At 40.3% G+C, this 68,066-nt stretch overlaps 2 pseudogenes; both read left to right on the forward strand.

Moving 5' to 3' along the window:
- Positions 1-38,170: 38,170 nt before the first annotated feature.
- LOC120586405 (uncharacterized) lies at positions 38,171-38,293 on the forward strand (annotated as a pseudogene).
- Positions 38,294-55,621: 17,328 nt separating this feature from the next.
- LOC120586465 (uncharacterized) lies at positions 55,622-55,740 on the forward strand (annotated as a pseudogene).
- Positions 55,741-68,066: the final 12,326 nt, after the last annotated feature.

Consider the following 68,066-nt stretch of genomic DNA (forward strand, 5'->3'; position numbering starts at 1 on the left):
TTTATCTGTAAACTCCCAAATCAACAAAACTTCCATCAGTTTCATGAGTATTCACGGATATGTGTAGAGCAGCAAAAAATTTGAGTCACCCGGTAAGTTCCCAGCTGAGGCAGAACCAGGTGACACTCTGCCTTATAGTTTCAGCTCTCATACTGCAAACAAGTGTCATTTTCAAAGTCTATTTAGTGCCACAATTTTTGTGCTTTTTGTTGTGATTTTGTTCCTTAAACATGGCCCCTAAGCATAGTGCTGAATTACTTTCTAGTGTCCCTACGGGCAAGAAGGCTGCGAGGTGCCTTACAGGGAAAATGAGAGCATTAGACAAGCTTCATTCATGCATGAATTAAAAGTGCTGTCAAGACACATCGTATGTTAAATAAGCTCTCTTTCAGCAGAAACACACACAACAAGGGTCTATATTGATCTGTTGGCGAATTAATGGCTCACAGGTACGGAGCCCTGTATTTCTCCCGGGAGCGAGGGTTCAATATTCGCTAATTTGGTGTTCACAGTGACGTTATAGGACATAACCACCACAAATAACAAGAATCAACTGTACAAGGTGCTCTCTGGGTACAACACAGATCTCTCCTGTCATAGAGATTCTGTCAATCCTCTGTCACATGCCCACAGCCCTCATCACTACGTGGCAGTGCCGGCCACCCTGAGCTCTGCTGTCTGACTTCGAGACAGGCAGGAAAACAGGTCCAAGTAAGTTCAGGCCCCCTCAGCCAATAACTTCAGAGGACACATGGCAGTCAACACCCAGCTTCCTGGAGCCGTAAGTGAGATAACTCTGAAGCATGCTCTAGTCCACACTGCTGCCCAAGGTCCCCAGAGGAATCGGGCTCCAGAGCCTTCAGGTGACTGATTTGATAACACAATCTTTATTGGCTATAACACCTTCCTGTCTCACGCATCCGGGACCATCTCTCAGAAAAACTACTGCGCTCGAATCCTCAACTCAAGGTCTGCCGGGAACTCAAAGACACATGCTGATCCCAAGCATCTCAACTGAGGTGATGCGACAGTGAAGTCAGCACCAATTCAATGGTACCCCCTACGGAGAAAGGTATTGTATGACTTAGGGACACACACACTCAGCACAGGGCTCCAGCCAAGGCTAGGGATCATTCTGCAGGCTAATCCCTCATGACCCCCTGGAGTTCCTGGAGAGTCCAACGCAAGCGAGCTCCTGACATTGCCTGGCACGTGACATGTGCTCGAAACTAGTCGTTCGGTATAGTAGACTCTCAACATCATTTTGTGAGTAATGCAAAAACCACTGTGGGGTTTTGAACAATGAAATAGCAGCACAAGTTGTGTTTCAGAGACATTAATCTGACTTTGGCATAGAGGGTGGGTAGGAAGGGAGATTAAACTCTTCTGGCTAAATGAGAGACTAGAGCGTTTATTTAGACTTTTTTTTTCATGTAAATAAATTCAAAAGCAAGAGATCAAATTTTACGTGGAGAAAGAAGAAAGAGAGAGAAGAGAGGGAAAGAGGGGAGAGAAAGACAGGAAGAAAAGAGAGGATAGGGAGAGAAAAGGAGAGACAAGAGCGGAGGGAGGAGGAGGAGGGATGGGAGGGGGCCAGAGAGAGAGGCAAAGCCCTAGAATGAGCCTAGCAAAGACATCCGCCCCACCACCAGCGTGTCACCCACAGACCCCGGCCATGAAAATAAACCTACAGAACAAAGGTCCAGGCAGAGCAGGGCTCCAGGGGCTGGGAGGTCAGGCTTCGCAGGACTACCGATAGCACACACGGCAGCAGCCAGCTTCCTGTGCAAGGGGAGGAACCGCAGGCAGGAAGCAGCCTGGGTCTTAATTCCCTTCTAAGATATTTATACACTCCACTGTGGCCAGCAGACATGACTGGTGTAACTTGGATGAAATTTTAATTATACAGGATTTTAATGATTTAAGTTGCTGTGGGTGGAGAGGGGAAGCCAATAAGGAGGCAGCAAAGGTTCACCCAAGTACAGCTGCCCGTTTCCCCTCAGCCCTGTTGGAAAACCAGCATTCCGGAGGAAGGTCTTAAGGTTCATACGAAAGGTAGGAGCGAGCCACATAATTCTAGCTACTGGCTATGGGCACTGGCTCTGTCAATACTCAGCTCACCACATCACGTCAACAAGTTTACAGATCTGGACTTGATAATCTTGCTATAAAAAGAATTATGGGGATAATTGTCATCTCCATATTCCCCATTCTTTACCCACAATTTTCTTCTGGACTTCTTTATTCTTCTGGACTAGCCCAACCCCACTCCTCGCCATTGTCCAGAGCTGTACCGGAAGGGGACCACTCCATTCTGCGCAGAATAGTCTCATCTGTGCAGACGGGGAGGACGAGGTTGGCTAGACTGGCCTCATCGTGGAGCTAGAGATGGGGCCTCGATGAGACTTTCTCCCAACACTCACACTGCGGACACATGCCTGGCCTGGCTTGGAATGAAGTCAGTGCTCGCTCAGTGATACTCATCAAAAAATCTTTTTATTATTCCATAGCCCTATTCAGCAGACCTACAACTGATTAGATGTTCTGAGGGGCTTTGCAGGATGGCTGAGTTAGCCACACAGTCATAAAGTATGTGTTTTTATTCATTCAACCATTTACTGAGAATCGATGGCTATTCTAGATGCCTTGGTGGCTACAACAATGAATATGACTGAGATTAGGCCCTTGAGCTATTGATAATTTGGCAGGAAGCAAGACATATGCTCAAACAATAGGACGTAGAAAGCACCCTGACAGAGAAATGGGGTGACAGCTCTCAGCTGGGAGTTCAGAGAGCATCACAGACAGCATTCGAACTTAACTTTGGAGGACAGATAGTATTTCCATATGGAAAGACAAAGGATTTCAGGTGAAATGAACATAGGTAGGAATGGACAAGGTCGGAGATGGAGGCATTCAGGGACAAGCAGTATCTCACTTTGGCTAAGGTACACATCTGTTCGTGGAGAGAAGGCCGAAAGAGCTAGTTTAGGGCTAGAAGTTGTTGTGGGGTTTTTGTTTTGTTTTGTTCTGTTCTGTTCTGTTTTCTTTTCAGGCGGTGGGGAGGCGATGAATGTCAGAGCGCTTGGTTCAGCTCCTCACTTCAAGGATTAGAGCCCCACACCTAGAGACTTACGAGTATTTCCATGATCCCATTGCAAGTCAGAACTGGCTCTGGGTCCCCAGTCCAAGGCCCCCTGACTGTGTGTGGCTATTTCACAAGCAGAACTGAGCCTTAGGACAGATAATCTGGCAGCAGAATGAAAAGTAGATGACAAAGGTAAAACACTGAAGGCACAAGGAGGCCTTTACAGGTTTCAGGAAAAGACGACCGGGCACCTGGGCCAAGTCGCTGGCAGTGGGAATGCGCAGGAAGGCACGAGTCCAGGAGCGATTATGGAGGGAGGATTTACAGGACAAGATGACTGTTTAGATGTGTGGGCTGTGGCAGTGGGAGGCAGGAGAGTTGATTCCAAGGTTTCAAGCCAAAGTGACTAGGAGTCCCTTTTATGGGAAGAAGAAATCGCCCACTCTTTCCTTAGCTCCTGGCAGTGCACCTTTTTCTACGCCCCTCCACTGCCAAGAGCGCTCCCTGTGCACAGAGCCCTGGCCTCCCAGCACGTGACATTGACACTGGTGTCCCCCCTCCTTCCTGGCAGTCTCCCCCTTCGTGGACTACTTGTCTCCAGAGGCTTTTAGAACATACTCTCTATTTTCCTTCAGCCCTGTAAATATAACTGTTTTCTAAATTTGTATTATTTTCTCTTTTTGTAGTAGCAACATATGACAGAACCCAATTAAACTAGTTCAAGTAAAAAAGAGAATTTATTGGTTTCTAAAATTGAAAAGCCTAGGGGTACGTATGATGTCGGTGCATCGGGATCCAAAGGAAGAACCTGCATTGCTTCCCCTTTCTTTCTACTTCTTTCTATCTTTCTATCTTTCTTCCTTTCTTCCTTTCTCTCTCTCTCTCTCTTCCCCTGCCCTTCTCTCCTTCCTTCCTTCCTGCCTTCTTTCCTTTCCTTTCTTCCTTCTTTTTTTCTTCTCTGTCCGTCCATCTGTCTGTCTGTCTGTCTCTGTCTCTCTCTCTCTCTCACACACACACACACACACACACACACACACACACACATACACATATGAGTTCTGCTTTTGTTTCTGTTGGCTCTGCTCCCATAGTGACTCCACTGGTAATATGGCCTCCAGCAGCTCGACGGCCTCCCAGCTCAGCTGCTCCAGTGGAAGGCAAAGCTCCAATGGTTCCAACAAAAGTTCTGGAATTCAGTTTTATTACACCCAGTTTGGTCAGGGGCCATTCCTCACACAATCACTGTGACCGGAGGGGTGGGATCTGCCAATTGGCCAGGCCTGGGGCAAGCGGCCGGGGGTAGCCTCACCCAAATCGCATGAACTAAGAGGGGGGTCCCCAAAAGGAGACTCAAAAGGAATTCCCAGCGTTGTGGTCACCAGAGAGAGAAGAGGAGTGGATGCTGGCTGAAGAGAAACAACACATTTTTGTTGTTGTTTGTATCTATTCAACCCTTGGTCTGATTTTTCTTTGGGTTTCTGAACTCGTTACTCTCTCCTAAACATCTCACTTTTACTTTAAACTCTATACATTCTCCTACTGTATTTCTTATTTCTCTACACAGTGCCACCATATTCTAAGTCATCTGCAATCATGACTTTGGAGTTATTTTTTTATTCTTCTCTCTTTGATACCAGACACAAGCTCTGCTCCTCAAAATGCAAGCACTTGCCTACACACACACACGCACATGCACACGCACACGCACACACACGCAGAAGCACACACATATGCAGATGCAAGTCTTTTCATTCCTTCTCTGCTTCATCTCTCACACCAGCCATCTCACCCTATGGGGTAGATTATTATAAAAATGTCCAAATCTTTCCCTCTTCTCTATCTACTCCGTCTCCAATGTGGTTTTCCACCTTCTCCCATCAATAGGTAGTTTATTTCCCACTCAGTGAATCTGAGTGGACTTGTCACTTTCTTTGGCCAATCTGACGGGTCTTCATGACTTTGCCTGTGACTTGCTCCTCTGTCTCCACCATGAGACCACACTCAAGCTAGCCCGTAGAGCAAAGATAAACCGTCCTAGCTGAGCCCATTCTAGACTAGCCAGGCACTAGATAACCTAGCTGCTGACCACAGATGCTTGAGAATACAGAGCCCAAAACAAAAGACTGCCAGGCTGAGCATAAGTCAACTCGATGACTCATAGAACCATGAGCTAAATAAACAGTCATTATTTTTAAAGCACTAAATTTTACACAGCAAATGCTAACTGATACACCTTCCCTCCTTCTGACACTGACTTACTTCATACTTTCCATTTCCATCTTACCTGGCTGGTGAGTTGTTTAAGATGGTCTTACAATGGTTAGTAATAATTATTTAAACACTTATGCAGTGTTTATTCTATGCCTGACAGAATTCTAGGCATCTACATATAACTCACTAAGTTTCACGGCAGCAGACTATATCACTGTCCAAGATACAGAGAAACCAGAGTGCATGTGACAGAGAATCACTGGAAAATATTATTTACACTGGAAACAGATGCAAACATTCAAGAATATTTGGTCACAAGGAGGCATATAAACTTCCATGACCGATTTCATCTGTTAGATACCATATGAAATCTCTCCGATATGAAATCTACAATCCGAGATTGCATTTTTCTTTTTAAACAACCACACTAAACCATCCATCACTTTTAAAAAAATACACAAGAATTTGATACTAATCAATGGGAATTGCCTATGCATCTCTGAGAACTGAATCGATCTTTATTGATGAAAAAAAATGCTTATCAAAGCAATTTTGTTAAACAGACAAATTTAATCAAGAAAGTTATCTATTAAGTATTTAATGATAGCAATAATAAGAATTCTATTCAAATGGTTCTAACTAATAAAGATTGCCTGAGCCTCGTGCCCACCCCCATCAATTAATCTGCCATTGTTCCCAAAATAACCCATATCTAAAACGAATTCAATGACAATTCTACTACAGAAAGTTCTCCATTGTAAAGGAATTCCCAGAGTAGTGGTGAAGGGGGGGAAGGTGGAGGAAGAGTTTTAGAAAAACTCAGCATTTTTTAAAAATTAAATTAAGGATTATAGTTGAGGACTATCTGAGAATCTTACAGAATTTAAGACTAGCCTCAGTACCTTTTTTTTTTTTTTTTTTTTTTTTTTTTAGTTAGTCCAGTATTTCTAATAACTGTATTACTTGTTTTTATTCCATGTCTTTCAAGTACAGAGAGAAGGGCCATTTTCCCCTGCTAACAGGTGGGGTTGAAAATAAACATTTTATTGTCGGTCATGAAAATGAGCCCAGTTAAGAATTTTATTTTTGTTGGAAAAAAAAAAATGCCACAAGATAGATAGAAGTCGAGCTCAACAAGATCATAAAATAGGAAAAAAATTTGCAGAATAAGTCTGGCTCTGATTCCTTGCCCCCAAAAAAAAAAAAGTTCATTGTGTTTGCAGCGCTATCGAAACCCTAGGTAGGCATTCTGTGCCCTGGAAAACATCATTTCGATGTTGTTCTTGGAGCCTGAACTATTTTCACTTTTGTCACTGCTGAAACACACACAAATGGTTCATCAACATATATGAGCACAGGAGCAACGTGGCAATAGGAACGGGGCACCAAGGACCTGATTTTTGATGGTATAAGATGAAACGGTCTAATGTCACCAAACAATCAAATATATGCCACGTAACCTACCATGTATCTAATTATTTTGTATCCTATTAAGATGCTCTTGTTATATGGCTGTGAAACAAATTGTTACTTCATTTTCTAGTGCTGGTAATTGCAGAATGCAAGAGGTGAAAAAACTCATTATGGGAAAAGCATTAAAAACGACAAAAAGAAAAATCTCCTAGATCAGGTGAGAAAAAAAAATGATGGTGGCAATGTTATGTTTTATTGACTGCCCAGGAAAAACAATGAAAAATGTTGTAATAGACAAGTTCTATTTTGTTTTACTCCAGAATAACTTCAAAGAACATACGAGGGAGAAAAATGCAATCCTGCTTGCCAATTGTTATCTCTCTTATATTGCTGAGTGTTCTTTTTGTCTTGAAATGCAACCTTACAGTGATTTTTTTAACCTTCTCTCAGTCTCTCGTAAAGACAAACTTAAGACATATTCAGCTGTGAAGAGGTCATAGACATTTCTTTAATCTTACAGCACAGTAAACATACACAGTTAGACGAGTCTGATGTGGCAGATCCAAGACTTGCCCCCAGTAGCATTGCTGTGTCTGCCTCTTCAGGACAGCGTCACTCTATAACCATATCTTAGTTGTTATGTACTATTACAACCCACGAAACTAATAGCTGATAAACAGGCTAATCTTGGGCAGCCATTGCAAAGGTGGTCATAATTTCAAAATCTTAGTGTTCCTTACACTCTCAATTTTGAGTATGGGTCAGAAGTTTTAAGCATGTTGAGTTTCCTTCTGCGTATCTGTAAAAATGCTGTGCTGTCATGTTGCTTGGTGTCATGGTGGTTCTAGACACAGACATGGACCCAGATACCACCAAGCCTCATTTCATAAATGAGGAAATGAAAACTTGAAGGGAAAAAAAAAAAACAAGAATTTTCCCCAGGATCATGCACACAGTCAATTACAGAGCAAGGATGAAAAATCAGGTCTCTAGTCTTTCAGCTGAGAACTCTCTCCATTTATGAGAAATAAGTGACCTTGAAGCTTTTGAAATACACGTGTTTCCTTGTAGCAGAGCTCCTAATTATAGAGTGTGGAAAACAGATATGTAATATGAGTGTTATGCTTTCTAAACATATCAGAATATTTTATGGAACGGTTCTATGATCTAGTTAAAGAGAGCATCATTGAAAGTCATCATGGGCTTCTAAAAATGCTAAGCCCTCTTTCTACAAAGGATAATCTGATAGGGATAATCAAAGCTCCGTGATGTCACACCCCCTGACAGCAATGATCACATGTGAAACTGCTTTAAGAGTACCAGAAAAGACTGGTGAATGCTGCATAATGATTGCTAGATGTTCTCTCTTATCATTCTGTTGGTTTTTCTCATCTACTCTTGTTACAAATTCTGAGATGGCCCCACCATCCTTGAGTTTCATGTGACGCGCTTGTCCTTCAGATACTGTTAATACAGAGTGGAAATTTCTATATGTGGCGTAATAGCTCTGACACAGAAAAGTAGCATAAATGTGGCCATCATTTAATAAACATTTGCTCAGTATCTACCCTATATCAGGTACTGAATTAGATGATACAATAATTCAAAAAAAGAATAAGCTTTGATCGCTGCCCTCAAAAATTTTACAAACTTTAACTGTTACGTTTTAGTACAATAAATGAAATGCTAAGGGAGCAGAGGGGAAGAAAAGCTATTAATTCTTGGCAAGGGAGCAAACAAAGAGGTTAAAAGAGTAGCTTCAGAGAGGAAATGTTTGCATTATTTACTGTTGTTTAACAAACTACAAACTACCTTAAACTTAGTAGCTTAAGATAAAGATGATATTTATTTTGCTCCTGAATCTGCAGTTTGGTGCAGGACTCAGTGAGGACAGCTCATCTCTGCTCCCTAGGGCATCAGCTGGGGCTGCTCAAATGCTCAGAACCAGAATCATCCAAAGGCTCATTTATTTACTTTTCCTGGAGATTGATGCTGATTCCTGCCTGGAACCTTACCTGGGACTTTTAACTAGAACACCTACATGTAGCGACTCCCTGTCACAACATGGTGGCTGGATTTTCAGGGTGGGGTGGGGTGGGGACGAGAGAGCACCATATGACCTTTGACCCAGACTCGGAAGACATGCAGCATCAATTTTGCCACACTCTATTCACTGACATGATCAACAAAATCCTGTCCACCACCTGATGGAGAAACAGTGAGGTTCTGAAAGAGCTTGTGAGATCAGAAATATTGCTCTGGCCATTTTGGAATGCAAAATCTACTATAGCAGATCATTTTTGAGCTAGATCTTGAAAGATGAGAATTTTTTTCCAGGTAAAGAAAGGAATGTTTAGATAGAGAGAATATATGAAGAAAGAATCATGTAGATGGAAATGCATAGCATGTTATCTGACCATAAACAACACAGAAATCATAGAGCAAATAGCTAAAACTCACTAAATCAAAACCATTTTCCAATAACGTGGAAAAGATCAAAGTAAAATATAATTTCCATTCCATCATTGACTATCATATGCCAGACATTGTGAAAAGTACTTTCTACATAATCCTCACAATAATCCTAAATAGTATTATGTCCTCAGTTTATAAAGGAAAAACTGAGGTTCTGAAAAGTTAAAAGCTATTAAGCTATTAAGAGAATCCTGTCCTAGGTCTGTGTGATTCCAAAACTCATGGACTTAACAACAGTGTTATTCTAGGAACGGAAAAATGAGAACTAAATTGGAGCCAAAAACATAGGGCTATCATCTTGGTTAAGGAATTGCCAGCTGATAAGCAGATATTCTCTCAAATCTCAGCAGATTAATATAGCTGAGCTTTATTTTTGCTTATGAAAATTCTGAAATGGATGTTTCTGATCAAGAGTCTCCTTCAAGCAGTAATTCAGGGACTAATGTCTCTTTTCTTCTGTGGTTCCACTGTCATCCACATTCTCCCTCCAAGTTTGCCCTTGAAAGGCAAAGAGCTTAAAGACTTAATGGCTCACGCTGGAGATTTAATGGCTCACCACCACTCACATTCAAGTGCCCAGAACTAAGTCATGTGATCATACTTAACTGCAAAGGAGGCTGGGAAATGTGACTCAGCCATAGGAGCTTAGCAAGCAAAGTCACCCTCTCATAGAGCTATGAAATCTGCTCAAAGTGTTGAGAGGTTTTAATAAATATTTCACTCATGTTGTTTAAATGAATAGATTCTTATTTATTTCTCCTCATACCAATGTATGAATTTCTGAAAAGCATTAGCATATAATTTAAATATAAACCATCATAAATCATTTCCCATGCTTGTTTTTATGCGAGGCAATAAATATTCTAAAACGAATACCATAGTCAAGGGGGAGAGTTATAGGCTGAGTTAGACACTGTAAAACAAAAGTGTATAAAGATTTTGGATTTTTCGATAAATGGGCTAATCTATAATTAAAAATTAGTAAGGAATAAAAACACGGTCCACAGTAATAATGTTAAATATACTTTGTGTTGTGGATTTGGAGAACTTAAACTTTTATACTAACTACTTTGACTGCTTCTATCGAGGCCTACTCCCAGGCACATTACTTCCCTCCACAAGTCACTCCCAGTAGTAAATGCCCCCCTGGCCATTCCTTGAACACTGAACATGCTCTCAGCTCAGGGACTTTGCTCTGGGAAAACAGAAAGGACTTTTCCCAATATAATTAATGAACAAAGGAAGATAATCTGGCCATGATGGTGCATACGGTTGAAAAGTGGCTATTCATGCTGTAGAGCTTATTTGCAAATCTGATATGTAAAAGGAGAGATCCAAAATATTGCCCAAAACCAAACAACAGACTTCATAGGAGAGTCACAGACCATTACATGACTCTAAAACAAACTTTGTGGGTGGATAAATTGAGTTTGAGCTGAGTTGCATTGGAGAAAACAGAACCACTCTCTAATAATTCTCTTCCTATAGAGAAAGAGTATATTAAAGAAACTACCAAGGCTGAGAATTATTTCTTTATCCTCATCCCATTCTACCCTAACAAGGACATAAAACAAAACCACTAAATTACAATAAGATAGAGTTCAGTTAAGCATAAAAACTTCAGAGGATTGTTCATGAATAAGAACAGGAAACCATGAGAAAGCCTCAGCTCTGCTCGTAAGTTCCTTCAGGGTAGAGATATAACATGATTCTCATTAAGTCATTTTAAACTCCAGTTGTAAATATACCACGCTTAGTGACGTGAGCAGAGATCAGATGGTGTCATCCTAAAAATTCAATTGTCTCTGGAGCTCACATTTCCACTTCAGATGATCCCGTCTTAGAAAGCCCTCTACCCCTAACCTCCTGAAGGAAGTTGCTGCAGACTGAATGCTTATGCTCCTCCCAAATTCATATGTTGAAACTTAATCCCCAAAGTGAAGATATGTAGAGGTAGGTCCTTTGGGAGGTAATTAGGTCATGAGGATGGAGTTGTCACAAATAGGATCTGTGCCCTTTTAAGAAGAGACATGAGAGAGATGATCTGTCTCCACCATGTGAGGACACAGCAAGAAGACGATCATTTGCAAACCAGCACACAGGTTATCACCAGGCACTGAACTGGCTGCCACATTGATCTTGGACTTTTCAACTTCCAGAACTGTGAGAAATAAATGTTGTTTAATCCATCTAGTCTACAGTATTCTGCTATAGCAGCAACCTGAATGGACTAAGACAGAGGCTAAAACCAGTATTACTTTAATGCTAAAAGTATCAACTCTTCAAATGGGCTTTCCCTTAGCACAGAAGATATTGTGCCTCTCACTGTGTCTGTGTTTACAAACAAGGCTATCTGGGGTAGAGACCAAGATACAGGAAAAACAAGGTCAAGGTGCTCTTCAAAACCCAAACATACCTATCCAAGAACAGAACAATCTAAATGGAGAAACAAAAGCATAATGCTTTTGCCCTACCCATTACTCAAAAATAAATTCATTTATTAAGTGCTTCCTTTGATGATTTTCTCTTTCAAAAGTTTGGCAAAATAGAAACATTTAATTAATTTTGAAAGACCCAATGAACTGTGCAGTATGGAAAAGATTACAAGTAATACCAGGATTTTTTTTCAACAACTATTTCAAACATAGATAGAAAATTAGGTCAATTTTGTCAACTTCAGATACAAGAACATAGAAGTAATCCTGATTCTAGTCATCTCTGTTACTAATTTACATTTTCCACAAAGGTTAGCTACAGTAGTAAGAAGGGAAACCAAATGAAAGGACTTGAAAGCTAATATTTGTGCCTTTGCTTCTTTAATTCCATAATCTACCCTATACTCTCCTACGCTGGAAACAGAGTCAACACGTAAGAGGCCAGTTCAGTAACATCAGCAAACGGTAGTGAACTAAATCATTAGCAATGGAAGATGAAAGAAGGAGGTGGATATAAGTGAGATCTTGATGGTGAATTGGACATCAAGGTTAGGGATGAGAGAGAAAAAATAAGAGCAGCCCACAGATTTCTGGCTCGAGAAAAGTGGGTATCATTGAAATCGATCAAAATAAATAAGAGGGGCGATCTGGGAGTAAACATAATAAATCCAATTGGGGGCGGGCTTACCTTCAAGAGTCTGTGGATATAGAGATGGAGAGCTAGAAGCAAGGCCTGTGACGGCGGAGTTCATTGGGATTATTGACATGCCAGTCAGAGTGGTAAGCACAGGTGACGTATCCCAGCAAGAGTGCAGAGAGAGGAGAGCAGCGGACAGGGACGGCACTCTAAGGAAGACTGGACACATCATGAGGAGTAGAGGTTCCTGAAAAGGCAACTCAGATGGAGCGAGCAGAAAGGAAAGTGATGACTGGGGAGAGAATAATGTCCTGGGAGCCAAATGAGGAAAGAGGGATGTGGTTGGATGACCAAGGTCACTGAGGGCTCGAGTAAGAAAGGACACAAAGTGTCCACTGGATGTGACATACGATGTCAGTGGCAGTGGGGCAGAGGCCAGGTCGCAGCAGGCTGGGCAGCGAATTAAAAAACAGTGTCTAATAAGTGTAGAGTGGGCTCTAGAGTGGCAGGTCTCAAACTGGGTCCCCAACCATCGGGACAACTGCACACTTGTTAGAAATGCACATTCCTGGACTGTACCCCAAAGCTACGGAATCAGAAACTCAGGGGATTGAGCCCAGAAATCTGTGCTTTAACTAGTTCTCTAGGTGATGCTGGTGCATGCCAAAGCTTGACATGCCCAGACCTAGAGAAAGTTACACCTGGAGAGGAGGAGAAAGAACTGTTGGTGGAAGGAAGAAGGCACACAAGGGAGGGTTTTGTTTTCCAAAATGGGAGAGATTTTTAACATATCTGCACACAACGAGAAAAAGAATCAGTGTTGAAGAAGAAGAGACCAAATATACAGGAAAGGAAAAGTAAATGATGGAGCCAGCTCAGGAGAACCAGAGAGAAGGTGGCGACTATTCTGAGACAGAAAGACAGACAAGCAGCCTGAGAATTATATCTCAGTGCTGGTACCCACCTATCCATCAGGTAAAGCAACGATGACAATTCTGTTAATACTTCAACCACTGCCTCCTCCGAGAATCTCCGTATTTTCATTTACTAAGCGACTAACATCTTCGGGATTTAGAGCATTTCATTTCATCTGAGTTTTGAAGTCCAGGCAGGCCCATTGCAGATTAAGGGTCCACCTCAACCAGGTCCCAGGGCTCTTGTAACGTGTGAGCTCAACCCCACCACACTCCAGTACCCCGGCTAAGGCATTTGCCTCCACATTGGATGGTCACGTGACCCACAGTTCTCAGAGTCATGACCCAGAGAAGCCGGGAAGAGCAGTATTTTCCTAGCACATGTCTGGGAATTTCTCCAGACAAAGTAGGTAGGAGATGCTCTCCCAGTGGCTTCATCAACAACCATATTCCATCCTCTGGGGTGATTCAAAATGTCAAACACAGACAAAATTTTAAAGGGAAAAAAAAGGGGTTTGTCTGGTGGGAAAAAAAAAAAGAGGGAGAAGGCTGCCGTTACGACAGCCACCACTGGTGATGTTTACTTTGCTTTTCCTCTGGTCGAGCTGGTCTGCAAAGACCTGGCAAACCCGGGCAAGAGACAGTAGCAAAACAAGTGTCTGTACAGGAGACCTACGGGGAGATTCAAAGATTTTTCACTTTCATTAACCCCAATCTTGACATCCTTTTTCTTAAAAACATGGTGCTAAATCGTTGTGGTTAAAACCCTAGGTTGACAGCCTTTCATAAAGAAGTCCAGACACTGGAAACCCCAAAATAAACAGAACTACAGATCAAATGACATACTCCTTTGAAATCTGCTTTTGAAAAGCCAATGGAGCACCATTAACAACATAGGAAAAGCAGGCAATTAGTTTCTCTTCTAGGGGCTTTTAGAATGTGTACCAGAATTGACCGTGGAGAGCAAATTAATGTCGCATCAAGGCATTAATTCAGATCACCAATTAGTTAGTCTACTCAAAGTCCTGTCTGGTACTAACTTCTGTTTACAACCAGCTTGAAGAAGGTGTGAGAGTTGAAAAAAAGGTCCCTATTCCCAGCATCGATCCATGCACTGTCCAGTTCCAGCTAATTAATTTTCTTCTTTCCCTTTCCCATTCCACTTGAAGAAGAAGAAAAAAAGTCGAGTTTGGGGACTATGTATGGTGAGAGAGAGAGAGAGAGAGAGAGAAAGGAGGGAGGGGATAGAGAGGGAGGGAGGGAGGGAGGGAGGAATAAATACAGCATCCTTGTGTGCATCCGTATGGTACTTCAAGAGCACAGCTTTCCTTCTTCTCCTCTTTATCCTTCTGACCTTGGGAGGAGCATGTTGTCCAAAACCAGAGTATCTGTGGGCCCCACACTGTTCAGTACAGAAGAGCTTCTTTCATTGCCAGTGCTCATGAAAATGCACCACCACCAATGATATTTTCTAGGAGTAGATCCAGTGTTTTCTACCAAACATTAAAGTGTTATAAAATTAATTTAATGAGTCGTGGCGAGTAGTATTTTGGCTACAGATAGGGTAGGATAGGTAGTATAGGATACAGTGGATAATCTAGGGTAGGATACAAAAATCAGAACAGATCACAGGTACCAAGGAGCAGAACTGGTCTGTGAAACTTTTATTTAAGTTTTGTGTGCAAGTGTCTGTGCACATATACAAGTGTAGCTGTGTTCTAAGCCACAATGTGAAATGGATCTTTTATCAGAAGTTGAACACTGTTGTAATAGAAATGCGACTCTCCGCCTAAACCCCAGGGATTGCCAGTTTGCACCTATAAAGAACTGCTCGCAGTGCCTGAGCTTGTCAGCAACATGTTCAGAGGCAAAAATGACCTCGCCCTTCCTCACTGAGCGAGGTCTCCCTAGTACTGTGACGCTCTGAAGCGTGACCTCTCTGGGATACTGCGGGACCAAGTGTCATGGCACTAAAAGGAGATGAAAGTGGAAAAATTGTGAGGTTTATTTCCAAGGTTTCTCAGAAATAATGTGTCCAGGACTACCCACACCTCACTCACCCCAAAACACTCATCCAAACACCCAATCTCAGTTCAGCCTCTAAAGACCACCCATCAACAAACTAAGGAGCCCCACGGTTTGCATTTTCAATCACAAATGATGTTTTAAGAAAACGCTTAAGTATGACTTTCCAAGAAAATGGTTACAAGAGGCTCAAACACAAACACTCCCGTTTGTATTTCATCCTCAATCAAGACGAAAAGGGCTAGGATAAAACTTTTCCTTTGCATGCAGCAGGTTCGTCCCCTGAGTTTTACCTCCACAAGTTGAAAGCATCCCCTGGTTTAGCAGCATGACTGCCCTCACTGTCCCCACCCTTTGATGACTTTCCTTGTCGGTCCTGCTCTTGTTAGCTCACTGGACATGCACTGGGGACACTCCCATTTGCACAAAATGTGGACAACATTGCTTTTTACTCAGGTAATAAATGAAGTTGCAAAGTTGCTTAGTTTTTTTTTCCCTTAGAATTCTCTCAAGATAATTTTTATAAAAGTCAAAATCATTTTAAAATTAAAACCTTCCTTTTCTCTTCACACACAGGAATAGAATTTGGAGGCCTTAAAAAAATATAAAGCTGAGGGTTTGACAAGGAATATCTGTCATGCTCAGAGAACATCAAAGCATCTCGGTGTGTGTTTAATATGTTCGTATCAACAAAACTTGTATTTTAAAGTTATATTAGATGAAAGGCAAGCTACTACCCAAGAGATAAAAGGATCAAAAGAGATTTTGGTGGAAGAAAAAGAATTCGTACAATTTTATTCGACAAACTACACTTGAGAAATAATTGGGTAATTATTCCCCTCTGTAGTTCACCTTGATGGGTCAATGCTTGGTGACCATGGACTCTAGACCTATTTCTTTGAACTTAGACCTAGGTTTCTTTCTTACTGGATGCACATTACATTCACTCTCATCGCATTCATTTTGTATGTTCCAGTATAACATATACTTAAAAGTACAAAATTACTAAACACGCTAAAGAAGCTGTATGAGTCAAATTTAACATTACTCCACATGCAAAAAATATAAAGCCACAGTGAAAGTTTCTACAAATAAATATTGAATGGCCAAGCACACATTTTGTGCTCTTTATTCTAAAAAGAAACATGACCCACAAGTAAGGAATTCACCCCTACAAGAATTGTATTCATTCTGGTATCTTCTGAATTAAGAATCCTTCGGAACACAGCACAGATGACAAATTCTCAAAGGCCTTTTCCTACAACCCATTCTCCAGAAACAAAGGCGAGGAGATAGTTGACTGAGAGTGTGGATATTCATCTGTGAAACTTTCTTGACAAATCAGAGAGTCTGGTGTCCTGAGCACGTGCCTCCTATCAAACCTATTAGGAGCCACGAGAACAGGACAGCGTGAGCATGATCTGACTTTCGCGGCATAGGAAGGGCACCATTTAGAAGTGGGGGAGCAGCAGGCCATGCAGGCGAGGCCTCTCAGGGCTGATGCTCCTGACAGTGGACATACTGCATGGCATTTTCAGATAAATCCTTTCCAACCAGAGGTGAGTGTTTTAACTGTGATGGTTGGTCTCATGTGTCGACGCAGCAAGGCTACAGCACAGTCCTTCCACCAGCAATGGTCCAGGTGACTCACATCCACCATCAGCAAACTCTAAGGAATGGCGATTACCTTCGGCAGCGTGAGTGGACCATCCACTGAGCCCTGAAGCATAAAACCGATGTTTCTCAGGGGAAGAAGGAATGTCACAGGTCATTGCAACATTAGTTCCTACCTGAGAGTGTGCAGACAGCAATTCCCGACGGCCCACCTGTCACACATGCCAGCCCACACAGTCACTGGTTCTGGTTCTCTGGCAGAAGAACCTTGTCAACCAGTCTGGGATGGTATCGATCTAAGTTCGTGTAGAAGTGAAGGGCCTCATTATGCCCTAAATTTTAGCCAGTTGACAAATCCCGAAACGTTGTTCTTATAAACTTTAGAGCACACAGTAGTAGACCTTTAAAATGATTTGCTGCTATGCTCTAAAACGTAGGTGGCAGTTAGTAAGAATATACGCCATTGTACGACTAGTTAATACCAATTTCTACCAGGTTGAAAAGACACTTGAAATTGGTGCTTCAACTAGTTAAGTTCCCATTGCCTTTAAATGGCTGTGGCCTTTCGAGGCAGAAAGAACACGAACGGTTTCTGAAATGTTACCAAAACCAGAGTCACCTAAAATAAGTACCACTCGGTGAGTGTTAAAATGGAGTTGAAATTAGTTTCAGCCCATTTCCTAAGTCATAGCTGTTCTGATAATTCTACCTTACCTGGCTTATTTCAGTAGTTTCCTGGAGGGTTGTTTTCTTTTTAATCCTCATCTTTGAAAGAATTTGTATTCTAAATTTTTCACTCAAACTATCACTGATGAGTTTTAATGGTTTTTTCCCCACCACGAAAGGCTACAAATTTTCTTCCTCTGACATTCCTCTCTTGCCAAAATAGGCCCCTATGGCTGGGTGGTTTTATTTTGTTCCATCATAAGAGAGTTTTAATATAAGCTTGTCAAAAAAAGAGACAGCAGTGACAGTTAAATTAAAAGTGGCACCAATTAACATATTTATAGAATGCCAGACACAAACAGACAACAGATGAGGAGAGAATAGTTATACATGAGAAGCACACCAGATTCAGCAATAATCAATTTTTCAGAAAGGCTGTGCTTCTCACAATTTATTAGTAAGAGAAAATCTCAAAGATCTAAAGAATATAAAATGGGGTCATTTTTCCTGCCACCTGACTTCTCCTGGGCCACAACTGTGACCTGGAAAGCAGAGGCCCAAGGATAAAGGTCCTTGGAAGATGGACTGGCTAACTCCTTCTCAGTTACGCATCATCTACTGAGGACCACGGGACCACAAAGGAGATAAAGGCTATCTAGCCACCTGGCCCCTCTGGTTGTTGTGGCAATGGCGGGCTCACCTGCCTTCATCCTCTAGACAAGCTAGAGACATATACCAAGCATTCGCAGACTGTGTTCCTCTTCTCTGCCTCTCGCTGTCATAGCATACCTGTCCCCACCTCCCAATCCTGCTCTTAAGGAAAAATCTGATATCTGCCATTCATCAGAGTTAATATGTTAGCTACCTGTGCTCTCAGAGTTTTGAAAAGTTTAAACTTCCATTGGCTGTAGAGTCTCTTCCTTGTTGAAGGGGTTTTTGTCATCAAGGACAGGCTGGGGTAGGAGAGGGAGAGAAGGTGTTTAAAGTCTTGGGGGAGAAGGTGCCTCTTAGGTTCCCAAATGACATACTCAGACAGTCAGTCACTCCCTGCAGTATTCATGTCACTCTGGAGCTGCAGCTGAGGTGAGATGTGGCTCCACGGAGAGTGAGGTGCTCTCTCTCCACACTACAGGCCAATTCAGAAGGAAGAGGGTCTGAAGTTGGTAGTGTTCCCTGGGACAAAGCAGTTGCTGTGACTTCTCTCCATCTGTAGACCCGTTAAGCTCCACATATGCTCTAGACTGAATGCCTGTGTCCCCTTAAAATTCATATGTTGAAACCTAATCCCCAAGGTGATGGTATTTGGAGGTGGGAGACTTCAGAAGGTGATTAGGTTGTGAGGGCAGAGTCATCATGAATGAGATCAGTACCCTTATAAAAGAGACCCTAGGATATTCTCTCACCCCTTCTGCCATGCAAGGACACAGCAAAAAGACAGCTGTCTGTGAACCAGGAGTCTGGCTCTGGGCAGACACCAAATGTGCCCGCTGCTTGATCCTGGTTTTCCCAGCCTCCAGACTGTGAGAAATAAATTTCTGTTGTTTACAAATCCCTCAGAGTATATAACAAGTGTTCTGTTAAAGCTGCCCAAATGCACCAAATCACCATAATAGTTGGTTTCCTAGATGCCAAAGGCTTCCCAGATGTCAGAAAATATATGTACTTAAAGTATAATTGTAAGATTTTTTATTCTGGCCATGATGGAGTAGCTTAAAGAAAACTAAAGAAATACTTAAAAGAACAGATTAAATCTTTTTTTTTTTAATTGTTTAAAGGCACAAGGGAGCTGCCAACGCAACCAGGCACAATTTGGGCACCAGATCCGAGAAAGAAGGGCAACTGACAGAGGTGAGCCCGACTTTCTGCATTCCAATTTTACCTTTGGAGTATGTGCCAATTCTCGGTGTTGGGCTACAGACGGAGAAGCTGGGCAGAGAGGGAAGCTGCTGAGGGGCAGAGAGGACAGCAGAGTTTTAAGCAATTTTCCAGGATAGGAAGACAAAATGGGATTCAAGGCTATGAAGTGGCCTTGAGAGACCAAGATACCGAAGCAAAGGAGAGAGGGCACCAAGAATCATCCAACACTCAGCAATGTTGCCTCCAGTGTGTCAGGCAGAAGACTACAACACAAAAATACATACAAATAATTAGCAATGCAAATTTATGTGAATCCAAATGAAAATTAATTGTATGAAACAGTAATAAGGTTGGCTTGTGGAGATGAGATTTAAATAAATGTAAAAATAAACTGCAGGACAAAAATAACAAAAGGAAAGAGTACATGGAGTTAAATTGTTCTAAGGATTTAACATTATCTTATGAAGGGTAAAGAATTTATTTATATTAGACTTGAATAAGTAAAGGATAATTTTTTGATCTCTAGGATAACTTGCAAAAGAATAGTATAAGAACATCTTTTTTTAAAAAAAGAATAGAATAATTTTTAAAAAGTTGATTAATCCAAAATAGACAAAATGAAACATAACAACAACAAAAAAAGAGCATAAAGACATAGGACAATCATAAAAAATAGTAATATGGTAGATTAAAAACTTATCTATTAATAATTACACAAAATATAAATGGTATAAATAATATAAAAAAAGACAAAGACTGTCAGCCTACATAAAATAATAAAACCTAACTAATACTGTTTTTAAAAGATACAAATATTAATATAAAAAGACATAAAGGCTCAAAGAAAAAAGACGGAAAATGTACACCAGGCAAATTGTAAAATACAGGCAAAGCAAAACTTAAAAAGAAACTTATAACAACTAAATCATGTTGGGGCCACATTACTGACTACAATGATATATAGGCTTGAATGTGAATAATTATTGTAAACTGTATTTACAACTTTTTTCTGACTTTGATACATAAATTTTCTATTTGGTCAATGATTTAATCATATCATAATTTAATTAATCTGTTTTTTCAACTATTTGTGCTTTAGATATAGTTGCCAGATGATAAATTTTACATGTATGCTCAGTACTCTTGTAATAAAAAAGCATGTAGACTATAAAAAAAAAAAGCTTAAAAAGAAGGGCTGAAAATCAATTACCTAAGTGTTCATCTAAGGAAGTTAGAAAAGGAAGAAATTAATTTCAAAAGTCATGAAGAAAAAAATTAATGTACAATAAATACTATTAGCAAAATTGACAAACATAACAAAACCGATTAAAAGAAAGGAATGCTACAAAAATGAATATAAGGAGTGGGAAAGGGAATGTCATTGCCGATCTCACAGGTATGTAAAAAGATCTTAAGTGGCTCTTACGACCTTTATTCAAAAAAAAAAAAATTTAATGCAGATGAAAGGACAGATTTCTTTTTCTAAAAACATCCTAAAACTGATACTAGAATAAATAGAAAATCTGAACAATTAGATATCTAATAAAGAAATTAAAACTGTATTTATAACATTAACCCCATGAAGATTATCTCTAGACCGTTAGAGAAAAACAGAGCCAGGCAATGGTTAGAACAGATTTTATTCAGGAACTATTGCAGTTGGGGAAAAGATACTTCAGTATAGAAGTGGGCTCAATTCTGAATACAGGAAAGATGGCTGGGGATTTGTAGCCCACGAGCAGAATGAGGGGGTCAGTGGATGGAAAATCAAGGGTAAGGGGGTTATTGCTAAACCAGCCTAACAGGATTCTTGCGAAGCCAGGCAAAGTCGGTCAGATATCGAAGGCGGGCTATTTTCTCTAACCTGATCTAGCAGGATCTTGCTACAAATGGGCCATACAGGATGGGGTCAAGGTGAAGGCCTCGTTGAGAAGATGGCTCAGAGGAGCCTGACTAAAGTTTGATCAAAGAGAGAGATTTGTCAGGGCTCAGATGACTTTACCAGTAGATTTTCTCTAAATGTTTAAAGAGTAATTGACACCAATAGTATATAAAATTTTCTACATAATAGAAAAAAAGAACTACACCTCCTAATTCATTTTATGATGGTAGCTTAAACGAGATAACAAAATCTGAAAAAAAATTCCAAAAAAAAAAAAAAGGACTGCCTGCCAACTGTCTCACAAACATATTGGTGAGAAAGACAACAGCATCCTCCGATGTCTGGAAGCTGGCCGGTACTGTCTGCTCACCCTTGGCGTTATCCCACTGAACAGAAACCTTTCCACAGAACACCAACATCAAGTAAAGTCACTCTATAACCATGATGGATCAAGACAAACTAACACTACGTAACCATGTCTGAACATGGACAAAACCAAGCCCATTGTTCAAACCATAAAAAGGACTAAACATCCCCCCATGCCGGCTAATATGAGTCATGGCTGATTCTTTACTAATTATAACTTTAACTTCAATGCATCCCTCCTGCCTTATATATAAGATTTATTAGAACACTCAAACAGAATTGTTCTTGCTTCCTGACAGCATGATTGGAGCAAAGCTCTACCTCTTTAAACCCTCCCTATAAATACGAAATTCTATAATAAATTGTTCTTAACCCCTCTTACCAAGATGCCCCATAGTTCCCACTGCATGTAGTCCCCCTCATTCTAGTAAGAGATAAACCCAACTTGTTCAAATTCAAGTATGTTCCTGGTGGTCTTTGGCAGGAGGATATTGAGAGATGATAAAGTACCCGTCAAATATTTACGTATCAACTCCAACAGAATAGAAAAAAAACAATGCACCCAACCAACTTGGGTTGATTCCAGGAGTGGATTCAAGATACTATTCAAAAATCAATCAATGTAATTCACCACATAACAGGAAAACAAAAGAAATGTCATATGATCATATCAATAAATACACAACTTGCATTTGATAAAATTTAACACTCATTCATGTTAACAGAAATGAAAACTTTTAGAAAACATAGAAGAAAACTTCCTGTATCCTGATATAGAGTATCTACGGAAACTATATAGCAAACATTATACTTAATGGTGAAATATGAAAAGAACTTTTCCTGAGATAGAGAATAAAATAAGTATGCCACTATGATCACTTCTGTTCAAACAACTGGAGGTATTGGCCAGTATAATAAAGCAAAAGAATAGCCAGGAATAAATCTGACAAAGATTTGCAAGATTTCTACATTGAAAATTGCAAATATTGAGAGAAGTCTTTAAAATCTAATTTAGTAGAAAACTATGTTATGCTCATGGATTGAAAGACTCAATATTGTAAAAGTATCAGTTAATCCCAAATATATCTATTTCCCAGCAGGGTGTTTTAATGAAAATTGAAATTTGATTTAAAATTTGTGGAAAAATGCAAAGGTCTAAGAACAGCCAAGAAAATCAGAAGAACTTGCAATCCTACATGAGTAGATATCAAGACACATTATAAAGCTACAGCAATTAAGAGAGTGTTATATTAGTTCAAGGATAGACCAAAACACTTATGACAGAATAGGAGGTAAGGAAACTGTCACTTGATTTTTTATAAAGGTGACACATCATGATGTGAGTAAAGAACGGCCTTTTTAATAAATTGCACTGGAGCAATTGGAAATCTATATGAAAAGAAAAAATATTAAATCTCTACCTCACACCAAACTCAACAATCAACTCCAGGTGGACTGTAGCTATAAAAGCAGGTAGAAATAAAATAAAGATTCTAGGGAGGAAAAAAAGGAGAAAATCTTCATGGCCTTGGGGTAGGGTAAAGAAATATTTTAAAAGATACAACAGTAATAACCACATGTAAAATGACAGATAAATTTGACTAAATGTGAAAGTCAGAATTCAGTTCATCAAAAAGATACCATTAAGAAAGTGAAAAGGCAAACAACCGACTGGAAAATAATATTTGCAATACAAATATCCAAAAAAGGGCTCATATCCAGCATACATAAAAACTCTTACAAGTTGATGAGAAGAAAGACCATCTAATAGAAAAATAGGCAATAGACTTGAACAGGAACTTTTTAAAAAGAATGTGCAAATGGCCATTGAACATATGAGAAGGTGCTTATCATTAGTCATCAGGAAAATGCAAATTAAAACCACAATGAAATGTCACTATGTGCCCACCAGGACACCAACTTCAGGTAGGCTATGAAGCAATTGGATTTTCCTTGGACTGCTGATGGTAATGTAAATTAGCACAACCAATTGAAAGGAGTTTGGCTTACAGTGACCATATGCTTCCTCTATGATCAGTGATTCTATGCTTACATACATCCCCAAAAGATAACAGGTTCACATCTGTACCAAGACATGTACACGATACTTTTAGTTGTACTCTGCAGAGTAACCAGAAACTGAAACAACTCAAAAGTCTATCAACAGTAGATGGATAACGGTTGGTTTGTTCACATGATGAAATGCTATGTGGCAATGAGGATGAACAAACCTGCTACATGTAACAACATAAATGAATTTCATTGACAGAATGAAAGAAACCAGACACCGAAGAATACCTACTGTATGATTTCATCTATATGAAATTCAAAAACTTGCAAAACCAACAATCAGTGGTTGAAGTCAGGATATTGGTTACCTTTGAGGGGAGGAGAGAATTTACTGAGAAGATGCCTGAGGAGGGCTTGTTAGTCGTCAGTATTATTCCATATCTTGGCCTGGATGGCATTTCTAATTTGTGTTTACCTTGTGAAAAATAATGCATACAGAACATTTCTTTATTTTTTTCATACTTTAATAAAATGTTTATTTTTAACGTACCAAATATAGTAAATGTGAAGGAGGGGGGACAGTTATTTCTTCAAAAATATATAGGTGTGTAGAATTATGGAAGGAGCTAATTCTGCTCAGAATCTGAATGGGAAACTTTAGAACACTCTACAGAAGCTCCAATTATTTCCAAAGACATTATACAACTTATCTGTACATTTATAATGATCTTTTGCTACTTTATGTCTCATTCAATTCTTTCCACTCGATTTTCTAAATTCCCCCAAAGAAACATACATAATACACTAAGCAAATCATGCTGTTTGTTCCCAACCCATTGGCATCACTTCAAGGCTTGAGCAAAAAGAACTAAACCCTTAAATCCATATCTCCTCACTAAATCAGTGCCACCCAAAGCACCACAATGGCCCAGAAATGGAAACGAGCATCTTGACCATTTCCCCAGGGAATGCCACAAAGGCTCATTGTGCCATCGCAAAGGGCAAAGGGCAAGGCTTCCAGGATGAAGTCCCTCCACAGGAAGAATGCGTCTCACGCTGAGTTTTCCAACACAGCTTATTCAGATCACACTGCAGAATTGAGTTCTTCCTCTTAGAGGCTGGATAAACAATGTTCAGGGCAGAATGTAAAAAAGAAAATAGGTAATAGGATAGTGAGAAAATGCTACTGAATTTAAATTTGGGGTTTGTTTCTAACCCGTCGTTTAGTACTGGCCAGCTTATAGAATCTATCAGCATTTAACATCTTTGCAGATGGATATATGACTGGACGGTCACTAAGCCCCTTTGCCGTACAAACATTCTTTGATACTCTGGCGAATCCTTTAAAGTGATTTTAGAAAATAATAATAAAATAAAGTAAAATGAAATAAAGTAAAATTAAAAGCCCTACCTCTATACCATGGGTTCCAAACCTGAACTATGTACTGGTGCCCCCCGGTGGATGGCATATGCCAATGCGTTGTTACACACACAAATACTAACTGAGCGTGTTGCAAAACATCCTTCTTCATTCACTCCCCACCAGAGAACGTGTGTTTTGAGAATCTAAGATTATATTCCTTCTGCTAGAGCCTCAACCACGCAATGTGCTATCTAAGCTTATGACTTCCAGTTCTCCATTTTTCTCTTATCAGTGAATAGAATAGTACACACTAACAAATAGAATTCTTAAATGGAGCCAAAACCCGGCATGATTCTTTTAATCCGCTAGTCAGATAGCCATAAACAAGAAGGAAATTTTCACTCCTCTTTTCGCAAATGTTTGAATAGGAGGTGATTTCTGATCACAGGCATTTTAAATTGTTCTGGGCAAAATCGAAAACCTGTCTCCAATTAACATGTTCTAGAAATAGAAATTTCTCAATTTACTTCCCACTGTACGGCCACGTTAGACAGCTTCTGACCTTAATCGTTCTGAGTGTGATGGGACCAACATGGTTATAAGTTCCAAGGGACTCAGGACTCAGGAGGAATGTCTGCCCTCCCGTGCTCAGGTCACAAATCAGCCCTAGCAACAACATCTTTGAACTTCTTGAAATAGCCACAGACTGCACAGTCACTGAGAACTTACTATGTGCCAAACACTGTTCTAAGCACAAGAAATACAATGGTGCACAAAAATAGACACAGCTATTGACTTCATGGAAATAAAACTCCAGGACAATCTTAAGAAGTATAAGAAAACCAGAAGTTCTCTATGAAATTTAACTGTGTGAAAGCCCTTCAAACTTCCAGTTTAGAAAAGATCTCTTTAACTTTATATACAAGGGGACAGGACTTGGGGGCAGCGGCTGGGGGTTGGGGGTCATTCTAAGGCTCTTAATTATTATCATTATTTAAGGTTGGTTTTATATGTTAAAGGTGACTCCCATATATTATTTGCAGATGTCAATGAAAAAGCTCAATATACAGCAGAAAAGCAGACCTTTATAAAGTAGATGCATTCTCAGTTTGGCTGTCAACCAACTAATGATAGAGATTGAGAAACTCTAATATTTTTCTGGAGAAGACAACTAGCAGCAAGAGTCTGTTTCATCTTGCTAGATGGGTAAACCATTGGAGATAGAGCTGCCAGAGAGAAACCTGTGCATTTAGGGAATCTAAGACATTTAGGAAAACTGAGTTCAGAAGATAGTTCGATTAATGGAGAAGAATCATTCGCTTGGATCTCTGGTTTGGACTGTCTTGTAGGAAAAGATTGATTTAGTTCCCAGGAAGTTTTTACTTGTGGATTCTAGAGGGTCCAGAGAGAGGATCCACTTGCTCAGACTCATGAACGATCAGCTAAAATGGCCGAGAAAGCAAAGTGATGCCAGTTGAAGGCCAGGTGAGCGACATGAGGGAAGAGTATGAGACAAACCAGAGACAGACCCTTCAAGGTGATGGCTCATTCCTTCTCAAGGGAATTCCAAAAACGGCCTATTATTTGAACAAATAAAGTGCCCACTTTGAGGATGGATGCATTTATTGTTAGGATTGTTTAAAACCATTCCCCATGACTTAAGTCACATATTCTCTACTTGTAAACAACAAAAGGAAAAACAGCTCTAATGACAGCTGTACTTTTAAAAGCTATAATACTGGCCTTGATTTGGACAGGAAGCTTTCTTCTGGAGATGTAGGGTCACTCTCAAGACTGTGTACCTTAAAGTCAGCCATCATTTTAGTAGAAGCGGGTTTTGATTTTCGGAAGAGATAATGATAGATTAAAAGATAAGCATTTCTGTGTAAATTATAGATACGCTTTGTATAAAATCAGGTGAAAGCTAACAGTAGGGGTAGCTTGAATAATCAAAGATAACTGAGAAATTTTCTACAGGTTCCATGACCCCGACATATCTTTTTATTCAGTTGATGATTATAAAATAAGGCAGGACTGATGAAAATGAGAATTTTGAATAATGCCATTATACTATCTGACTCTAAATGCAACTTTGTATGATTGGTTATAGGGTCTAATATATGCTTGTGTTTTTAAGCTATAATGTTTTTCAGGTACCTAATTTATAGTTGATTAAATAAAGTGTCTTGTCATTTCTATGAAAAATTGAGCATCAACATAATTCCCTCTCATACCAATATTTCAAAGTACAAACCACTTCAGATAATAGCTCCCCTAAGTGGTGTATGTATACACTGGCAAACACTCATTGAGCCCTAAGCAAAAAAGAAAGACATCTGAAGTTAAACTTCATTATTTTTAGTCAGTTTTAAGAGTCTATTAAATAATATAATTGTGTCATTCTCCTCAACCTACACTTTTGTGTGAGGATTTGATAAATGTCACGTCGATGAGTAAGGTAAAGAAACGGAACTATATTTAACATGACAGATGCAAGTCGCTGTCAGGTTTGAGATTTGAGGTCAGGTAATCCTTTAGCTCCTGCCTCTATGAATATCGACAGATAATGTAATTCTCCTGAGACCGTGAAATTGGGAGAAAAGAGTTTTGCGAATATGGTGATTTTGATTTGTGCTGTCAAATAGATTTCAGATTTTCAGTTTGTCTTAACTATGGTTTATTTTTATTTTTGTTTGGTACTTAACAGAATTAAAGCATAGAATAAAAATATACCAAATCACCCTTGTGCTCATATCCTGCTTGTTAAATAGGAATGGGATAATGAATTCAGAAGGTTATTTTTGAACCAAGCTGATGTCAGTTTCTAACCTGCTGAGCTGTCACATATGCAAGAAGTGAAAAGATAACCCAGAAAAAAAATGTCTAAGATAAAAAGTACATTTGATTTATTTGTTTTGATAGACTAGTTTTCCAGAGAAAAAGGACTCCATGTCTCTAGGTGCCCTGGGTCTGTAAGCATGGGAGGTAGGTTTTTCAACTCGATGAGGTCTCTTCATCCATCCACAGAGGTACTGGGAAAAACAGAGCATGTGGGTGCCTGTTTCAGGATATTACACCAGGTACTCACTTCCTTGTACCTTCAAGCCCAACTTTGCTCTGGGAAGAATTAATTTTCCCCTCAAGAGATGACTGCAGTTGATGAAAGAAATATCTGCCACTTTGATCTTTTTAATTCCAAAGCATAATGGAAGAACGGTCCCTATTGGAGATCACTGCCTTCTCTACCTATATTAAAATAAAAAAAGGCGGCGGGGAGGAGGGGGGATGACAAGAAACATGCCCTGAAACTGAACTTTCAGAAAATATTTTCACAAAAGCATATAATACGGCTGCAGTTCCCAACATTGGGGAGAAAATTAAATATCAATGCCTTCACAGGGGAGCATTTAAAAATCATCTCTTTTGACTAACTTGGTCCACCTCAAGCTTATTCTTTTCTTTTCTCTAGAATGTAATGTTCTGAGGATAATTTTATAAGGCTTTCCAAAATGAATTGTTTTGGGGCATGTAAAAGGGTTCTTGCTAAGCATTTTGGGATATAAGAGTAAAAGGTTCTATGAAAGAAAGAGAAAGAAAACTCTTCAACCGTTCCTGCTAGGAAACTGAGCAGTTTTTTTCCTATGAACTTCTTGGAGTCATTACCCTTAATTGTATTTAGATAACTATTAGTCATGATTCATGATTACATGATCAGTAGATATTTTTCTAGACAGTTTGTATGCTTCGTCATGAGCATAAATAGTTATTCTTGCCGCAACTTCAAATGTTCATCTAAATATAAGAAAAGGGACAGAAGTCAGTAAAGGAGAAAGGCTAAGGGGCACCTGGTCACTAAACAGATTCCAGGCCTCCAGAAAACAAGTCAGAGAAGGATTTGGGTAGGTTGTCCACACCAGGAATTTACCAGAAGATTATCTCAATTGACATTGGAAGCCTTGGGTTCTCAAATAAGTCCCTCAGGGGATCGAATAATAAAAATGGCCCTTTATACAGGCATGGCTTTAATTATAAACACTGTAAACAGCTGCCTTCGTGGATTCGTAAATGAAGACACAAAATAAACAAGGATTTGTCTTATTTCAACAAGCTTTCATCAGGAAGAGCACTTTCCATCATTTCGAAACACCGAGAATGTCTTGCTAATAATTTCTTTCTCATCAGATAGAATTTTCTTTATCAAGGAAGAGACAGAAATGTCCTTTTGACTCTGGGTAATAATATTCCACTCTGGATTGACTACAGGTGAATACAAAAACAGCAGCCAAAATGGAGTCGACAAATTGCCAGGAAAGAGATGCAGAACTTTAGAGTTGCTATTTCTCTCTTGCCAATACCTTGAGGCTCATTTTTTATTCCTGCAAAAGTCATTATAAGGTATAACCAGTATCCTCTTGGAATACTCCAGCCGCAGCTTTCCTCTGCCAGTCCAAAAAGCATAGACATTTCATGCATCTCAATGTCTTCAACTGGAATTGCAAACAGAGAAAAGTGTGTGGTTTAAAATATCTTACTACACACACAATATTTTGTCTATCTGTGGATGGAAATAAGGCTTATGTTCCCTGGTTCACCTCACTTTCTTGTTCTTATTTCTTCGGAGAAATGGTTGGTTTGATAGTGATGCAGAGCTAATTAGCTCTTTCCTCCCTTCAGCCTCTGCTCCACCAGATGACAACATAAGAATACATCGATCTCACATTGTGCTTTTGTGTAGTTGTTATTCAAGATAGTGCACCCATGGGTACACAGTAGTAGTTGTGGTGGTGGTAGTAGTAATTGTAGTAGTCATGGTAGTAGTAATTAACATTAATTGGAAAGATTCATTACGATAGCTAATTAACATCTGCTTTCTAGATGCCAGACACTGGGTTAAGTATCTTCCTTACATTATTTAATTGAAACCTTACAAGAACCCTCTGAGGTAGGTAATATTATTATACTTATTTTTCCAAAGAGGAAACTGAGGTATAAGAAGCTAATTAATTTGCTCGAGGACACACAGCTGGTAAATGATGAAACACCAAGATTTGAATCCAAGTAGATTAATGCCAGAGACCTCATCTTAGGAGTTTTGATGTACTGCAGTCAGCAAATTAATAAAAGAAGAGAAAGAGGAACCTACAAAATGCCATTCCTGAGGCTTTCCTTACTGTTATCATCAACATTCTTTGAATTTTCGGGATGCCGACATTATCAAAGTATAGTATTACTAACACTTGGAAATGTGTTAGAGTCTCATACACATTTCTGAAAGCTAAGAAATAATTTCCCAAAATGTTTACCTTGAAATTGGTGTGTAAATTCTTGTAATGAATAGATTTGCATTGGGGTGGATACTACAATGGGAAAACAGAGAGAATACACTCCATCCTTCACATGCCTCCCAAAGCTACATAGAAATCTCAGGTAAGCCAATTAGAGTGGCAACGGAACAGGAACTAGACTATCAGTTTCTTCACTCCGGTCATGATCTGTCTGGGTGACAACATGGGCAAAATGGCAGAGGCTTTGCCGTCTCCATCAACAGGACAGCCTTAGAAAGAGTCTACTTCGGAGAGTTTGCTTAAAATTTACACACTGTCAAATGGCTCATTTTCTCCACTCTCTCTTACAGTAAGTAGTCTTGGTGGTTGACTCCTCCCAAAATCCATCCAACCCCAAGTGGTTAGCCACGGTGATCTCATTCCTCTTGCTGGTAATTGGCTTAGAAGTGTCATCCAATTCAATCCCGCCCAGAAATAATAGATAGATAGATAGATAGATAGATAGATAGATAGATAGATAGATGCTTTAGGGAAAAGTTCCCCCTTCTTTCTTCAGACAATGCCCTGCAGCCCTGAGGTCGACACATGGTAAAGGTCAAACTAAATAGAATTTTAGGAAAGCAAAACCAGGGCCCTGAAATAACACAGCAGGCGATGCCCTACCCGTGAAACTCCTGTCAAGTGAAATGAAAAAAATTCCTCGCATTTTCTTACATGTAAATCAGTTTGAGTTGGAGATTTCTGTTGCTCAAAATATAAGTTGTTCTGAGAGCTTCTCTTAACATTTAAAACCTCATAAATTCTTAATAATCACTACGGATTTAGAACTCTTTCAGAATTGCGCTTATCTATGTAGAAATTAGTATCTGCAGACAACATATGAACTAGCCAGCCAAAGTCACCTCCATAGAAATCATTTCGAAAAGTGTTTATGAGGAATACCTGGGATGAATAAGGGGGATTGGGATCCTTTTTCTTCCTATCTTCTGCACATCTATATACACAGAAGGGAATAAAACAAAGCTAAAATATTTTTTTATAAATGTCAGAAATATGACTGAGACAGGATCCTCTTCCTCTTTTCACAGTGCTTTATACCATGAGAAGTATTTTCAAAATACTTCTTGTGCGTCGTATTTGATGTTCACCACCACCTTGGGATTCAGGTAGAGCCCGTATTAACTTCCTTTAACAAATGAGGAAACTGTGATTCAGAGACATCATATGATGTTCTCTTATTAAAGATACATCTATGACTAGCACCCGGGCCCCTGCATTTGTATCACAATGCTTTCTCCATTGTCGGTAATTGGAGGTCAGTACAGTGGAGTGAAAAGGGTATGAGCTTTTAATTCCAGCTCTGCTCCTAACTACTACTAACCATGTTACTTTGCTCAAACTGCTTGTGCCTAGTACTTCATAGATGCTCACGGATGACTCATCACCTTTATTGCTCCAACAGCCATTCTTATTCTCTATGTCTTTATCATAGGGATACACAGACTCACAATCATATAATGGAGAGTGATTACTAAATGTAAAGTCTTGCCGAAGTCAGACAAGTAACTTTTATCATATTTACCTAAACTAATTATTTCTGATTTTTAATCATTTTTAACCTTTAGCCCTTGGAATCGTAAATGACTTTCCCATGATTAAGCATGTTTATGTAATAGCTTTTATCATGGTGATGATTGCCTTGCTGTGAAATGTGCTTAACAAAAAAATGACAGGGAGTAAAAGTATTCCTTATAAGAAGGGTTATCTTGCTCAGTTCCTTCTAATCCCTAGAAACAAGTCCAGACCAAACCTTAGGTCTTTTCCAAATTGCGCAGGCCCTGGTGCAACTGAGGTGGTCCAGGCTGCCTTATTTTAGTGTGAAGTCTGAAGGGGGCACAAGAATGGCCAAAAAGATCGCTTTACCCTGGTCTTTGCATGGACCTAAACCCAGCAGGTATCTCTGTCATGGCCATACTCAGTGTCAGATGATTTGAGTTGACCTCTGTCTACCCTCACATCACCAGAACAGGCCACTCCAGAAAAGCACAGAGGTAAGGGCAACCACCACAGCAATGGACTCTAACCTCGTCATCCTTTCCATTGAAAATCTGGCTCACAGGTTTGAAGAATAAAAATTTCTCTTGTTACTAATTTTTTTCCCGGGATAAAACAATGGTAACAAGGAAAATAGAAACTCAAGTGGTCCAATGACCTTAGTTAGCATGATGAACCATCTCAGTTTGTCCAAGATAGTACTGATTTATGTCTGTTGCCCTTGCGTAAGTAATAGTGCATCCCTTTTTTCTCAAAAGTGTACTAGTTTGGACAATAAATTATATGGTCCACAAGAATAGGTTGCTTAGGAAACAACCATCTGTTTTTGGTCTAAATATTTATTGGTAAAGCTATATTCAAATTAGCCTCTCTTGTAGGAGAAAATTATTAATCCATTTTCATAGGATGAGTTACTGTGATGTTTCACATCCTTTCCCTGTCCCCTTTATCAGCAATATGTCAGAGATCTCTGATTTAAAAGATTGCTTTATCATTTCATATAATGACTGATTTCCCTGGCATTGACAAGGAATGAGATATGCAATATAAATATAAAATCCGTGAAATTGAATCTTTCATTACTGAAGACTTTTTAATTTCGTGTGTGTAGAACTTTTTGTTAAATGCAGTGAATGGGTTTTGTCAGACATAATTTGGTCTCTCATTGCTAACTGAAGGTCATGATAAAAGTTATTGATAGCCTTATAGAATGCAATGGTCACTGAAGTAATTATTACTTCACTTTCCTTTTCACTGAATCCTTCTGACTGCTCTTCTTCCACAGTCTCCCTTATTGTCATTTCTCCAAGTGTCAGCTGTTGGCAGTTCCCAACTCTCCCTCACTGCTTTTAATTCATTGTATGTTATAAACTAAAAAGAACCACAAGTTACTAAGGAAAACACCAAGCTTACTAAATCAGAACGCTAATTTTAGAAGTGATTTTTAGTCAATTGGTTCTTATCAGAAAGTAGACATCGAGAAAAATACAGATTTGTGATGATCATTGTCTTCCCCCTGAGAGAACTATTCCAATATTTTTACATTCTTAGATATATTCTAGATAGCAATTTGCCAAAATGCCTAACCTCAGAAAGGGTGGGGCATTATTAAACCACTGGCTTTACTTTGTGAATTGGAATAGATGAAAAATGTTCTGCAAAATTTATTACTTTCAATAGAATATTAAATAGCAATGGTGAAAACAGGCATTTTTGTCTTGTGCCTATTTTCATCACTGTTATTCAATATTGTACTGGAAGTCCTAGCCAGAGTAATTTGGCAAAAATAATAATAATAATAATAATAATAGGCATCCAAATTGGAAAAGAAAAATTAAAACTATAATTATTTGCAGATGGCATGATTCTATATACAGAAAATCCCAAAGAATCTCCCCAAGAAAATGACATGAGCTAATAAACAAATTCATCAAAGTAGCAGGGTACAAGGCTAAAACACAAAATTATCTGTGTATTTATACATTAGCAATGAACAATCCAAAAAGAAAATTAAGAAAACAACTCTGTTTACAATAGCATACAAAAAAATATAAACCTAGTGATAAAATTAACCACAGAGGTGAAAGACTGGTACACTGAAAATTATAAAATATTACTGAAAAACATTAAAGAAAACCTAAATAAATGAAGACATCCAGTGTTCATAGGTAGGAAGACTTAAAACTGTTAAGATGTCAATACCTCTCAAAGCAATCTACAGATTAAATGCAATTCCTATTGAAATTCCAATGGTCTTTTTTGGAGAAATGGAAAAGTCGTTCTCAAATCTATATCGAATTGCAAATGGCTCTGAATAGCCAAAATAATACTAAAAAGAAAAAAAAAAAAGAGTTGGAAGACTCACACTTCCTGGTTTCAAAAGTAACTAGAAAGCTATAGTAATGAAAATGGTACAGTATTAGCTTGAAGTTAGACATATAGACAAATCGAATAGAAATGATAGTCCAGATATAAACCCAAACAACTATGGCCCATTGCTTTTTGACAAGAGTGCCAGGATCATTCAATGGGGCAAGAATAGTCTCATCAACAAATGGTTCTGGATAAAGTCTATAAACACACGCAAAGAATAAAGTTGGACCCATATCTCTCCATAATCAAAACTCAACTCAAACTTAATCAATTACCCAAACATAAAAGCTAAAAATATAAAAATTTTGGAAGAAAACAGGAGTAAATCTTTATGACCTCAGATTTGGCAATGGATTCTTAGATATGACACCAAAAATATGAGCAACAAAAGAAAAAAATGGGTAAATTGAACTTCATAAACAGAACATTTCGTGCATCAAAGGGCATTATCAAGAAAGTAAAGGGGCTTCCAGTCAAGATGGCTGAGTAGGTAAATACTGTGCTCTCATCCTCTTACAACCACGCCAAAATTACAACCAAACTACAAAACAACCATCATTGAGAATTGTGTGAAATTTACCTGAACAGAAGTCCTACAACTGGGGACACACAGAAGAGGCCACCTTGAGACTGGTAAGAGGGACAGAGACACAGAATGGATTGGTCCCACACTTACCTGTAGTGGTTAAAAATTGAGAGTGATATCTTGGCTGTGGAGGTGCCTCTAGAAGAGCAAGGGGTCCTGGCCCCACACCGGGCTTTCCAGCTCATGGTTCCAATGCTGGGAAGAGAAGCCCCCACAACAGCTGGCAGTGAAAATTAGCAGAGATTGTGGCTGAGTGAGATGGAGAGCAGCTGAAATTCCTTATTGGCCCCACATGCGGACTCACCACTGATGGACTCACTCGCTCTCAGCTCCCGCGCTAGGATGGCTGCTTGAAAAGCGCCAAGGACACACAGGGAGGAACTGAATTATCTGGCTTCAGGGTGAGGGCTAGAGGGGCAGATTTCTTCCATGCAGAGGTGCTGGCAAAATCCATTGTTCCTGTTGAGCCCTCCCCACTCCAGGCATGCCGATACAGGCAGCTACCATATCTACATCACCCTAGCTAGGGCTGGTCGCTCCACCCAGGTGATTTCCTGAGATCCCTCCCCTCCCAACTTGTGGACCCACCCAAGCCACTTCCGGTGGCTTTTGCATACAAATGGCCTGTCTTGGCTCCTGCTGTGGACTTTTCTAAAATCTCTCAAAGGTTCACAAAACTTAAACAAGCAGCATCTGGCCTTAATATGCCCTATACTTCTTGCTGAGCAGCGGCAAGCCCAGTACTAGCAGCAGCCGGCCTCGGTTTGCAACTTGGCTTCTCGAAGCGTATCCAAGCCCAGCATGAGTAATGGCTTCCTGCCGATTGCTTGGTGGCTCATGCCAGGTGGCCCCAAACAAGGAACAGGCTGCAGCTGAACTTGGCCTGCGGTGGGGTCCCTCCCAGGAGGCCCTGGCCTGTACACCCAGTGGCCATCTTGAGTCTCAGCTAGAGCACCACCTAGGGCCACATCCGAGGATGACATCCCCAAAAGGCAGAGTAGGCAGGTACCAGGGCCCTGCTAAAGTGAATACTGCTTCATAATGTCAGCCCCTACACAAAGGCTCCTCCACTGTATTCACTGGCCAGTCCTCACAACCAATCATCCTGATTGTCAGGCCCTCTCATTGACATGCCAACAGCATCCAAGACTCAACTACAGCAAGAGGGCACACATAACTCATACGAGGGACACACCTGGAGCACCCAGCTCAGGTGACCAGAGAGACTGTGCCACTGGGCCCCACAGGACACCTACCATATAAGGCCACTGTATTAAGAATGGGATACTTAGAACTTAGAAGCCTACCTAATACATAGAAAAAACACAGGGAGGCAGCCAAAATGGTAAGGCAAAGAAACATGTCCTAAATGAAAGAACAGAACAAAGCTCCAGAAAAAGAGCTCAACAAAATGGAGACAAGCAATCTACCAGATGCAGAGTTCAAAACACTGATTATAAGGATGCTCGATGAACTTAGGGGAAGAGTAGATGAATTCAGTGAGAACTTTAACAAAGAAATAAAAGTGGAAATAGAAGACAAAAAATAACCAGTCAGAAATGAAGAATGCAATAATAAAATGAAGAATCCCTTAGGAGGAATCAGCAGTAGATTAGATGAAGCAGAGGGTCAAATCAGCAATTTAAAAGATAAGGTAGCAGAAAACACCCAGTCAAAACAGCAACAAGTAAAAAGAATCCAAAAAAATGAGGATAGTTTAAGGGGCCTCTGGGACAACATTTAGCATCTTAACATTCACATCGCAGGGGTACCAGAAGGATAAAAGAGAGAGCGAGGAATTGAAGACCTATTGCAGAAAATAATGACTGAAAACATCCCTATTCTGGCGAAGGAAATAGATATAGAAGCCCAGGAAGAGCAAAGAGATCCAAACAAGATGAAACCAAAGAGGCCCACACCAAGGCACATCATAATTAAAATGCCAGGGTTAAAGACAAAGAAAGAATCTTAAAAGCAGCAAAAGAAAAGTAATTAGTTACCTACAAATGAGCTCCCATAAGACTGTCAGCTATTTTCTCAAGAGAAAATTTGTAGGCCAGAAAAGACTTACAGGAGGTATTCAAAGTGATGAAAAGCAAGGGCCAACAACCAAGGTTACTCCACCTAGAAAGCTATCATTCAGAATCAAAGGACAGATAAAGAGATTCCCAGACAAGAAAAAGCTAACGGGTCATCACCACAAAGCCAGTATTACAGGAAATATTGGAGGGACTTCTTGAAGAAGAAGACAAAAAAAAGAAAAAAAAATGATAAAAAAAGATGAATAATAAAATGGCAATAACTACATATCTATCAACAATTACTTCAAATGAAAAAGGATTAAATGCTCCGATCAAAAGGTAAAGTGGCCGAATAGACAAGAAAACAAGATCCTCATATATGTTGCCTACAAGAGACTCACATCAGGTCAAAAGACACACACAGACTGAAAGTAAAGGAATGGAAAAAGATGTTCCATGAAAATGAAAACAAACAAACAAAAAAGCTGGGGTAGCAACACTTATACCAAACAAAATAGACTTTAAAACAAAGGCTAACAAGAGACAAGGAAGATCTCAGCAATCCCACTTCTGGGTATTTATCCAAAGAAAACCACATCACCACTTTGAAGAAACATGTGAATCCATATGTTCATTGTAGCATCATTTACAGTAGTCAAGATATGGAGGCAACCTGGGAGTCCATCAATGGATGAATGGATAAAGAAGAAGTGGTACGTATATGCAATGGAACATTACTCAGCCATGAAAAAATAATTAAATTTTGCCATCTGCAACAACATGGATGGAACTAGGAGATATGGCAATGAGTGGAGTAAGTCGGACAGAGAAAGACAAATGCCATATAATTTCACTTAAATGTGGAATCTACAGAACAAAATAAACAAAACAGAAACAAACTCATAGATAGATAGAATACCTTGATGGTTGCCAGATGGGAAGGAGGGTGAGAGGTGGATGAAAAAGGAGAAGGGATTAAGAAGTACAAATTGGTAGTTACAAAATGGTTATGGAATTATTGACTATATTCCTTATGCTATACTTTACATCCCCATAACCATAACCAACTATATAGTAACAACTATGTATGGTGTAAGATGGGCACTAGACTCATCGGGGTGATCACTTTGTAAGTAATATAAATGTCTTATCACTATGTCGTACACCTGAAACTAATATAATATCATTTGCCAACTGTAATTTTAAAAAATAAATTATTTTTAAAAAATAAAAAGATAACCTACAGAATGGGAGAAAATATTTGCAAATTATATACCTCATAAAAGCTTAGTATCCAGAATATATACAATTGTGACAACAAAAAGACAAACAACCAAATTAAAAACTGGGCAAAGAATTTGAATAGACATTTCTCTAAGCAAGGTATACAAATAGATCTACGTCCATGTCACCCTGAACAAGCCTGATCCCGTCTGATCTCGGAAGCTAAGCAGGGTTGGGCCGGCCTGGTTAGTACTTGGATGGGAGACCACCTAGGAAGACTAGGTGCTGTAGACATAAAAAATAAGAAATAAAAATAAAAAAATAAGAGATTGTAAGCTGACAAGGTCCTTGCAATCTGTTGCCTCGCCTAAAAAAGAAAAAAGAAAAAAAAAAAAGATATACAAATAGCCAACAAGCACAAGAAAAAGTTTTCAACATCATTAATCATTAAGAAAATACAAATCAAAACCACAGTGAGATACTACTTTATGTCAACTATGATGGCTCTAACCAAAAAAAAAAAAAAAAGGCAAAAATAAAAAGAAATAAAACCCCTTGTACATTTTAAATGAAGCAGCCACTGTAGCAAACAGTTTGGTGTTTCCCCCAAAAAGTTAACCACAAAATCACCATATGATTCAGCAGTAATACTCCTAGTTATACTCCCAAAATAATTGAAAACAAATATTCAAAAAAAAAACTTATTCGCTATTTACAGTAGGCAAAAAGTGCTGATACATGTTACAGATATACCTTAGACTCCTTACGTTATGTGAAATAAGCCGGGCACAAAATGCTGCATATTATATGATTCTTTTACATGAAATATCCCAAATAAGCAAATCCATAGAGGCGGAAAGCAGATAAGTGGTTCACAGAGGATTTAGAGAGAGGAGAATGGAGAGAAATTACTTAGTGTACTGTTCTTCTGGAGTGATAAAAAAGTTTTGAAGCTGGAGAGAAACGGTGGTTATGTGACTGTACTAAATGCCACTGAATTGTGCACCTCCAAATAATTAATTGTGTGGTTTGTGAACTTCACTTCAAATTTTAAAGAGCCATTACTTTGTTGGTAAATAAGAGTACCTTTCTTAAATCCCAGACCAAGGTTCCTAGTTCTCATACTGTCTCATTAAATATCAACCACGTTGACTTCTTAAAAAATCACTTTCAGGTACAAAAAGTTTAAAAAGTGATAAACATGTCTTTTTAAAAGCTATTTGGCAGTAAACTGTCTAAGGAATTCACCTAGATAGATGACACATAGAGTCAATTCCCTGCTGATATTTTAAGAAGACAGTTATGTTTGCAATATAAGGATCGATGCGAATCCAAACGTGGAAAATTCTTTATCAGAGACCAATATGTCTACTGAGTGTTTTAAAGACTCGATTGTCTCAATCCAACAAGGAAGCGGGAACACCGAGCACCCTCGACTCTCAGTAAAACCAAGGGAATATCCTCTGTATTCCAGGAGAGCACGAAATATAAGCAACAGGTAAGGAGGAAGTGCAAAAAGCGAGGGAAAAGGGAAAAAACGAAACGTGTCTATTGGGAAATGGATTTCTTCGACGGCATCTCAACCAAATTACGAATTTCTTATCTCGAACAAAATATCTTTCACTCAAGTCCAGTCGAGGAGGTTGGGGCAAAAATTGCCTAATGCCATTCGCTGAAAAGGGGATCCTAGCAGATTCGTAAGAAATAATTTGGCCAAAAGCAATTCGGGGAAGCTGACTACTGAATCAAGGGGGCGAAGTATTGAAAACACATCTCCAGCTAAAGATTTTTTTCATATTTGGGGAACGCTACGGAGCAATTTTCTAGTTTTTAATAGTGGTAAATATGTATAACATAAAATTTTACCATTTTAATCATTTTAAAGTGTACCATTTAGTGTCCTTATAGTACATTCACAATGTTGTGTGACCATCGCCACTATCATCGCCCGAACATTTTCATCACCTCAAAAGGACACTTCCTAATCATTGAGCAGTCACCCTTCTGCTTCCCCTCAGCCCTGGGCAACCACTAATCTGCTTTCTGTCTCTGTAGACTTACTGATTTTGGATATTTCTTATAAATGTAATCATACACTATGTGAACGTTCGTGTCTGGCTTCTCTCACGTAGAGTAATGTGTTCAAGGTTCATCTATGTCGTAGCATATATCAGAACTTCCTTCTTTTCATGGCTAAATAATTTTCCATTATGTGAATGTATCACAATTTGTGATCCCTTTATGTATCTTTGCATACTTTCTACCTTTTGGCTCTTGGGAATAGTGCTGATATGGACAAGATTTTTGTTTGAACATCTGTTTCCAGTTCGGGGGAGTAAATGCCTGGGAGTGGAATTGCTGGGTCGTATGGTGATTCTGTGCTTAACTTACGAGAGCGACACCACGCTGTTGTCCACAGCGGCCGAACCACGTTACATCCCCGCCAGCAATGTATGAATCACACTTTTTACATCTTTACGTCTTGGGGTCCATTTTATAGTCACTTCGAAAGGTCACTAATATGCTTTTTAAATTTTGTTTTCTATAAATCATGCAACTTCTGCACTATTTATAACAGCAAAAAAGTGAGAAACAACAAAAAGCAGAACTGTTTAAATCAAGCATGGTATATAATGGCATAAAAAAGTCATTTTTTCAATCTTCTCATTACTGTGATTTTTCAGTCTTAATATAGATAAATGATAACTTATCTCACCATTTCCCAAGATCATTTGACCAAAAACCACCCTTCAATCCTAACAGGAGTTAAAATAAAATACTTTTTAATTTACTTTTTATTAATAATATTCTCTTGAGTTGCTGTAAGAAAAGATATCAAATTTATCTGAGATTTATAAACTTTTTAATAGAGCAAAAATAAATCGAGAAATAAAAAATGTTAATATTTAATATGCTACTAGAAGGAAGAATGGTGTTGCTAAATACAATCTTGATATTAGTAGTAGCATGAATAAAAACTAATAAAAATAGCTGATCCACACTGGCCATTTACTATATACCAGACTTGGCACGAAGCACTTTACATTTCCCTCTCAAAACAACCACCTGTGGTATCTGCTACTGATAGTTTCATCTTATAAATAAGAAAACAAAAGTATTCAATTAATGCTCAAAGTGAGAATCAGTAGCTGGTGTCTGGATTTGAACTGGTTTTGTTACATTGAATCTCAGCATCTCAACAACTACACAGTCCTCCAAGTTCACGTTTTATGTTTTCACTACAGTGTTGTATGATGAAAAATCCTATTTCTGACAGGTGCACTGCAGCAAAGGGAGAGATATGAACTGCTGGCATTATAATATTTGGGTGATCATGAATTAGGCTGCTTTAAAATGTATAGGTTATCTTGAATAATTTTTTAGAAACCAAAGACACTAATTACTAATATTCCCTTTAAAGTATTCATGTTTCAGCTTATTCACAGCAGACATGGTTTCATGATATCTCACTTTTCTGTTTAAACTTTCTCTGTCAGCTATAGATCTTGGGAAATGAGTTTGTGTCATATAATTGGTTTAGTAGCCTTGATGCATGGAATGACGTGACTAACATACATAGAGAAATCGAGAGACAGGATACCTAGCTTCTCCTCAAAGAGAATTCATATCAACTTGACAGACAGTAAAGGGCTGTCCCCCTGTCGCTGACAGGTGGAATGTCATATGTGATAAGCAGTCTTCTTACATCTAATTTTTAAATAGAATTTAGAGGGCAAAAAATCCACGGCTAGTATTTCCTTTTACAGAATAACCTACAGCATAGCATGGAATTCTTTAGAGAAATTTTTTAAGTAATTTTGAATTAAGATTCACTTAGATGAGAAGCCATCAGTGAATAACACTGATGAAAGAGGAACTCAGATGCTGCATCCAGCTAAGGTTTGCTTACCTCTTTTATTTAAAACATTTTGATTAATTCTCACAATAATGGCTCTATAGTTCTGAAAGATTCTTTCTTTTATTTACTACCTATACCCACTAGTAGCACTAGAAGAGTTTTTATTTTTGAAACCTCCAGGAGAAGGTAAAACATAGCTTACTTTCTGATGTTTTAAAGTAAAAAAAAAAAAAAAAGCATGGGAAAGTCATTTAAGCCCATTCATAATTTAAACTATTTACAGAGAAATTTAATTCCATCTGAATCCTGATGGAGTTCTCACAATCCGACATGATCCAGAATTAGAGGTCTATTTTCCTTCATTCGAGTAATGAAAATATTGCAGTCTAGAGAGGCTAAAAAGAGTTCAGCAGCTAATACGACCAGAATTCTTAACGATCTAAAAGTACCAATAATAATATTTTGTCTCTGTGGAACAGCTCTCAGACGAGAAGCTCAAAGCTGAATGTAGTCAGAGATACGAGGGCCCCCTTAAAGTTCTTGAGATGCACAGACTAGCATTTCAGGTCATGATAGCGGACAGTGGGTACAGGGTGTCAGAGCAGATTTGGATGGAGGAATGCCACAGAAGAAACAGTGACGTGTCCAGCTTACCTCCCATGTTCTCAGCAGCCCTCTAGGCCAGTGCCTCACGTCTCAGAGGAAATTTTGCCATTTTGTTCCACAGAAGTCTCGTACCCTCGGCACCCTGACTAACAGCCATTTTCCCTAACAAAATAGGTGTCTGACCGTTTTGCACCCAGGTTGGTCAAGATTGCACTTCTCCCAAGAGTACCTGACTTGAAAAGCACTCAAATCATTCCCGAGGGATGGGTCTCCAGTAGGGGAATCATAGCCAAGTAGTGAAGTGAGCCTAATGGGGTCACTCCTCGCCAGAGCCTCCAGATCTGGAGGACAGGAAACGTGACACACTTAGGACTTGCCCACAAGACAATCTCCTTGAGCCTCTATTTTCTTATCAGCAAAGCAAGGAAAATGAGGCATGGCCGCCAAGGTCTCTTTTAATTCTAGCAACTGAAGACCCCCGAGAGGACTGTAGCTCCTGCTCAAAACTGGTGAGCCAGGGGCCAGCCCCGCCTGTGGGACACATAATGCAGAGAGAGGGGATATGACTAGATTGCAAGCACAGGGTGAGTCAGCCTGGAGGTTAGGGAAGTCTGGCCAGCCGGAACTCAGCCCACACTGGGTAAGGATGTGTGGGTGGTGGAGAACGCTCTCTCACACAAATCTCTCACCACAGCTGCCCACATTTCACCTTTTCTGCCATCCTCAGAGATGAGATGCAATAGTAGAAAAACATTCAGAAGGCAAAGGCGGTGACTAAGCCCTGCTGTTACAAAGGGGACCCTACCACTCTCTACGGGTCATTAGCTTTACCCGAATTTCCCTTTTATTTAAGTCTCTTGATTGTGTGCTGAGGATGCCCTGACTTCGGTCCAGAGACAAACAGTTGATACAGTAAAGAGAACACTGGGCAGAGTCTCAGGTAATTCTGGTTCTATTTCTTGCAAAAAAGAAAATAACATTTTTGTTAAAAAATCAACCTTATCCATCATACACTACAAATTGTCCGTGGGATTAAAGGCTTATTTGCAGCATTAGCAAACCTTTTTGCCCACACACATGGTTTTAAACTTAAGCTTATGAGTAAAATGTTTTATTCCGTGCTTGTTTTTAACAGTGAAAAGTTTATGACAGTGGGTGAATATGTTTCACAATTTTTGTTTGTAATAGCAGCCACAGTTAGATATTTAAAGCAAATTCGACAGGCTAATAACCTCTCCTTCCTGTGGTTAAAAGTACAGGTCGTGATTTACGAATTATCATCAGAGTTAACTCAGTTAAGCAATATTGACTTTTATCTCATTTAGTCGGCATGGTTTTAAACTGTTGGTAAACTAAAATAAAAAGTATAATCTTCAAACAATGAAATTCACAATTCAAAAAAGTCAAAAAAAATTAAATGAGTGTTTAGATGTCTATAGACTTCCAAAGTTTTGGACTTAGATGTATATGAGGAGTTATCTCCGTTAGGTGCTGGTGGTTTATAACTCAAATCTTTGGGGGTATGATCTAATTGCTAGAGAGAGCAAAGAGAGCTGGACGATAAGAAGCTAATTTCATTTTACTAACCTCTAAAAATCAGATATGGTCTACACCTGAATGCAAAATACTATATGCAACAATTGCAATGAAAATTTTAATAAAACTGTAGAAACCTTATTGTTTTCTGAAAATCAAGCCTATTTCCCAACAATTGATTAATTCAGATAGAAATCGCTGCCTTCTCGATTTGGGTCTACCATTAATCCCTCCACAGGAATCCTGGCACACGTTCTGTTCTGCGGCAAACCACTGATTAAAGTGAGGTTTGTATCTTACATAATAGAGGTTCTCAAATATTTGTTCACTTATTGTCCTGCAGTTTTACTCCATATCACTCACATTAACCAAGGGCTATTGTCTCGGCCCTGAAATAGAACAACATATTTGAATGTCATTGGAAGAAGCAGATAGAAATCTAGGTGTATTAATATCATCATATTATGTAAATCTTAATTGCTAAACTTATTTGAAATATAAGACTTATAATAAGCTTTCAAATGACAGTGGCCAAAGAGCCACCATTTCTAAGAATTAAGAAAAATGAAATCTTCAAAAACCTCATAGATGGATGAATGAATGAGAATATGACAACACCATAGAATATCACAGGGCCACTTAAAAAATGAATTGGAGTTATGCCAATTGACTGAGAACTCTCCAGGAGGTGTAGTAAGTACAAAGAATAAAATGCAGTGGTCCATTCATTGTATGATCCCATCACACACACACACACACACACACACACACACACACACACAAATTGTAAAGGTATTTACACATGTATATATCTAACTGTTTCTATGCCAGTATATAATATATACATGCCTATATGCATATTTATATATATTTGTATAAGGGCACATAGAAAAAAGGACTAAAGTGTACACATCGGGTTGCTAACATTTTACCTGGGAGAGTAGATGATGGGGTGATACAGGGAGAAGGGAAAGTGTAGAAGGAAAAGGATAAAAAGACTGAACCAAAAAAGTGTAATTCTATCTGTGAACAATTATATGTGTGTGTTAAAAAATGTGGAAAAAAAGAAATTTATGTCTATAAACTTCTAGGGATGGCTTTGAAATGTTAAAAGTTCCAGGGTAATGTATCTGGTATGGTTCTCTTTTGTTTTTATTTTTAAGGATAGCTTTATTTTTTTCTTTTCACGAAATAAACACTTTCTCGTAATAAACTATAATAGGAAATAGAGAAGCAGAAGGGGAAAAGTCAAGATTATCTATAATTCTAATAACCATTCCGACCACCCTCAAGTTCTTGCCTCACATTCTTCCAGGTCTTGGTTATTAAGGAAAACATGATCTTATGTACCATAATCTTCCTTCGTTGGGTCAAAATAAATCATTAATAACACCTGATCAGGTGTTCCTCCTCGCCAGCTGGTCCCACATGTCTCAGGCACTGGAGATCCCCAGTATCCAGCATGCCCTCCTTTAGCTTTTAGCCTGAGTGGTCCTTCTCTGGCCCCTGCTGAAGATCCACTTCCCCTCACCCCAGTGAGATGTGGGCTGACCTACTGGCCTGAAACTCAGCTGCTGTCTGCTCTCCAACCCCACCCCAACACCAGGCCCCACTCATGGCCCCTCCAGAGCTGATGAAATCCCGGCACACTCTGTGTTTCCTAGGTTACTTCCACATGGGTGTCCCGGTTCATGAGGAAGCAGCCTGCAAGACAATCTTTTCCCAGAGCTCCAAACATAAAGTTGGAGCACAGTCTCTCCTCAACTTATTGACACCCGGCTTTCTCTAGAGTTAATCAGGACGATGTGGAGAAAAGAGAACCTTGCACACTGCTGGAAGGGATGAAATCTGGTGCAGCCACTATGGAAAATAGTATGGAGGTTCTTCAAAAGATTGAAAATAGACCTACCCTATGATTCAACTATCCCACTTCCGGGGACAGACCCGAAGGAAGTGAAATCACGGCCTTGAAGAGAGAGCTGCACCCCAGTGTTTACTGCAGCTTTAGTCACAACAGCTGAGATGTGAGAACAACTTCCATGTCCATCAGCAGCTGAGTGAATAAAGACAATGCGGCCTATACATACACTGGAATATTCCTCAGTCTTCTCCTGCCATTTGCGAAATGTGGGTGAACCTAGAAGACGTCATGCTAAGTGAAATAAGCCAGACACAGAAAGAAAAATACCACATACCTCACTTACACGTGAAATCTAAAACAATCAGAGCGTGGAATGGTGATTGCCAGGAAGACGGGGGGAGGGAGAAATCGGGAGGTGTCGGTCAGGGGGTACAAAGTTTGAGTTATACAAGATGAATAAGTTCTGGAGAATAAATGTACAAGAATGTGACTATGGTTAAAAATACCATATTGTACACTAGAAATCTGCTAAGAGGGTAAATCTTAAGTGTTTTTGCCAGAAAAAAAAAATGAGGAAGAAAAAAATTATGTGAGGCCATGGCTATTTTAATTACCTATCGTGATGATTATTTCACATTGTATGCATATATCAAATAATCAATTGTATACCTTAAATACATCATTCTATTGGGGTAATACTGGTTGATAACATTATATAATTTTCAGGTGTATGACATTATAATTCGACATCTGTTCTCTATTGCATGCTCACCACCAGAATCTAGTTTCCTTCCGCTACCATATATCTGACCCCGAACCCCTTTGCTCACCCACTTTCCCCTTTGTTAACCACCATTCATTCCATCATTGGTATCTGTGAGGTTTTTGTTTGTTTGTTCGTTTGCTACTTTTTGTTTCATATTCCTCATATGAGTGAAATCGTAGATTTTTCTCTTTATCCTTCTGACTTACTTCACTTGGCATAATATATATATATATATACTTATAAATTGTTAGTTACTCCGCAGTAAAGCTGGGGAGTAGGAAAAGAATACACTCTTATTTTTTCCTTTTTCTGGGCCTTTCTCTCCTTTCCACAGGCTCAGGAACAAAAGGACTGGGTTTTAGACCTTAATAATTTGAGGTCCTCTCTCTATAAAACCTGGCTTTAAAGCCTATTATTTTGTAGCAAGAGCCTATTTTGAACGACAGAAGCTGAGTATTAATTTTTAAATTTCTCTTGACATTTCTGTCGTAATGTCAACAGCAACCCACATTGTTTACACCAGCACACACGCCTATAAGGCAGGTAGATACCTTGGAGAGATCAGGGATAAGGTGACATACCCAAAAGTTCAGAAGAGAAAGCACATTAATCTTTTTCCTAATATTATTCCCTTTTCACAAAGAAATAACCTTTCAGCGATCACCAAATAGCCTTAATTTTCTCTAAACTTATTATTGGTTGCATTAGACTCTTAGTGGCATTGGTTACATTACAAAGTAATTTAAGCAGAAAAATAACTCCCCCAAGAGTGAGGACGGAAGGAATCTGAGAAAGCAGATACACCCCCTAAATACAGACCAAGAGCACAGCTTAAATCTAAAAGGTGTGATCAAAGTAGTTAGGTTCATTGAACGAAGTTTCTGAATAAGAAGTTAGATTTCTAATTTAAAATTTTTTTTTTTAATTTCTCAATCACAGTTGGCAAACAATATTATATTAGTTTCAGGTGTACAACGTCGAGTGGATTTTCAACATTTGATGAATGATGGGACAGATAGAACTTAGAAATCTCGGGTCTCAATGCAGAATGACTGAAAGGTGCCTAGTCGGGGTGTCCTACATAACAACCCCAGAAACTAGGGCACACCTTCTTTCAACCAAACAGGCTCAAGTGGAGAGTGGAGACAGCTCACTGCCACTCAAGGACATGAAGAGCCTCGGGACAGGACCAACAGAGAAAAAGCAACGGCAAGATAAAGGCCCAGGTCCCCAGACCAAAATAGAGAAGGTGCCAAGTCTGAGCGTGGCATCCAGAGGCCCGAGCTGGGCAGCGAGTGGTAGATCTGAACTTGGGTAAAGCCAAGGTCAAGAAGCCAGCACCCAGGAGTCCAATTGACCAAGAAGGCACAGACCCGAAGAGCCGGAGGCTAGAACCCAGCACCAAAAACTGATAAGAACGAGAAGGCAGGTCTGCGAAGGACAGCACCAAGTGGGTCCTGGAGGTCCTGGCCTTGTTCAAACAACCTCCCGGTGTGGCAGACAAAATATCTGGCAGGCAGGCGTTAGTCACTGAGCGAGGCCACACCCTGAAGCTATTAGTGATTACAGCAGATCTCTGGGAAAGAGCTAGAGAATTCTGGGAGGAGCACAGGAACAAGTCAGGTGAGATTCTGCCTTTACAACAATAGTAGATAAACCCTTTCCCCAGCCAGAGCCTCCTTTCCTGTAACCCTATGGGTCAGGGGCAGGGGAATGATGATTACCTGCTAAGAGTGCCTCCAAGCTAAAAAGCTTTCCTTTCCCTGAGACCAGAACCAAAGTTATAGGGTAGAGTGTTCCTGCAATGTGTGGAATCAGTCACGGCTAAAAAGGAGAGATGAGAGTGAGCGAAGAGAGAGAGAAACAGAGAGACAGGAACAGGTGGGGTGCAGCAATGTTAGTGTAGTGGTAAAGGTACAGTGACTTCACAAGTTCAAAATTTCTGAATTAAATGCCATTTCAATCAGTCTCTATTAAGTAGAGAAAGAAGCACTGTAGAAACAAACAGATAGTACTCAGAAATTCAAAAGCTGGACGTAATAGCTATTCCAAAAAGCCAGTTCCTAGCAATAGCTGGTGTCTGGCCAGCATTCTCAGCTGGAAACTATAAACTCACTTTATTTGGGGACATCTACGGCCTCAGGGCAGGATATGATAAGTCCAATAAGTGCCCACGATCCTCCCTATAAATATTTCCAGAATACATCACCTCCAGGCCATTCTCACCACCTGGGTTTGAATGCAAGCTCTCATCGGTTCTCACGTGAATTACTGAAACAGCCTCCCGACCAGTCTCCCTGTGCCAAGCGCACTTCTCCACCCCCATCTCCAGGTGGATGCCACAATGTGCTTTTTGTTAAGGCTCCAGGAGCCACCATGACCCAGAGAAGTAAAAAATGAATGTGCCAGGGGTTCACTCCCCTGTGTGTCCTGAAAACTCTGTGGGTCCTATGTGGATCCACATGCAGGCACTGACACTCCCCAGGGAGGGGAGCAGATGTTCAATAACTAGAAGTTTGTTCTGCCATGTAGTAGGTCACAAAAAGTTATTTCTAGTGATAACTCTTATTAAGGCCAAGGCCCGCAATTTAAATTCTATAAAGAAAATGTAAAAGTATCTCGTGATTTCCCCAGGGGATCAAAACAAGTCACTTGACAGAGTGGCATATCTTGGGGCGGCCTGTTCTGAACCCCTTTGGCAGGCAGGTAAACTGAGGCACAGTGTCAGGGCCAGAGGTAAGTGGCAGGGCCAGAAAAGGAAGCCAGCAGCCCAGAGCTAACTCTACTTCCCTGGCTTGTCCATCAATGGCAGGTTCCAGGTTAAAGACACGTCCATGGCCACCAACGCGCCTCCTGCCCCGCCACTGCCCACCAAGTCTGCCAGCCTCGCCTAATTACCTTTCCAGATCTGGGTCAGGATATAACACATACTCAGATATAAGTCTGAGGAACAGAAAACACTGAAAAATAAGCCTTTATTTTACCTTCTCACACAGAGCCTGTTGCCTTGTCTATGGGACATGCAAAAATAAAGATTGCCTTTCTGCCTGCTGAGTGTTCTGTACTATTTTGAAACAGGTCTTTGAGAGTAAGTAAAAATTATTGCTTTCATTATAAGTATTCCCCTCCAGCTCTAAAACTCTATGATTCAATATACGGCACTGTGAGTGATTGCCTGAGAGGTTGGCTTCCCACCATCCCCTCAGGTGAAAAGTTCAAGCCTAGGATCTCACGTCGTAGTGGCCGCAGGCCATTATCATGACAGATTTTCTTGCCCACTAACATTTGTGCATCGTACTGTTGCAGTAGGTAATGACGTACAGTGACGCCTGAATCATAAGAATCAGTTCCACCTAGAATGAAAAACAAAAAGAAAAGCTCTAGTTGCCATCACTAGCTGAGATTGACACCTCCTTCGGATCTCTCAAAACCAGGAACGCTCAGAAAAGCCAGGTTGTGAGTTCTTGAATTTCCATTCAACAATCCTCGAAATGGCAATTGGTCCAGCGGAAGGGTATGCACCACAGTATCAGACAGACCCGGCTTCTAACCCAGGCTTTGCCCTTTTCCAGGTGTGTGATCTCGGGCTGGTTACTTTACGTCTCTGAGCCTATTTCTTAATCTGTAAAACAGAAATAACAAACCCCACTTTGTTGGGCTGCCCGGCCAATGAAAGGAAATCTAGTAAATACACCGTAATAGTGTCTGGAACGTAGGAGACAATCGATAAATATTTCTGACTTTATTTTAAAAGTATAAAATCCATTACGCGGTCATTTTTCGGGATCTCTGTTTTGTTAGTAACAGCAGTGTTCACAGGAGATTTTTATGGCACACACATACGGGGTCATTAATCTCAAAATATAGAAAATTCTGCTCTCCAGTTTTTTCTTAACCAGACTTTTCACACACTTTTCATACAATTATAATTTTTACTGAGGCACTGCTGTCTACTAAAGAATCTTCCAAATCACCAAAAAACAGATTAAATTATGTTTTAAATGGCACTCTTTCAAGTGTACTTTATTGTACTGTTTCTTAGATACACATTTGCTAAGGAAGAGATACTCTTTACTTTTATTTGAAGACATAGTAAACTATCTCACCCTCCATTTCTTGTGAATTGCTAATTAGTCAAGGATGAAAACATAACACAAGTCAGTGACAAGTCAAATCGCTCATTCATCTACTGAAGGTTGGAAAACATACGAACCTTCAGAACAGTTGTTTAGCCATCAGGATCACAGCAGGAACCAGGAGGCACACACAGACTGGGAGTATTCCCTCTTTTGCATCTTATTGGCTGGACCCAACTGGAGGCAGATGGCAAAATGGATGCCGTTGATAGAGCCCAGTAAGTCCAGCCTTCCAGGGCACAGAACACGATGGAGAGGGGAGAAGAGTGGATTTATAAGGCACTAAGAAAGATATTCGGCCTCGTGCGTTTACCCCATTATCCAGTGACCATGCTACTGCCGTGGGGAAAAAAGTCTGTTGGTTTTTTTTTTTTTCAATTGCTGCAATGTATGGGCTTTCAATCTTCCCTAACATAAACAAAAAGTTTAGAAATAATCACACTATTATGTGGTTAAGTCACTTCCCATATCGCCAGAAATATTTTTAACTGTATTTTATTCATTCGACACCTCCTTATTTCATGCCTGCTTGAAAAGAGACACCAACATTTCTGCTAGATTGCAACATATGCATACTTGGACATACCTCTCATTCTCAAAAATCATGCACTAAAATCACAGAGTTTATGGGAAAAATAGGGTAAGGTAGAGCATTCCAAACATATGCAATTTTGTAACCAGAGTCCTCACAAAACAAAAAACAAAAAACAAAAAACAAAAAACAATAATTGGTTCCTGAGGAGAACTTGAACAGAGTAGATAGGCAGCTCAGCCTGGCTGGAGGCTGCCACCCGGCTATTTAAAATGCCCAGAAATAACAGGATGAAAATGGTACTAACACTCTAGTTTGAGTGAAACAATGCAGATTGGAGGGGGCTGCTGAGCTGGAGGGGCTTCAGTAAACATGAGCTCAGGAAGCCGCACAATCTGACCCAGCCCAGAGCCACACACAGCCAGCCTGTCTCTCTCTAGAGAGGGAGCCCCAGTCAGGCACTCATTTTAATTCTCTTAAAATGCAGCCAAAGGGCTCTTACAGCATGGGTAGCTGCTGAGGTGAAGGCTTCTCCCCTACCTGATGAAGGTTATAATTCCACTCCCATTATCTAGTCTGCCTTCCTTCATGTAGGAAAAATCAGGTATGTACCCAAATGGCTTCCATGTTATTCTACAGGCATCGTCTTCACTCGCTTCCCTAGAAAACAGAGCCCTGAGGCAAAGCTTACCTGTTGCAGGGGTTGCAAGAGTGAAGGGAAACGGGGAACGAAGCAGAAAAGAGGAGAACAAATTTAAGGTTGTTACCAAGATGGCCACAGCTTCACAAAGACACCCTCGTCTCTGGGTCCTGCGGGAAGTCTCCTGAAAGGCCATAGGGAACCTCCCGGGAGAGACCGGGAGGGGGCGGGGAGGCAGGCAAGCTAGCTGCCAGCTTCTTTTGGTCTCCTGTCCTTCGTTGGTAAAGCTCACCTCATGGTGCGTGAATTCCCCCATCCTACAGGTCAGGTCACACCTCCCACTCCCAGCCGAGGTAGCACCAGGGTCCAGTTGGGCTGAACAGACACTGCAGCTGCCCCAGCCCTGACCATCACACCCAGTGGACACTGAGACAACCAGCTGCAAACCAGGTAGCAGCCCAAGCCCTCCTGGAGGCCTCTCTGGCTAGGAAATGGGGGTGGGGGTGGGGGCTATCAGATTTGGACAGGAGCCAAAACTGGGTTCAGCACTGACTTTATTCTCTTATTAACAAATTGTGTGTGCGTTCATTAGTGTTCTAGAAGCCCACAGGACAGCAAAACAGACTGAACTATATACAAGGACAGGTGCCAGTCTTCTAGAAGCTATGGTCTTATTAAATATATAAGATAGAGACTCACAAAGAATACCAAGTCTTATCCTCATCTGACTTCCCATAACGACCCCCCCACACACACTAGTCTATGCTTCGGTGCATATTGGAATGATTTTAATGCACATCCCTTCATATCATTCCCTGCCTAAAAGGCTTAGTGCCTCTGTAGGTCTTCATGGTGGCTTAAATCCATACCCCGTAATTCAGCACACAGGTCAACTTTTCAGAGATTGTCCTTTTCAAGGGCATCTTTTCCAAATCAAGCAGCTCTTTATTGTTTGCTCTCCACCTCTCTGCTCCCCCTGTCTCTCTCCATTCCCCCCTCCTGCTGTTGGGGACCTGGGATGACGGCCGAGTCAGGGTGAAAGGTTAGGGGAATAAGGCCGGTGGTGAAGAGATTACTGTCGCAACATGATAATCATCTATGAATTAGCTGAACAACAGCATTTAGTTTCATAAAAGTTACACAGTTCGACAGTTTCCTGTGATCCACCTAGAAGGTCACATTCCCAAACAGCGATTTAAGAGCATTTTTATCAAGTACTATCATATTTCCATGCCTTTCTGGCCTCAGATACTTACTCATCAAGGGTTCCAGGATGATAGGATGAAAGATGCTTCATTCTTTCCTTGAGTTGAAAAAGAAATCATAAGCCTATGAATATGCAGGTGGAACAAAAGAGTGGCTGTGTTGTTTTCCTTTATTTATGACTCCCTTCCTCTTCGGGTCTTTCTCAGACGGTGATTTTGTGCTAGTGCCGACAATAATTGTTAAGTGTACCTGGTGCTTCGCATCTGAGACACGTGTGAGGAATCCCATGCAGGGGACCCTCTCTATACACCGAGGTGGTGGCCAGCATGCCCTCTCTGCTACTGTCTTTTGCTCAACTGCACTAGGAAGCCAGCCCCCTTCCCCCTCCCCGCCATCTGCTTAGACGTTACTGTATGTGCGCATGATTCGACAGTGCACACTCCCATCTCCACTTCCCATTCATGGACACCATGCTTTAGACAGCAGAGCTGATAGTAAACATCCAACAAATCAAATGCGTAAATACCCAACAGGCTACTAAAGCCCATTCAGTTAATGAGTCAGTTAATGAAGTTGGTATCATTAATTAATCCCCAAGTAAGCCAGTTACTTAAATAGACACTGTTCCACAGACCAGCTTTTAACCTGATCATATTTCTCTAAACACTAGTACCCAGTAAGATGATAATATGCTTTCCAAAAGAAAAAGGCGGGGAGACAGGCTTTCCTGAGCAAATAAACTTGGGGAAAACGGGGTTATACAATATGACAAGGTATCTTCACTGCAGGGCCTTTATGTTAAGGTGTCCTGTGAGTCTGCATCCAAAAGGCAGCTATAGCATGCAGTGTTCCCCTCCCCCACTTTTTTGTTTTGGTTTTTTGGTTGCCTTTTTTTTTTTGCCACTGTAATAATTACTTTACTAGGTCAACTTGAAGAGTGTTTTGGGGTGAGATTAACATTTAAATCAGTGAACTTTGAGTAAACCATATCATCCTCTAGAATGTGGGTGGGCCTCATCTAATCAGTTGAAGTTCTGCCTAGAACAAGACTGGTCTCCCCAAGCAAGAGGGAATTCTCCAGCAGAATACCTTCAGACTTCATCTGCACCAAAATTCTCTCCTTAGTCTCCAGCCTGCCAACCTTCGGACTGGAACTGCATCATCAGTCAGTGCTCTTGGATCTCAAGCCTGCCAACCCACATGGCAGATTTTGAACTTATAGGTCTCCATATTGTCATGAGCTAATTCCTTACATAATTCTCAATCTCTCTCTCTCTCTCTCTTCCCCTACTTTCTCTCTCTCTCTCTCTCTCTCTCTCTCTCTCTCTCTCTCTCTCTCTCTCTCTCTCTCTCCCTCCTATTTACATATATGCACACACACGTATATGTGTGTATATATGCATCCTATCAGTTATATTTCTCTGGAAAACCCTAAGTAATGCAGATTTTGGTACCAGAAGTGGGGTGATAAGCCAGGGACCTTGGTGTCAGGTGAATTACATTGGACCACTTCCACCATAGAAAGGGCAGCATTCGTTCTTGCTGAAATAGACATTTACTCTGGATATGCATTTGCCTCACCTGCATGTGGTGCTTCTGTCAAAACTGCCTTCCACAAGCTTACAGAGTGCCTTATCTGCCATCATGACATCCACACAGAAGCGTTTTTGGTCAAGGAACTCGCTTTGTGGCACATGGAGTGAAGCAATGGACCCATGCTCATGGACTTGCTGGTCTTCCCACATTCCCCACCGTTTCGAAGCAGCTGGCTCAGTAGAATAGCAGAAGCCCCTATAGAAGACTCAGTTACAGCGCCAGCGAGGAGGCAATACCTTGCAGGCCAGGGCGAGGTTCTTTGGGAGGTTGTATATGCTCTGAGTCAGTGTCCAAGATGCGCTGTTCCTCTGAGAGCCGGGACTCACAGGTCCAGGGACCCAGAGTGGAAATGGGAGTGGCACCACTCGCTATTACCCCAGGTGATCCACCAGCAAAATTTTCGTTTACCGTCCCCATGGCCATATCCCATGACCTCCCCACGAGGCCTGGATGTCTTAGTTCCAAAGGGAGAAATGCTTTCCACCTGGAGATACGACAATGACTCCACTGAACTGGAAATTGAGACTGACACCCAGCAGCCACGTTGGGCTCCTTATGCCTCTGAATCAACAGGCAAAGAAGAGAGTCGCTCTGCCAGCTGGGTGATTGGTCCTGACTCCCAAGGGGACATTGGGCTGCTACTGCCCAGCGGAGCTAAGGAAGAGATCCCGCAGAGCGTCTTAGCACTACCACGCCCTGTGATTAAGGTCAGTGGAAAACTACAACTGTCTAACCAGGCAGGACTATTAACGGCCCATATTCTTCAAGATGAGATTAACATTTAAATCCATAGACCCTAATAAATTTCGAATAGAGCAGATTTGTCTCCATAATGTGGATGGGCCGCATCCAGTCATTTAAAGTCCCGACTAAAACAAAAAGACCTCTATGGCCATGCCACCTTGAACACGCCCAATCCTGTCGGATCTCGGAAGCTAAGCAGGGTCAGCCTTGGTTAGTACTTGGATGGGAGACCACCTAGAAAGACCGGGTGCTGTAGGCGTAAAAAATTTAAAAAAATAAAAATAAATAAAATGAAAAGGCCAGCCCGCCCCAAGCAGAAGGAATTTCCCAATAGAATATCTGCCCACTTCATCTGCACCATAGGCTCTCCTGGGTCTCCAGCCTGACGGCCCACACTGCAGATTTTGGCCTTGCTGGTCTCCATAATCACATGAGCCAATTCTTTATGATAAATCTCTTTCTATTTATATATATATTCTATCAGTTCTGATTCTCTGGAGAACCTTGACCGGCATAGCCATAAAACCCTCATGAAACAACTATTAATATTTTGTGAGTCACTAGAGTTCCAAGAATAATCGATTAGGGAAAAAGCCACCATAGACCACATAGGCTTCTAGAGATCTGCTGCCTCATGAATACAGAATATTGGTAAGAAAGGGGTTTGAAAAAAGTGAAGGAACCTAGAGCCATTATCACCACTGGCCGCCAAGCTTTTACATTAATGGGTTCATTCGCAGGATAATTTTTATATAACTAAATAGCCCCTTATTTGCATATCTCAAAAAAAGAAAAAAGAAATTATAACACAAATATAAATATGAGATCAGGACTCTAAAAGACTTGTTTTCCACTTGACACACCTATATTCCATGCATGTCACAGTGTTTCTTTGAGCATTAATTTGCAGGAGTGGCAACAGCACCATCTGTGACGTAACCGGTGCCGACAGACATTCCATCTCAGTTCCAGAGAGCTGGTGTGATTTGTACCGTGAGTACGTTCCGCGCGCCTATCCCTAATGTGTGGAAAGACAACTCACAAAGGAATTTTAAGATACTCTCCTGACCCGAGCAACCAATTATCTCGTCAGCAGGGCAAAACATGTACCAGTTGGGCAACAAGACTGAGATGAATTGAATCCTTTGCTAAACCGCATGACAGAACCATAAAGGACTCTAGGCATTTCCATGATGAAATCACCATTAATTTTATTACAATCTGAAGTCAATAGATTAAACTTTTCTGTTGTTGTTACAGCTGGAAGAAATCGTCCTCACCTATTTTGAAATGGATTGTTTCAGGCACTGATAATTTAGGAATAAAATAACTATGTGTGCCTAAAATATTATTAAAATCCAGGAAGTCCTTCCCCTAGAGAGAGGAAGAAAAATTTAAACATAGACTTATCAACCATTTTTAAGTAAAAATATGTCAGTCCTAAAAAAGTCATTTTTCTAGCCCTAATGGAGATTCTTTTTCTGATAATACAATCTGATACTCTCCTAGAACATGTAGTTTCTTCACTTTACATGTAAGACTAAGAAATTATCTGCTACAAAACAATTTCAAATATTTTAAATAAAAGGTGCTGAAATTCTACCAAGTATTGTTTTGAACAATGGTGGCATCTTAGCTGGGCTAGAGTGGAACTCAAAGCATGAGTCCACCTAAGCCTTCAGATGACTCCCAAGGTTAGCAGTTCCCTGGATTAAACAGACCTGTGAGCAGACGAGGTTGCAACTCTTCAAAAGTAGGTTTTGCAATCTAAGGGTTGAGATGCAATACTCCACCAGTGATGATGTGAGATCTACGAAAACCAGCATCTTTCATGTAAGTGAAAGACAAAGGCAAATGAGAAAATGTGGCCTTAGGAAGCATTATCCCCACAAAGGTGATCTGAAGGATAAGTACCTTTCAGGTAAGACAGAAAGAAAGCGTGGTCATACTTTATCTAGATCATTAGACATCATCGATGCTCTTCAAATAAGAGATGCCTTTGCCTCTTCAACTCCAGCCAAAGTGATTATTCAGCATTTCTAAAAGAGCTCTGAGATATTATTAAGATCCTTTCTTTTCCTAGTACATCTGGATTTTATTAATATGGCAGCAAGATATTAAAATAGTCACTGTATATCATCAAGTGTGAATTTTACAATAGTGAAAATGGTCTTTGAATAGGAGATTAAAATATTTTTTGAGTATTTTCAGTCTCCAGCAGATGAAAATAACTACACAATGAGAAATGTATTATTTCGATTGAAAGTCTGTTATAGAAAAGTAATGAGTTTAGAAAAATCCTTAAAGCAAATAACTTTATTCTGATAAAAATCACAAGACTTAGAAAGAGCTGGAGAATGACTTTTCTCATTGAACAGCTTCTCTCTGAGAAATGTTCAAAGCTTAATGAGAGGTAACACAACCGTCAATTTCTATTAGCATTATTAGCATTAAAATAATGCAAGAAAAATTAGATTCAGGAGAACCTTGTCCTAAAACCTCATGCCTTAGAGCAGTTCTGTGGGCAACCGTTCCTGGGAAGACCAGCAGCATAGAGAGAACCTCTTTTCCAGCACTGGGGACAGGCTCATGGCTCACGGGGACAGGAGTAACACGTAATACACAGACAGAATGACCACTCAGATGATGACTGTCATTGAAAACAAGGCCATTTTGGTAGTGCCTAAAAACGAAGGCAATAATGCAGAGAAGAAGGGAAAAGTAAATGATTTTTATAAACTACTTTATGACAGACAAGCAACTTGTTACCTGTCACTGAGGGGAAATTTTTTATAAAGCATCTAAATAGAAATAACAGCACCTGAAAACACATCTTAGGCTCATTACTTAATTGAAACATATGTATGAACTTTTAGTCAAGATATGTTCCCATGCATTATTTTCTTTACTTCACATCTTTGGGCAGGGCGACTGTCAACTGTGTCTCTGCTCTGTGGCCAAAAAGGCAGATCATGAGAGAAGTAAATAACTTGCTCAAGATCATCAAGTTCAATCAACTTCAGGCCAAGGCTGAGACCCATATCCCCCTAGCCCTGGGCCCATTCTAGCATTTACCGGGGCTTTTTATTTTATTTTATTTTGGTTAATTCAGAATTGCCATTTTGATTTTTCAATAATTAAAAGAAATCTGAAAATCATCGATCAATCACTAAAACCCTGCTGTTGACTCTCTTGTTTGATGCCTGTCGACGCTTGCAAAAACATCTGCCACAATGTAAAGGTTTGATGTACTTTAGTCCTAAAAATGAAAAAGGATTTAGAAATTATATATCTGTTTTAAAATATACAAAAAATAAAAAACAAATTTAAAATATACAAAAAATAAAAAACAAAAAACAAAAAACATTGCTTTCAAAGTAACACCTAAAACTCAAGGGAGCCATAAAACACAATATGGACAACGCAACAGGCTGGGTCACCTATAGAATTATTTCTGTAGGGCACGCCAAAACCCTAGCCATGAATTTCCCCTGCCAGGCATCACCGGGTCATCGGCTTAGGATAATTTTGCACGGCATCTGTTTTCTAATACGCTCATAGAGTCAGCCCAGCTCTTAGGGGTAAAAATGTTCAGCAGCTACTCCGTGGCCCAGTGACTGCATCTAGGGGAGCCATGACCTTGCCCAACAGTGCCCTAAAACCAGGTCACCGATCCCACCTACGGTTCCTGGTTTTCACATTTGAATTCAACCCACCCTTCATACAGTAAAGCACTAGTGCTGATTTAATGATGTGTACTGGCTGCATTCTGAATATGAGATATATCCATGAGTGGGCACATAGCTAAAATAACGTAATCTGTCAGTATATCCACCCTCCTTTGCCTGGCAAAGAAAAGCAAAGCCCAGTTGCACTGTTAAATTAACTCAAAGGAAGAACACACCAAAATCTGCTTCTTTTGCAGATTCAATTTATGTGACACATATTAGATACATGATTGCTGTTCTTTCCGAGGTTTCAGTAACCAAAAAGTGATTCACTCATTCTATGTGTACCATATGTAAAAACTACAATGTAAAGATAAAGAAACTGGAATTCTCCCGCCCACCCCCCACCCCCCGCAAAAAAAGTGGAGCCCCTGCTTTCAAGGAGTTTACAGCCCAGAAGGAAAACCAGCCATGTGCAAGTCTGACTGCATTCCACACTAGAAATATGGAAGTGCAGAGGCTGCAGGGGAGGCCCAGACGAGGGCGGTCAGAGGGCGGTTAGCATGAGGGAGATTATTCCAGAAAGAAGAGATGCCTGAGGCTGAACTGCATAGATGAGATTGGCAGGAGTCAGGTACAAACCAGGGCTGAGCAGAAGGAATGCTGGGAAGGTAGAATGGGATCTGACTAGCAAAAGATTCTGTGGGGAAGGAAAAAATAATTTTCCTTCTACCCTTCTAAATTCTTCTGGCTGGACTAAGAATCAAATTGACATGAGACAGATGAATGAGGGGAAATGACCAGATTTATTACATATGTACACACAGGAGTTCCATAAGAATATGGGACCCAGTTAAGGTTTATATGCCATCCTGAGCTAAGGAGAGGGGATGGGGTGGAGATGGGGTTGTGGTTTGGGACTTCAAAGGGCAGGAAGGTAATTCACAGGGAGATGGAAAAGTAAATTTTGGTAAATGAATGTTTGCTGGGCCATCTTTAACAATGGGACACAGAGAGGACTTTGATCAAAGGGGCCTTGCTAGGTTCCTCCCTGTCTGTCACACACCAGTTCATATTAAACTATACTTATCTGTGATGCTATCTCCCTTCCTTGAGCGGGTCCTCTTTCTAAATTCTTTTTGCAGTTAAGGAGAAGGTCAGAGTTTCTTTCTGAGTCTTTCTTTAAAAAAAGAAAGGCTTAAAATAATTAATATCCCCAAAGGCAAATTTTGGAGTGGCAAGCTCTGCTTCCTCTCAGTTCGTACACCCGGCTAACTAAAGGGGGTTGATTTTCTTCTCTATGGGTTAAGAAGAATAACGCTTTACACGACTATGGGCCGTCATAGCTTAGCCAGACACTCTAGGGGAGCGAGAAGAGCAAACCCACACCTTCGATGATGACGCCAGTGACAGCACTTGGCTCATTTGCACTGAATTGAATTAAATCGGGCTGATTGCAGAAAGGAAAGTGTGTGCCCTGTGGGAGGCTGGCTGCATGGGGGCAAACAAGGAGTAATGAAGGCCTGCAAAGGGGATGGCAATGGGGACCTGGGAACGCCCAACAATGATCTCTTAGAATAAACATGCTCCCATGTTATTTCGTGGAAAACACAGAAAAGACAGCAATAACATCCTGACCACAACAGAGAGATAGCAAATGCGGGCCCACTCAACGGGGGCTTTTCCTTACAAAAGGAGCTGGATATTGAGCATGGCCATTGAGGAAGACCAGACCCCCACCCTCGGGCGTCTTCCCTTGATTCCCGACCATGCGGGAGGCAAGAGCCAAACAGCTTTTGTCCTCCTGGTTCGCATTCTTCCATGCTACGGACGCCTAGTGCGTGTTAGTGCTGTTTGCTAAACACTGGGGGGGTAGGAGATTGAATTTCTAAAGAAGCAGAAGACACGCGCCCTTTAACGCCATTGAGGGTGTACGACCCACAGACTAAAATCAAATTAATCTTTTCCAAGTAAAATGACGATGATGGTAATGAACTTACTAAAATGCATCATTTTACTGAATGCTATTGTGTGCCAGGCGCTTAGCAAAACACTCAACGTGCATTCATCTCTTTTAAGATTCACAACCATCCTTTGTGATAGGGACTGACAAATTTTGTCTAAATTCTAAGATGTTTGTTTGTTTGTTTGCATGTTAATACGTCTGGAAATTAAGTGGGTTTTACAATCAATATGTATATTTAATGCGGGAGCAATGCTGATTTGGTGGTGGGGACATGGTTTGGTTTTTTCACTAAAAAAAGTTATTATTAAATGATGGTCATCTTAAAGTCAATGGTGTCTTAGGATGGAGGAAATGTGAAGATACTGTCCCCATTTTAAAATGAGACTAAGGCAAAGGTAGTAACAAGGTCCCTTCACTAAACGAGAAAGATGAAAAAACCTGCCCATCTGTCTGAAAAGCCTCTGCTCTGAATGACACTCTTTTATGGCAGAAGAAATAATTCATCCCCTTTCAAGGAAATTGCATCTGAGGGTACCTAGCCACTACACTAACCCAGCCACACCATCAGCCGTATTTTGTCAGTATCCATTTATTCATTAAATAAGCACTGATTCAGCACTTATCTGTCTCACATTGTGCTGGCAACTATGCTTATGGAGGTAAGAAAAAGTTGTCCCTTCCCACAGAGAATTCACAGATTAATGAGAGAGGCGGGCCTCAAACAGTGATGAGACAGACAGACATAGAATTGCAAACTACAAAGCATCACAAGCAAAAACACAAGATGCTATAATTAAATACATCAGCGGGTCCAGATGTGGTCTGGGGCATCAGGGACGGCCTTTCCTGAAGATGTGATTTTTTTTTTTTTTAAGCTCATCTAAAAGATTACACTAAGGCCGAGCAAAGAAGGGTCCTGGGGTGGGGCCTGCTGAGTCAGGATAATTTCCAGGAGGAAGCAAACTATACCACACAATGGAAATAGCACATGCAAACGTCCTGAGGCCAGAGGGAACATGCGGAGTTTGAGGTCTAGAAAGAAGGCCAAGGAAGTTCAAGGGGGATAGTTTGCTTAGAACAAGACCAGACAGGCTCGTGGGTCATCCTAAGAAAAGTGGGAGGTGGCTACTTTTTTACCTTAAAACCTTGAATGGACGGAAACCTCATGGTGACAGTTGCGTTTGCAAATAATTTCTGCTTTATATCAATGTAAGTTTAAAAGCAATATAGTATAGTAAGGTGGAAAGCTTTATTAAAACAGTTGGGGGCTTATGTCTACAGATATTCTAAAAGTAAGTACATGGGCTATAACAAATACATGTACCATGTCAATTAGCAAGTCAGGACTAAACCATTAGTTTCTCTCCTGGACCATTTGATACACCTCAAATAGCCCACTGATTAGCGTCAGTTTCAGACACAGAGAGGTGTTCCCTTATGGAAGGGATTTTTTTCAAAGCATCAAGACTGGATTATCACATTGAGAAAGGGGCAGTCACTTAGGGCAAATCTCTGTTTTTGCTGAGAGTATTGTCATTGGCTTCCTGCTGGTTTAAGACAGCAACAGCTATAAAATACCAGGTTGTCCTTCTTCTATGAAGGAAGACTCCAGTGTATGTGTTAGCCGCAGAGTAGGAGGTGGTGAGTAGTAATAAGACGCCCTCGACCTAATGACTGGAAGTGACTGAACCGATCAGCGGGAAAAGGTTGGCTTTGAGGTTCCCACAGGAGCAAATATTAAGGGAATCGCCCACCTGGCCTGTCTTCCAGCCAGAATTTACTCCCTTCCTGAGGCCTGATGGACCGCTAGAGGAAATTCAAAAGAAAACAAGCTGGGAGGACCAGGAAAAACAAATTTGCTGAAGAGGTGGGGGAAGTTAGGAGTTTTATTATTGGATTGAAGGACCTTAAAATCAGCACGTACCTCATACAACACTGGTAGGAGTGCCCACCGGCCCAATCTTTTGGAAAACTATTTTGGCAATGTATTTCAATAGCTTTTAAAATGTCCATACATTTTGAACCCATAATTCTATTCCTGGAAATTTATCTTAGTGGAATAATAAGCAATATGCAATGTTTATAGTCTCATTATTAACGGAGACAAAAAGTTAGAAATAGTTTATATATCCAGTTATGGGAAAATGATAGAATAAATTGTAATATATACAGAAGATGAACTATTTTGCATTCCACTGAAAATTGTGTCTTTAAATGATGAAAAACAAAAATATAACACGTTAAGTTTTAAAAGCATTTTGTAAAACTGCATATACAGTACAATTTTAAACACATATCTACATATATATCGTAAGAGGAGAAAATAATGATAGTAATTATATCTGGATAGTACTTACTTGTTTCTTCTATGCTTTATTTTCTAAATTTTCTACAATTGGCATGAGAGCTTTTTTAAAATAAGAGAAAGTACTGGAAAATAATGAACCTCCACCCAGAAGTAACTGTTGTTTTTGCTTTAGATATTTAATAAAGGAATAAAACATTCTAGAAGATGTTTAAATCCACTATGTTCCTAGTCTCATACTCTCTCTTCCTGAGTATACATTCATCTTGTCCAGGTTTGTATTATTTTTTATATATTATGCTTTCATAAACATCATATAATGTTGCTCTTTGAGTTTGCCAAACTTCACATAAATTTTATTACCCTGCTACTTACTGTTTTCACTAACATTAGATCTCGAGAGTTATTCAAGTTGCCATGTATTGAACTAATTTATTTAAACTGCGATGGAGTATTCATCAAATATACCATAATTAATTAATCCATTTCCTTATTGATAAATATTTAGGTTGTTTCCAATATTATAAATAGCATTTCCACATAGAGCCTTCATAATCAGAAGAATGTTATTAAATTTAAGAGACAGAGAAAAAATGATGAAGATACTGTTAATTCTAGTGAAAGGGGCACTTCTGCTTCCCAGACTCTGCCCTGGGACCCTCCAGGCCACCTGCCTCAGGAATGCTCTAAATGTGACCCAAGGCCAGAGGTCCCTAACCAGGCACCCTCTGTCCAACCCTGCATATTTGCGCCCATACCTTCAACTGCTTGGACATTTACAACTAGAGCACCTTCCCTGACTTCACCCTCCCAGAATACTAAACATATGAATAGTGTGCCAGGAATTTAGCAATCTTATCAACTTGTTTAATCCTCAGGCCATCCTTACAACCTAGTACCATTGTTTTCCACTGGAAAGAATAAAGCACAGAAAGGTGAAGTAACTTGCCCAAGGTCACACAGCTTGTAAGAGAATCGGATTTAAACTCAGGCAAAGTGACTCCAAAGTCCACACTCTTATCCTCCATACTCCACGGCCTCCCATAATTTTCCCCTGGCCCAGGCCTTATCTCATTTCCCTTTCTACAGCTTCACCTCTCCCCTGTTTCAAGGTAGACGAGCGAGCCTGGGCTGTGCCGTGGGTCTGGACTCTGACCCCTCTCCCTGGTCATCAACTGCACTGGCCCCTACGCTCACACTGCTCCAGCCTCCCCACCACCACCCCCAGATAAATCTTTGTGTTTATAATGCTGGTCTTGTCATCATTTATGTGTTTCTTGAGCCACTTTCTTCCTCCTAATGTCCTTTCGCCAAAGCGGTAGTGGGTAGGAAATAAAGTGGGAAGGTTAAAAGCTGTCCCTGCTCTGTTTCCATCGAATGTCTGCAACACTCTTATGAGGAGGAAGCTTCCTAACCATAAATACATCAAAAATCTGCCAACACTCAGGTAGAAACCCCATGCCGTGGACATCTATCTGTCCGGGGGGGCAGAATGAATTTTCAGCACTGTTTCAGCTCATTGCCCAAGTCAAGCTGGTAAAAACTGTATTGCTCAAACATTTTATCATGTGTACTGATTTTTTTTTTCTGCCGTCGACATAAGAATGTTTACAACCTTAGAGAATTTTTATAAAAATTTATTTGAGCCCAAAAGAGGAGACACCTGGAAGCCAGATCGCAACAGACTGAGGTAAACGCTTCAAAGAATAACAGTTTAGAGCTTCTTTTATGCATTTGGAATTAAGGAGGGAATGTAAGAAAGACATACGAAAGTGGGAGGAGGCGAGGCAGGGACTGGATTACAAAATGCTGAGATCGTGTGCTCCCTGGGAGGTGCGAAAGGGGGCATTTCAAAGGCCTGTTAACCTAGCCGCACAGCAGCAATGGACGGGCCTACTGAAGGCAAAGACAAACCTCTCGCTAAAGAAGTTATAGGCCTGGACGGGACCGCCCACCATGACCTGCCCGGTTAGGAATTTATGATGGGATCGCTCCGTGAGGTTACTTTCCATAGAACGCCTTTTTTCGTCCACACTTCTTATTCTATCTAATGGGGACTATTATTTCTCCTTTTAGTTCTGCTAATATTTACTTCACATGGTTTAAAGCCAGGTCATTACATGGATGCAATTTAGAACTGTGACGTGTCTCTGTTAAACAGCTTATTTCATCAGTAAGAGATGTCCTTCTTACCTTAGAGTTCACTTGGTTGATACTGTCGTCAGCACAGCAGCCTCAGGCTGGCTAGTGTTTGTGTGCTACATTCTTCTCCATTGTTTGCGTTCAGCTGGTCTGTGTCTTTATTTAAAATGCGTCTTTTACAAACAGGGTCTAGGCTGTTTCTCATCCAGCATGACGATCTTTGTCTGTTAATTGTAGTGATGGCTCTATGTGTTAGTTTCTTAGAACTGTCATAACAAAAGACCACAAAACTGGATGGCTTAAAACAACAGAAATGTATTCTCTCGATGGTCTGGACGTTAGAAGTTCAAAATCGAGGTGTCAGCGGGGCCATGCTTCCTTGGAAGGCTCTGGGGAAGAACCCCTTCTTACTTCTTTGTAATTTCCTGGCGTTGTCACCGTCCTTGGCGTTTCTTTAGTGGGTGGCAGAGTATAACGCCAACCTCTGCCTCCACCGGCCTCAGCCTCACGTGGCTTTCTTCCCTGTCTTCTCCTCTGTCTCTGCATCCAAATCGTCCTTTCTGCTCATGACAGCAGTCATTAGGTCAAAGGCCCACCTAATTCAGCGTGACCTGAACGCTTTCTTTCCAGTTTTATTGAGGTATAATCGACATACGTTGCTGTGTAACTTTGAGGTACGCCTAACGACTCAACTGAATAGAGAAGGTAAAATAATTACCACGATAAGTTTAGCTAACATCCATCTCATAGAAAAAGAAAAAAAGATTTTTTGTCTTGATGATGAGAACTCTCATCTTAACTTGATTACATCTACGAAGACCCCATTTCCAAATAAGGGGACAGGCATTAGGAATTGAGCATATCTTTTGGGGAGACACAATTGAACCCACTATAGTCCATCTATATTTATCATAATGACTGATACTGTTGGGGGACAGAGGAGGTGGCAATACATGCCAGCAGCACAGGTCCAAGCATGTGGCGAGAGCCTTCTGGCAGGCCACTGTTCTGGGTTAGTATGATCTTGCAGTTCTGTGGTGGAATTAAGCTGTCCCTTAGAACAAATCAAATCAAAATAAATGAGTCGTTATTACTCCAGAGTGGTTAGGAAGTTATTGCCTCTCTAGTATTTTTTGAATATTTTTTTATTTTTCAACTATACTTGACATGCCATNAATTCTAAAAGGTTCTCAGTTGTGTCCTATTGTTATACGCTTTGTGGCCTTCCTTTTGTCTTTTTGGCTGTCTCAAGTGTCTCTCCCACCTCTCCACCCTTCTACCATCTCTCCAGGGATGTCCATAGAAAGGACCGATCAGTTCAAACCTTGTTCTTCTGGCCAAACACCTACAAAACTCTTTTATAAACGCAAATGGTCTATAAGATGTAACGTTTATGATTACTGAGTCTGTGTTAGCAAAGAAAAACAGGGAGTAAGTGAGGTCTGCTGAGCTGGCCAACAACAGTGTTGTCTGCAAGAATCACATGCAAAGTAAAAGTTAAACGCTTCGGTCTGGTTTTCAAACCTCCCACAATCTGGGCCCATCTCGTCTTCCAACCTAAGTCTCCACGGCTCGTCGCCCAGACCCCTACGTCCCACCCGCCTGGATGACCCCACGGAAAAAGCCCCACGCGCCCACTCTCTGCTGTCTCAGCTTTCAGGAATGCAGTCTCTACATCCCGATGGGCCCTAATCTTAATTAGTAAGATATCACATGTCTTAGTTCCTCATCTAGGCCCCATCTCGAAGGCTCAACGCAAATGCCATTGTTCCGCCAAGCTGTCCTCCATGCCCCAGCCAGGAAAACGCTCCCCGCTCACCTCCTCCATACCTCTCCCCAGCGCTTCACCGCTTTCTACTTTCTTATTAGACTTATGCCAATTAATATCTTATGTTCCATCTAGATATAAGCGCTCTGAGAACAGGGCTGGGAAACCTACCTACTCTAGATCCACTCAGTTTTGGATTGGGGAACCTAGATTTGAAAAATCTACATTCAAAACGGTACCGAATTTAAAAATATACCATCAGAAAATAATAACGTATGTAAAGTAGGGCAGTGAATTAGCTACTTCCGTTCTCAAAAAATAAAAACGGCTTTTTGTGCAAAATACTTTGCAGTCAAAAGATAACATTCTTTAGGGATAAGAGTTACGTATGCTTTTCCTACAGTGTCCTAATTAGTTTTTCTTTAATGTTTATTAAGCATAAAAGAGAGAAAAAGAAAAAGAACAAACACAAAGAGCTTAGATTTCACCCACGAATCTATTTCGTAGCTTGCAGTCTCTCAGAAAAGGCTGCAAATCTCCCACTACATTTTTCTGGTATAAACACTTTATTTTGAGCTTTCTCTCTCTCTCTCCCTTCCTCCCTTCCTCCCTCTTTCCTCTTCTCTTCTCTTCCCCTGCCTCCTCCTCCACCCCCACCACCACCCACTAATAAGAACATTTTAAAGTAATCATAAGCTCAAACCCAGGATAAACAGCAAGGCAGGATTTTCTTAAA

The sequence above is a fragment of the Pteropus medius genome, unplaced genomic scaffold (genome assembly GCF_902729225.1).
Source record: "Pteropus medius unplaced genomic scaffold, Ma_sr-lr_union100, whole genome shotgun sequence".
Classification (NCBI taxonomy): Eukaryota; Metazoa; Chordata; class Mammalia; order Chiroptera; family Pteropodidae; genus Pteropus; species Pteropus medius.